The sequence below is a fragment of the Dendrobates tinctorius genome, unplaced genomic scaffold (genome assembly GCF_039654945.1).
Source record: "Dendrobates tinctorius isolate UK_male_01 unplaced genomic scaffold, ASM3965494v1 ptg000223l, whole genome shotgun sequence".
NCBI lineage: Eukaryota > Metazoa > Chordata > Amphibia > Anura > Dendrobatidae > Dendrobates > Dendrobates tinctorius.
This window is the reverse complement of record NW_027361890.1, coordinates 12,897,301-12,962,500: the sequence shown is the minus strand read 5'-3', so window position 1 is coordinate 12,962,500 and position 65,200 is coordinate 12,897,301. Positions and strand designations below refer to the sequence as shown.

At 46.2% G+C, this 65,200-nt stretch overlaps 1 protein-coding gene across 1 annotated transcript; it reads right to left on the bottom strand.

Moving 5' to 3' along the window:
- Window positions 1-4,635: 4,635 nt before the first annotated feature.
- On the bottom strand, window positions 4,636-17,248 carry LOC141059024 (uncharacterized). The gene is made up of 3 exons (XM_073555230.1): window positions 17,079-17,248; window positions 15,863-16,968; window positions 4,636-4,682 (listed from the first exon to the last, which is right to left on the bottom strand). The coding sequence occupies exons 2-3, from the start codon at window positions 16,731-16,733 to the stop codon at window positions 4,636-4,638; spliced, it is 918 nt and encodes a 305-aa protein (XP_073411331.1). The 5' UTR covers window positions 16,734-16,968; window positions 17,079-17,248.
- Window positions 17,249-65,200: the final 47,952 nt, after the last annotated feature.

Genomic DNA, 65,200 nt, shown 5'->3' with positions numbered 1-65,200 from the left:
TAACTCTCCAGTCTAGCATGTGGCATTATCATTCAGCGCCCGATGAGGGAATGAGACGTGTGAAAATATTCCAAATTTCAGACCTTAGGTTTTATTTACACGTATTTCATTTTTCATCACTGTCTTGGATCTGTTTACTTCTACTTCGGTCCAGGTGTCTGGTTTTTTTTGTATGCAAAATTAACACCGCTGGAGGTTACTCAAGCTGCTAGCCACCAGACAATAGCAACACGAGGATGTATATCGGATGGTATCCAAGTGCTGTTCTTTTTTATGCTTACCTATTTCTGCGAATGGGCGAGTCAGGTCTGCAAATCGGCCAAGAGTAGGCAGTTTCCAGGTTCTTTTATGACGTGAACAGCCCCATAAAATATAAAGTGTCAGTGTGCTGATAGTGAGAAAAAATTACAGCACGTGGATAACACACAAAGGTGTGAATAAAGATTTACAGCATTCTCTATTTGGGATTGAAGTAGTTCAAAATCCACCTCTTATTTCATCAGGAGCTCAGGCTACTGCACTGTCCATCCCTCATGCTTTACACTCCAGCTTTGCTTGTGAAGATTGTCTGCTGCAGATTGTCTACTGCGTGTGAACACTTAGGCTACTTTCACACATCAGGTTTTCGGCGTCAGGCGCGATCCGGCGTCGTGCCGGAATGCCGGATCCGGCAAATGTTTTGTAAAACCTGATGTGCCGGATCCGGTTTTCTGCCGGATCCGTCTTGTTCTTGACAGACAAAACCGGTTTTTAAAATTGACCCTCAAGGCAGAGTACACTGGCAGGATGACAGAGTGTGAAAGATTTGTGCCCTAACCAAACTTGTGTACCGTCTGTACCAACAGTATATACCTTTGCCAACCAAAGTTGGCTATCTTGTCATGGTCTCTATTTTTAGCTTTAGGCCACAGGTGTGTACCTGGTTGTGTTTTATGCAAAGTATTTCACCTTTTAACAAAAGTTGTGTACATTGTTAGGAAATCACCAACAATAAACACAACTTTTTAGGTGAAATACTTTGCTTCAAACACAACCAGGAACACAACTGTGGCAAAAAGCTAAAATTTACCCACAGTTATATACCTGGTTTTGAATACCTTTTTACCTTTGAAATACCCTGTATTTAACCTTTTTTTTAAACATAGTTCGCCGCAGAAAGAAATGGCAGACAACCATTGTGAAACGATAATTTAACTTTTATTTAAAATTTTTTTTTTTTTGTAAAATGTTTTTAAAGTGCAAAAAACTTTTTTAATAAAGGTTTTAAACCCAATGGGCATTTTTATTAAAAAAAAAAAAAATTACAAATCTGTGTAGTGTGGGGTGGAAATACTGCTGGAGGGGCTGCGGGACACTTCGACACTGGGTGTGTGGAGAGAGGACTGGGATCGTGGTGGGGAAGGAACAGTTAGAGGTGATGGTGTGGAAAAAGCTACAGAATGGGTGGACATGTGGGAGGCAGAAGAGGTGGTGGGCGGTGGAGTGGAGGGTTGGGCAGGGACTGTAGGAGCAGATGATGTTGATGGAAAGTTGTATGGGGAAGGAGTTTGGTACGGGGAAGGAGTTTGGTACGGGGAAGGAGTTTGGTACGGGGAAGGAGTTTGGTACGGGGCAGGTTGCTGGAAGTGGGGAGATGTCTGGTACTGGGGAGGTTGCTGGTACTGGTGAGGTTGCTGGTATGTAATAGGAGGGGGAGGATGGAAAGTGGCTGGAGGGGGTGCAGATGTAATAGGAGGGGGAGGATGGAAAGTGGCTGGAGGGGGTGCAGATGTAATAGGAGGGGGAGGATGGAAAGTGGCTGGAGGGGGTGCAGGTGGAGGAACTACAGTGGTGGGAGGTGGAGGTTGGAAGGTAACCTGCTGTAGAGCACCGTGGCACGAATGCATTACATGCATCTGCTGGGTAGGAGATAGTGTTGCCATGCGCTCCACAACAGACCTGAAAAAGGTGTGGTTTGGCGAAGATCTTGCTTCTGAATGCATGGTTTGCAGAAGTGTCTTCACCTCCAGAATGCTGGAGTTGATCTGCTGAAAGCCTGCGGAGATTTGCTCTGACAAGACTTTTAGACAGTTCTGGAAAGATGCATTCAGATGCAAGAACTCTGGCGCATAAGTCTTTTCCTGACCCCTCTGCCGCTGCCGCCCAGTACCCGCAGGTGTACTAGAGGTGGCAGGGGCAGAAGGGTGGGGTAAAGGGAAAGCGATCTCCTCACCAGCAGCTTCATGTAATGTAGGCAGCCACGATGCTCCTGTGCTGGTGGATGGGACAGATGGGTCGAATGTGTGGGAAGGCTGGGAAGGTGCAGATGTACCGGGGCGGTCGAAGTGTCCCTCGGTGCCGGTCTCCTCAGGGATCGCCTCAGAAGGGTCCAATCGTGCAGGCTCCCGAGTGCTGCTCACCGTGCTGTGGAATAAAGAGAAAAAAAAACAATTAAAATACTGACATGGTATGGCCCTGGCTGAAAAAAAAAAGTTACATCTAACATTTTTTTTCACATGTGGTGTGTAATATTTACCTTCTGGTGAGCATTGTTTCCCGGAGGAACGACAGGGCTTGTGCGTACTTGTACTTGCTCCTGCGTCCTCCAAATCCACTCGGGGCCCGCATCTCTTTATTGAACTCCTTCTTGAAACGATCCCTCACAGACCGCCACCGATTCACAATTCTGTTCCCTGAAACGAGAAAGGAGTGGTTAGTATACAACATCAGTGTTTCCCAAACTCCAGTCCTCATGGTCCCCAGGGGTCATGTTTTCAGGATTTCCATAGTAAATAGAAATCCTGAACACATGATCCGTGGGGACCACGAGGACTGGAGTTCGGGAAACACTGGTTTACATCAAGCAACCGGTACTGTATATACTTACGCTCTTTAATCTGGGCCCGAACATCGAGGTCCTCCCAGCGGCCCACAAGGAGCGGACAGATTTCCTCCCAGAGTCGTCGGGTAACGATCAGGTCAGCGTGGCGGCGGTCAGCCATATTCCAGAGCGGCTCCCTTTCTCTGACGAGATCGATGAGGCGGTCCACATCAATCCCTCCATCCTCACCGTCAGAGTCGGGAGCACGCTGTGAAGGCTGTTAAAGAAAAAGACAAAAATAACATAATTAGCCTCCACAAAAGAAATGAAATAAAAAGTGCAAAAAAAAACAAAGCAAAAATATTTATACTTACACGCTGGTGACCGCCGCGTTGCTGTCGCCGACGACCCTGGGAGGCACTGCGAGGACCTCTTGGCCGAGCACCAGATTGGGAAGACTAGAGAAAAAAACAAAAAATGTTATGTCTTTGGATGTAGGCATTTGTTTGCTGTGTGTGGTCTGCAGAACGTTGTTTTCTATGTGTTGTGTGTAGTGTGATGTTGTGTTTCTGCATTTGATGCAAAAAACTTACCAATTGTGAGCCCACTCCAGGTGTCTGTCCACCCCTTCCTTCTTCTTCTGGGAGCTCCTCTTCATCTTGTGATTCCTGTTTTGAAATAAAAGGCAATGAATAGACATATATTACAGAGATGATGGATTTTGGAAATAAAAACTTACCGTCAATCGCTGACGATGCGAGGGAGGGCTCCCAGAAGAAGATGTGCTGTCCTGTTGATGGCCAGACTCCATGGCTGTGGGTATTGCTGCTGCTGTTGCTGCTGCCAGTGATGCCATTTCTGCTGCTGCTGCTGCATCTCTTTGGCGGCTGTTGAATAAAGAGAAACAAAGGGCCAATGAATATCTTGATATTCCATGGCCCTAGTTTGGAGGAATGGGGGATTTGATAATTACCGTCTCTCATCTGCTGCTGGACTCCCCTCCTCAGCATGTTCCATTTGCTGCTCCATTTGCGGTGGTGCTGATGGTGCTGCTGCTGCAGATGTCTGCTGCCTTCTCCTGCTCCTGGTTCTTGGCTTGGGTGGCATGTTGGGTGTGGCTGAGGGTCCCATTGTCTTGCTTTTATATATCTCCTGTGGGCAGAGCTACTGAGCATGCTCAGACCAAAAAACCGGATCCGGCCGCCGGATCCGGCTTTCGCCGGATCCGGCGCATTGCGGCGCTCATAGGCTTTCATTGTGTGAAAAAGCCGGACGCGCCGGATCCGGCGTGTCCGGCTTTTTCGCCGGAGACAAAAAACGTTACAGTAGCCGTTTTTTCCAGACGCCGGATCGCGACACATTGCCGGATCCGGCGAAAACCGGATGAAACGCATGGCCATCCGGCGCGATCCGGCGCAAATGCAAGTCAATTGGGGGGAAACCGGATCCGGCATTGCATTTCGCCGGATCCGGTTTCTGTCAAAAGCGCCGGATCGCGCCTGACGGCGAAAACCTGATGTGTGAAAGAGGCCTTAGAAAGCTGGCAAGCAAACAATTTCTTATTTTCAAGCTTACAGCTTGGTGCAATATATATTAGACAACTTTTCGGTTAGCGGAAACGGTGTAGGAGCAGATGGATTCGTCAGTCACACTGTGCATCTGACAAATAGCTCTGTTTCCATGGAAAATTCCATTCTGGAAAGTACAGGATAAATAAATCTGTTCAAAATCTTATCTGACTGGACTCAGTAATGAGATGTGAATGATACCTCATTATTTATTTCCTGCTCCTCTTCAAAATGTTTAGTAACCTTAGCCTGATTATTTTCTTGTCCCTACTTCACCAAAAGAGCAGTATTTCCAACACCCAGCAAAGCGAGACCTGACAAGAGAGGTGACAAACCTGAGAGTCACTCTTCAGTTCTGGAGACTGACTGTATGCAAAAATGTATATCTTTGTACCGTGTCTTGCTGACAACTTTATCTTCCAAAAGGTAGGGGCGAAAACAAGGGGAACTGCTACCTTGGATCTAATCCTTATAAACAGGGAGGAAATGGTTGAGGAGGTAAAAGTGGCTGGGACCCTAGGAGGTAGCGACCATGCTATTTTAGAATTTTGGATAACTAGAGGAGGAAGACCTGTGAAGACTCAGACGTCAAGGTTAGATTTCAGAAAGGCAGATTTTATGGACCCAGAAAGAGAATTGGAGGGATCCAATGGCTGGATATCCTTAAAGACAAAAATGTCCAGGAAGGATGGGAAATCTTGAAAAGTGAAATTCTCAAAGCACAATTGTTAACAATTCCGAAAAGAGGGAAGAATAGGAAGCATTTAAGGAAACCAGGATGGATGAACACAGAACTTAAGCACATGCTAAAAAGGAAGAAAAAAATGTTTATAAAATGGAAAGAGGGAGGCATATCTAAAGAAGAATATAATGCTGTCTGCAGAACCTGCAGGGCACAAATCAGATTATTTAAAGCTGAAAATGAATTGAGGCTTGCAAGAGATGTCAAAAGCAATAATAAAGGATTTTGGGGATATGTCAAAAGTAAAAGAAAAGTCAAAGATGCTATAGGATTTTTACAGGATGAAAATGATGAAATGGTAAGACAGGATGTTGAGAAGGCCGAACTTTTAAATTCCTATTTTGCATCCGTTTTCTCTCAGAAAGGAAATGTAACATCAACTGTTCTTCACTGTCCTATTAAGGGAATAGAAGAATCCAGGATATCTATAAACAGAAATATAGTGAGGAAACACTTAGCTAACCTAAATGAATTCAAGTCTCCAGGTCCAGATGAATTACACCCCAGAGTACTGAAGGAGATAGCAGAAGAAATTTTTGAACCCCTCTCCATAATCTTTGAAAATTCTTGGAGAACAGGAGAAGTCCCAGAAGACTGGAGAAGAGCAAATGTTGTTCCTATCTTCAAAAAGGGGAAGAAGGTGGACCCAGGCAACTATAGGCCGGTGAGTCTGACTTCTATACCAGGAAAGATCTTTGAACAGATTATTAAACTACATGTATGTCAGTACCTGGATAAGAATGAAGTGATTAAACACAGTCAGCATGGGTTTGTAACTAATAAGTCATGTCAAACTAACTTAATTTCCTTCTATGACGGAATCACTGATTGGGTGGATCAAGGAAATGCTGTAGATATAGTATATCTTGACTTCAGCAAAGCATTTGACAAAGTATCTCATACAATCCTTATTGAAAAAATGACTAAGTATGGAATGGACAAGGCAACTGTTAGGTGGATTCATAACTGGCTTAGTGATCGGACCCAAAGAGTGGTCGTAAATGGCTGCACATCCAGTTGGAAGAATGTGTCAAGTGGGGTACCACAGGGCTCTGTCCTTGGCCCTGTATTGTTCAACATCTTTATCAATGATTTAGATGAAGGAATTGAGGGTAAACTGATTAAATTTGCTGATGACACAAAGCTAGGAGGGATAGCTAATACTAGAGAAGAGAGAGAGAGGATTCAAAAAGATATAAATAAACTGGAGAAGTGGGCAGCAACTAACAGAATGGTTTTTAACAGGGAAAAATGCAAAGTACTACATCTGGGCAATAAAAATGAAAAAAGCATATACAGAATGGGAGGAATAGGGCTAAGCAACAGCACATGTGAAAAAGACTTGGGTATACTAATAGATCACAGACTGAATATGAGTCAACAGTGTGATGCAGCAGCAAAAAAGGCAAATGCAATTCTAGGATGTATTAACAGAAGCATACAGTCTAGATCACGTGAAGTCATTATTTCCCTCTACTCCTCGTTGGTCAGACCTCATCTGGAATATTGTGTCCAGTTTTGGGCACCACATTTTAAAAAAGACATCAACAAACTGGAGCAAGTTCAGAAAAGAGCGACCAGAATGGTGACCGGTCTGCAAACCCTGTCTTATGAGGAAAGGTTGCAGGATTTGGGAATGTTTAGTTTGAAAAAGAGAAGACTGAGAGGAGACTTAATAGCTGTCTACAAATATCTAAAGGGCTGTCACATTGTAGAAGGATCAACTTTATTCTCATTTGCACAAGGAAAGACTAGAAGCAATGGGATGAAACTGAATGGGAGGAGACACAGATTAGGCTAATTTCACACTTGCTTTTTTTTCCAGCGCGTTTTTAGCGCAAAAAAACGCATAGAAAAAATGCATACAAATGCATACAAACGCTGCGTTTTTTTCAAGCATTTTTATGCGCATGCAGGAAAAAAACGCAGCATTTTTGTGCGTTTGTATGCGTTTTTTGTGCGTTTGCCTTTTTTTACAGATTTTGGAAAAAACCCCCAAAAAAGAAAAAAAAAACATTCAACAACACACAAGACCAATGGGACTTCATTGTGGGTGTGGTATGTTAATATATAGACCCTGTCTACAGTATTCTTCACATTTGCTTGATTCTTCTCGTGACCATGGATCTGGGCTGGAAGAGTTTTCACTTCAACTTGGATTTGGACATCGCGATGGCTCAGGCGTATGCAGTTGCTTGCCATGAACAAAGGAAGAGAGAGAGGCAGCGAAGACGGCAGCGGCGGCGTATGTGGATACATCCGATTGTTGAACTCCGGGAGAGCCGTGGGGCATACCACACCCTCTACAGCGAGCTCCAGGCAAACCCGGAGAAATTTACAGATTATATCCGGATGTCCCAAGAAAGTTTCAGGGATTTGCTTGCTCGTGTCCAACAATCCATCCGGAGACAGGACACACAGCTCCGTCGTGCGATTCCTCCTGAGGAACGGCTACTGGTGACATTACGGTATGTAATATTTAAAAACCAAGGGGTGCGGTCTGATGGGTTTTTTTTAAATTTAGTATTCAAAACCTTGGGTAATTAGTTTTCGCGAATGTACTAATATTTTATTTTATAGTTTTTTAAAATAATATACATAAATATTAATTTTACTTCTTTGTCTGTTCACAGATTCCTGGCGACTGGAGAAACCCTATCTTCACTACACTTCCAGTACCGTATTGGAATCTCTACCTTGTCTGGAATTGTTGCTGACACCTGCCGGGCTCTCTGGAATGTTCTTTGTCCAGAATTTATGCCCCTGCCCACTGCTGAAAAGTGGATGGAAATTGCTGACAAATTCTGGACAGTATGCAATTTTCCCAACTGTTTGGGAGCTGTTGATGGTAAACACATACGGATCATCAAACCCAAAAGAACGGGATCTGAGTACTATAATTACAAAAAGTACTTTTCAATAGTACTCATGGCCATTGCGGATGCCGGATGTATGTTTGTAGCAGTGGACATTGGAGCATTTGGCCGTGGTAATGACTCACAGGCTTTTAAAAACTCAGACATGGGCCAGAGGTTGTATGGCAACCAATTTAATTTCCCTATGCCACGGCCTCTTCCTCACACCGAAGCTCCGCCACTGCCCTTTGTAATGGTTGGCGATGAGGCTTTTCAAATGTGCGGAAACTTACTGAAACCCTACTCCAGCCGGGACTTGGACCACACCAAAAAAATATTTAATTACAGGCTGACCAGGGCCAGAAGAACTGTCGAGTGTGCTTTTGGGATTCTTGTCTCCAGATGGCGAATTCTGGGCACGGCCATTAATCTTAAACTTGAAACAGTCGATGAGGTGGTGAAGGCCTGTGTGGTTCTACATAACTTTGTGATGGCTAAAGAGCACCCGACCTTTGAACTGGACGATGATGCTCCTAACCCATTGCCTGAATTCACTCAGCACACTCTCAGGTCATCCGTTGAAGTTGGCCAAATGAGGGACCAATTTGCGGCCTACTTTATTTCTGATGTAGGACGGGTGCACTGGCAAGATGAAATGGTGTAATGTTTTTGTTTGTTTATGGTAATAAAAAACCTTATTTGATACCATTACTGAGTGCACTATATTTTTTAAACTCCAATTAAATAAAAAACTTCCCATGTATAACTGAATTTTTTGATGTTCACACACCTGGGCAGGTAAATACACATATGAGTTAAAATGCAGCATTGCTAGTCTGCGTGAAATATATTGGAACGAGCAAAGCTGCAGGCCATGAATCAGGAAACCAATTTTTTTCAAGAGAAAATTGTCCAACTAGTTGAAAAAAAAGTATGTGATTTTTTCAAAACCCAACCCTCAAAACCCAACCCCAATGAAAGTCAATGGGGAATACAAGTCAGCATTGAGTGGATGAATGTAATCAGCTCAATTCCAACTTTTATTTAAAATTGGGGTAGTGTATGTGACATCGGCGGCCGTGCCCGCCGATGCCCCTTCAGCGGCGGTGCCCGCCGCAGCGTCCCCTCACCTGCGCCCTCCTGTCCACGCGCGCTTCCGCTCTGCTCCCCGCTCTGCTGCGGGTAACCGCGCCGGCCTTAGGCCGCGCACGCGCGTTCCCCCGCTCTCTTCTGCTAGTAGGGGGCGTCGCTGAGGGAAGGGTCTGTAGGACGTACTTCCGGGTTCTGGCTATATCAGGCGTCCGCTCTATTCTGAGGGCGCCTGGTGATTGTGTGACTTCTTGCACCCATCGGCCCATACCTATTCTAGTGTATCCTGCCTATCCTTTTGCTGTTTTCCCTGTGTGCTCTGTGGCCTGCTCCACTCCCGTCTGTCTGTCTCTGCCCTGTGCTCCCTCTCTGAACCCTCCCCTGTGGACTCCTGGCCAGTATTTTCCGCTATCCCATCCCGCCATCCTTCTTCTGCCTGCCTGTCCATCGAGTCGTCCCTCCTGGCACCGGCTGTCGCGGTTCTGCCCCCTGCGGTCCTGCCCCTAACGATCCCTGTACAGGGGTCGGTCTTCACCAGGTGCGCTCGGCCCAGGGGCTCCTGATCCACGACCCAGAGGGTCCACTCTTGGACGTATTAGACCAGAGTTGTCACAGTATCACCAGGCCATGGATCCCGCCGGTGCCGCAGCCGCCACACAAAAGGAATTACTTTTCCTTCGTGAAAATCAGACCCGGATAATGTCCTTTATGAAGTCTATGGACACCCGGCTATCTGCCCTGCAGACCTCTGACCCCGGGCACGCTCCCCTCCTGGTCAGCCTCCAGCAGGAGCTCGCGCAGCAGCGCGACGCTCAATCCCACATCTTAGGTTACATGGCATCCGTGGATGATCGATTGCTTGCTCTGCAATCCTCTGCTGCCGCAGCAACTTCCCCCCGTGACGTAGTCTCTGCCCCGTCTCCCCGTCTGGGTAAACCCCCCAGGTACAGCGGAGACCCTAAGTTATGCCGGGGTTTTCTGAATCAATGCAGGCTACATTTTGAGCTTGCCCCCCTTCAGTATCCTACTGACCGCGCCAAGGTGGCGTTCATTGTGTCCCATCTCGAGGGTGAGGCCCTGTCCTGGGTGAACCCCTTGTGGGAGAGGGATGACCCCGTAGTGTCAAGCATTCAGACCTTCTTGGAAACCTTTCGCAAGGTATTCGATGAACCGGGTCGCTTAGCATCCACCACGGAGGCCCTTTTTAACCTCCGCCAGGGTTCCCTCACAGTGGGGCAATACGCCATCCGCTTTCGGACCCTCTCTTCAGAGTTGGGGTGGAACAATGAGGCTCTTGTGGGAGCCTTTTGGAGAGGCCTCTCCAGTAAGATCAAGGATGAGCTTGCCGGGCGAGACACCCCCACCACTCTGGAGGACCTTATTTCGCTGGCCACTCGGATTGATCTACGCTTTCAGGAGCGCGCTCGAGAGGCGGTCGGAGAGAGAAGGTCCTTTAGGCTGTACCAGGCTCCTGTCCCTCGTTTCCCTGCATCTCCTGTTAGTACCGCTCCTGAGCCAATGCAGATTGATCGTGTCAGACTGTCCGAGCAACGGCGCAGGGAGAGGATGACCAAGGGACTCTGCCTGTACTGCGGAGGTGCCAACCATTTTGTGCGTTCTTGTCCGGAGAAGCCAGAGAGGTCGGGAAATGCCTCCACCTAGGTCAGGTAAGAGAGGACCCCCTAGGTGATCAAAATTCCTCTCTCCCCCTTACCCTTTCAGCTTTGATAATTGCAGGTCGGGAGCGTGGATCTGTGGAGGCGTATGTGGACTCGGGTGCTGCTGGTAATTTCATCCGCCAGGAGGAGGTTGATAAACTCCGGATCCCGGTGATTGTATTGAGGAACCCTCGTGCTATTTCCTCCGTTGATGGTAAACCTTTACCCGGACTCATCACCACGGTTACCGTCGAAGTAGACCTTCAAATCGGAGCACTCCACCTCGAGAGGATAGCCTTTTATGTCCTGCCACAACTAGCCCATGCTGTTCTTCTAGGGCTACCCTGGCTCAGACGGCACGAGCCGGTGATTGACTGGCGCTCTGGGGAAGTTCCCTTGTTGGGGGCACTCCTGCCAGGAGCACTGCCTACGGGCTCTCACTCGTCCCCGTCCATGCTCGAAGCCTGCCGACCTTCCGGGTCTACCCGCACCCTATCACATGTTTGCTGATGTGTTCAGCAAAAAGGAGGCGGACTCCTTACCACCTCATCGCTCCTATGACTGCCCTATCGACCTGGTCCCCGGAGCCACCCCTCCCAGAGGGAGAACTTATCCTCTATCCCCAGCAGAGACCACGGCTATGACGGAATACATACAGGAGAATCTGGCCAAGGGGTTCATCCGGAAATCCTCGTCCCCTGCGGGCGCAGGTTTCTTCTTCGTCCGGAAGAAAGATGGGTCCCTGCGACCCTGTATTGATTACCGGGGCCTGAACAACATCACTGTTAAAAACCGGTACCCGCTCCCGCTGATTCCAGAACTCTTCGACCGGCTGAGGGGGGCCAGAATCTTCACGAAGTTGGATCTGCGGGGAGCTTACAACTTAATCCGAATCCGAGCGGGGGACGAGTGGAAGACGGCCTTCAATACTCGGGACGGCCATTATGAATACTTGGTCATGCCGTTCGGTCTCTGCAATGCTCCGGCGGTGTTTCAGGAATTCGTAAATGAGGTATTCCGGGACCTACTCTATTCCTGCGTGGTGGTGTATTTGGATGATATCCTTGTTTTCTCGGCCGATCTCTCCTCCCATCGGAGAAGTGTACGCATGGTCCTGCAGCGCCTTCGAGAAAATCGTCTTTACGCCAAGATTGAGAAGTGCCTCTTCGAGCAAACAGCGTTACCTTTCTTGGGATATATCATCACGGATTCCGGCCTTAAGATGGATCCGGAGAAGCTGTCCGCGGTACTCCAGTGGCCTCGTCCAGTTGGCATAAAGGCCATCCAGCGTTTCCTCGGCTTCGCTAACTATTACCGACAGTTTGTACCCCACTTTTCTACAGTCACCAAGCCCATCACGGTCCTGACCCGTAAGGGGACGAAGTCTAACGACTGGTCTTCCGAAGCCGAGGACGCCTTTCTTGCCCTGAAACGCTCGTTTGCCTCTGCTCCGATCCTACACCGCCCAGTGGCTAGTAGGCCCTTCATCCTGGAAGTTGATGCCTCCTCCACTGGAGCTGGGGCGGTCCTTTCCCAACAGGCTCCATCCGGACGTCTAGTCCCCTGCGGGTTCTTCTCCAAATCCTTTTCTCCTGCGGAGTGCAACTACTCCATTGGGGACCGGGAATTGTTGGCCATTAAGATGGCGCTGGAGGAATGGCGATATCTGCTCGAAGGGGCAGTGCATCCCTTTACTATCTTCACGGACCACAAGAACTTGGCCTACCTGCAATCTGCCCAGAGACTCAACTCCAGACAAGCCAGGTGGTCCCTGTATTTTTCCCGTTTTGAGTTTAAGCTCCACTTCCGGCCCGGCAGTAAGAACATCAAAGCTGATGCGCTTTCCAGGTCTTTGCAGCCACCTGAAAAGGAGGAGGATCCATCATATATTATCGAGCCGGCTAAAGTTATCTCCGTGGCCCCTGTGAGATTCTCTACTCTTCCGCCTGGCAAGACCTTCGTTCCTTCAAACAAACGTCTGGAAGTGCTGCGCTGGGGACATTCCTCCAAGGTTGCTGGGCACGTTGGGATTAAGAAGACCCTTTTGCTTCTCTCCCGGTATTACTGGTGGCCCTCTCTCCACCAGGACGCAAAGGACTTTGTAGCCTCCTGCAGGACCTGTGCTCAGAACAAGGTTCCAAGGACTCTGCCCCCCGGTCTCCTTCATCCGTTGCCTGTGCCAGAGGCCCCTTGGCAGCAAATCGCCATGGATTTCGTGACTGATCTGCCTCGCTCTGCTGGATGTACTACCATCTTAGTCGTCGCAGACCGCTTCTCCAAGATGGCCCACTTTATTCCCTTGTCCGGACTGCCATCTGCTCCGAAGTTGGCCGAGATCTTTATCCACCAGGTTTTCAGGCTGCATGTTCTTCCTCTACGAATCGTGACCGATCGAGGGGTCCAGTTTACCTCCCGATTCTGGAGGGCTCTCTGTCGGCTCCTGGGCACGTCTCTCGACTTCTCCTCAGCGTATCATCCACAAACCAATGGCCAAGTGGAACGGATTAACCAAATTCTGACCACCTACTTACGCCACTTTTCTAACGCCCATCAGGATAATTGGGTCTCACTCCTACCTTGGGCGGAATTCGCTCATAATAATCATCCCAGCGAATCAACGTCCAAGACGCCGTTCTTTGTGGTAACTGGGCTAAATCCTGGGGTTCCGTTGCCCTTTTCCGCATCGTCTGGAGTCCCTGCAGCAGATACCCTCGCCAAGGAATTTTCGCAAATTTGGAAGGAGACCAGGGAGGCGCTCGAGGTAGCCAGCATCCGAATTAAGAAACACGCAGACAAGAGACGAAGGGATCTACCCCCGTACCATCCCGGGGACAAAGTCTGGCTTTCTACCAAACATATCCGCCTAAAAGTCCCTGCTTACAAATTAAGTCCTCGATACATCAGGCCTTTTGAAGTACTTGGGCGCATTAACGAAGTAGCCTACAAATTGAGGTTGCCGGCATCGCTCCGGGTCCCTAACGCCTTCCATATCTCGCTCCTTAAACCTGTAGTTTTGAATCGGTTCCAACCAACCTCCATGTCCCCTCCTTCGCCAATTTGTTCGAACGACGTCTTTGAAGTAAAGGACATTTTGGCCATGAAAAGGGTCAAGGGTAAAACTCTTTTTCTTATCGACTGGAAGGGTTTTGGTCCAGAGGAGAGGTCCTGGGAGCCCCGAGAGAATGTCGATGCCCCCCTTATCATGAAAAGATTTCTGACCAACCTCAGAAGGGGAGGACATATGGGGGGGGTACTGTGACATCGGCGGCCGTGCCCGCCGATGCCCCTTCAGCGGCGGTGCCCGCCGCAGCGTCCCCTCACCTGCGCCCTCCTGTCCACGCGCGCTTCCGCTCTGCTCCCCGCTCTGCTGCGGGTAACCGCGCCGGCCTTAGGCCGCGCACGCGCGTTCCCCCGCTCTCTTCTGCTAGTAGGGGGCGTCGCTGAGGGGAGGGTCTGTAGGACGTACTTCCGGGTTCTGGCTATATCAGGCGTCCGCTCTATTCTGAGGGCGCCTGGTGATTGTGTGACTTCTTGCACCCATCGGCCCATACCTATTCTAGTGTATCCTGCCTATCCTTTTGCTGTTTTCCCTGTGTGCTCTGTGGCCTGCTCCACTCCCGTCTGTCTGTCTCTGCCCTGTGCTCCCTCTCTGAACCCTCCCCTGTGGACTCCTGGCCAGTATTTTCCGCTATCCCATCCCGCCATCCTTCTTCTGCCTGCCTGTCCATCGAGTCGTCCCTCCTGGCACCGGCTGTCGCGGTTCTGCCCTCTGCGGTCCTGCCCCTAACGATCCCTGTACAGGGGTCGGTCTTCACCAGGTGCGCTCGGCCCAGGGGCTCCTGATCCACGACCCAGAGGGTCCACTCTTGGACGTATTAGACCAGAGTTGTCACAGTGTAGAAATAGACAAGTTTCTAGAGTTATTACACTAGGCCTTGGAATGACTATACTAGGCCGTGGTATTTCAAATATGAGTATAGTAGGCCTTGGGCCTACTAGTATAGTCATATGTGAAATACCACGGCCTAGTATAGTCATACCAAGGCCTACTGTAATAACTCGATTTTTACCAACTAGGATCTTGTTTCACGAAAAACAAACTGGTAAAACTTGACAAGTTTCAACAGTTTGTTTTTCATGAAACCAGATTCTAGTTGGTAAAACTAGAGTTATTACACTAGGCCTTGGAATGACTATACTAGGCCGTGGTATTTCAAATATGAGTATAGTAGGCCTTGGGCCTACTAGTATAGTCTTATGTGAAATACCACGGCCTAGTATAGTCATACCAAGGCCTACTGTAATAACTCGATTTTTACCAACTAGGATCTTGTTTCACGAAAAACAAACTGGTGAAACTTGACAAGTTTCAACAGTTTGTTTTTCATGAAACCAGATTCTAGTTGGTAAAACTAGAGTTATTACACTAGGCCTTGGAATGACTATACTAGGCCGTAGTATTTCAAATATGAGTATAGTAGGCCTTGGGCCTACTAGTATAGTCATATGTGAAATACCACGGCCTAGTATAGTCATACCAAGGCCTACTGTAATAACTCGATTTTTACCAACTAGCATCTTGTTTCACAAAAAACAAACTGGTGAAACTTTTTAAGAAAGAAACTTATTTTTTAGACAAGTTTCAACAGTTTGTTTTTCATAAAACCAGATCCAAGTTGGTAAAACTCGAGTTATTACACTAGGCCTTGGTATGACTATACTAGTCCGTGTTATTTCACATATGACTATACTAGGCCTTGGGTTGGTTTTTAACATGTATTTACCCATCAGTGTGTGTGAGCGGCACAAACAACATTAATGAAACTTTGTAATGGTGAACCACAAATGTAAATTTATTTTTAATCACAAAAATAAACCAAAAAATTATTTTTTCCGGCGTTTGGGGGCAGATGGTTTCAATTTGGGGGTGTGCAGGGAATATGCAACACTTGCAGTTGAAGACGGTGTTTGAGGGGAAGGGGCAACAAAACTTGTGGGGGAAGGTAGTCCAGTTAAGGGAATTAAACTAGGAACACTTGGAGGAGAGGAAATCTGTTCAGGTACATTTGTTGTAATGGCATGTCGCCGTAGGCTTGTGTGCCTGGACCGACTTTGGCCCAATGCCCGCCTTGATTGATTTCGCCTTGAACTTGGGGCAAATATTGAGTGTAGGTCCCCCGTCTTCTGGGGTGGCTGCTGCTGCTGCTGAGGTGGCTGCTGCTGCTGAGGTGGCTGCTGCTGCTGCTGAGGTGGCTGCTGCTGCTGAGGTGGCTGCTGCTGCTGCTGAGGTGGCTGCTGCTGCTGCTGAGGTGGCTGCTGCTGAGGTGGCTGCTGCTGAGGTGGCTGCTGCTGCTGCTGAGGTGGCTGCTGCTGCTGCTCTTGGTTGGCAGTGCTCGTCCTTGCAGGAGGACTGGTGGCGGCAGTGATGGTCCAGGTTTGCGGAGTGGTGGTGGCAGGGCTACTACATGTTGTTGTAGCGGCAGGGCTGTTCCATGTTTGCCTAGTGGTGGCTGAGCTCCACGCATGCATGGGAGTGGCGGTGGTGCTCCAGACAGGAGCAGCGCTTGCCATGGTGGTGTCGGTGAAGTGACCAGCTGCACTCAGACTTGTGGTGGTGTAACGGTGGGTGTCCTGGCTTTGAATAGAGGTGTCCGTGCAGTGGTATGCAGCACAAGTCGGTAGTGAGGTGAAGCGAGTCAATGGTGGCACAGGTGGAAATGACACCACTGACTGCTGACCGTACCGATTATGCTGCATAGCCTGCAAGAAAGCATTGTTGCAGGCCTGCAGCACATTCAGCTGTTGCTCAGGACTAAGGTGTTCCGCCATGCCCTTTTCAATCTTACTAAAAAAATGGTGTGCTGGTCTGTTGAGGTCGGCCTCCAGACGGTCAAGGCGCTGTTCTACAGAATTGAAGCGGTGTTCAAAGTGGTTAAAACCACGTTCCATGAGTGCAAAACCGCTTTCAACTCTGTCGGACAGCGACTTGAGGCTGGAATTAAAGGCCTCGCTCAAATGCATAAACTCGGGCAAGACATTCCTGTCCAAGGCCCTCTGCCGCTGGCGGGTAGTGCCCGCATAACCAGTGGCAGAGACCTGGGACAGGGGAACACCTGATGGCCCAGCTTCCTGGTCACCAGCTGTGTGTGTGGCTGACCTGCAAGGTGCTTCATGGCTGTCGGATGGCTGGGACGGGTCAGAGGACGTCCGAGGAAGGACCGCTCCAGGGCCAGGTTGCAGGGTGCTGCTCCAGGTGCTGTGGAAGAAAGGAAAATCATTACTACCATGCCTTTACAAGAAGCATCAGCTGTGGATTAGAAAAACACAGATTAATAAAAATAAAAACCCAAAATTTATAATACTTACGATCTCGTGGCAAGGACCGGTCTTAGGAACTGCAACGCATGATAGTGACGGTATCTAGTTCTGGTCCTTGACGCAGATCCACTGCGAACCTGGCCCTCAGCACGAACATCACTGTTGAAGCGGTCCTTGATCGAACGCCAACGTGTTCGGACTTTGTCCACTGTTGGGAAAAAAAAAAAACAGTGCCGTCAAGGACAACAGTCACTGCGGCACAATATAGCAATACAATACTCAAAGCAGTCACTGTAGAGCCCGATGACACTGTTGGGTTTCCTGCTAGAATATACCTAGCACGAAACCCAACAGTGCCGTCAAGGACAACAGTCACTGCGGCACAATACAGAGCAGGGAAATACTCACTAAACGCCTTTTTGGAGGATGCTGTGGCGCTGTCCCAGCCATCCATCAACGCTGCGGCCACCTCATTCCATAGCCGCCGGGTCACCACATTGTCCTTGTACAGCCGGTCACGGCTGTCCCAAAACGGCGCACGCTCCTGGACCAGGCTGATGAGCTGCTCATTATCCAGGTAGACGTCTTCATCCCGTTGTGGAACCTAGACAAAACACATTCATTAGAATAATCAAATTTAAATTGAATAAAAAGTTACAAAAAAAAGAAACATAAAAAAGAGTAAAAATAGAAGATAAAAAATAAAGAACATTACAAATCATTTGATACATACATTCCGTATCACCACCGGGACTTGGCTTCGCTGCTCCTGCTCTTCGCCCTCAGTAGTCCCGTCCGCAGAAGATGATGATGATGATGTCTTAAAAAAGTTGAAAAAAACGTAAGAGATTTGGAGTAGCAGCAGATATACTTACCAGATGCACGAAAATAATCACCTCACGGTCTGCTTGCGCCAATTCCTGCCGCGATGGGGAATATTTGGATTCTGAAGACATACTGCATGTAAAAATAATAAAAATCATTAGTACATACATAATTTAAAAGGACAGGCATATAATGTAATATACTCACATTCTTGACGCTGATAGAAGATGGGTTCCTTGGTGACTGTCTGCTCTCCAATCTGTCAGTGTAGTAGTGGCAGAGTTTTGGCAGGCACCTCCTTTATATAGACTTTTTTTTTTTTACTTTAGAAGTTTATAACTAGTACAACAAGTGGACACCACCAAAAAAACGCAGCGCTAAAAAAACGCATACATGCGCATGCCAGTGCGCACGTATGCGCATCCATAGGCTATAATGGCCATTTTTAGCGCAAAACGTGCGCATGCGCTTTTTTGCAGGACCAAAAAATGCAACATGTAGCGTCTGTAAAATACAAACGCACACCCCAAAAAAATGCAGCACATGAAAATCGCATACGTGCGCATGCCAGCGCGCAGGTATGCGCACCCATGTTAAATATAGGGGAAAAAACGCATGCGCACGTATGCGTTTTTTTCAAGCGCAATAAAACGCAAATGTGAAACCAGCCTTAGATATTAGAAAGAACTTTTTGACAGTTAGAGTGATCAATGAGTGGAACAAGCTGCCACGAGAAGTGGTGAGTTCTCCTTCAATGGAAGTCTTCAAACAGAGGCTGGACAGACATCTGACTGGGATGATTTAGCGAATCCTGCTTTGAGCAGGGGGTTGGACCAGATGGACCAGGAGGTCCTTTCCAACTCTACGATTCTATGATTCTATGAAATATTTAGAATTGAGAGTCCTCAGTGGTTGATACCTTTTAATGGCTAACTGAAAAGATGGTAACACATTGCAAGCTTTCGAGACTACTCAGGTCTCTTCTTCAGGCTAGACTAATACAAAATCTGAAGAGTCACATATTTATGCACAATACAACACAGAAAAAATGCAATAGATAAGACAAGTGACGTGAAGCAGAACTATCAATATGGGAGAGGGAGAAACATAAATATTGGACCAGTTCATAGATAAGGAGTCCGCATGTTTTATAGTCCTCTGATTGGGGTCTCCTTATGTGTTGTGATGCCTCCACAAGGTCTTGAAAGTAAATTCCTAAATTATGTCTTTATGGATTTATGTTTTTTTACATCAATTAATGAATTTGCTTTCAAGACCTTGTGGAGGCATCACAACACATTAGGAGACCCCAATCAGAGGACTATAAAACATCCGGACTGCTTATCTATGAACTGGTCCAATATTTATGTTTCTCCCTCTCCCATATTGATAGTTCTGCTTCACATCACTTGTCTTATCTATTGCATTTTTTCTGTGTTGTATTGTGCATAAATATGTGACTCTTCAGATTTTGTATTAGTCTAGCCTGAAGAAGAGACCTGAGTAGTCTCGAAAGCTTGCAATGTGTTACCATCTTTTCAGTTAGCCATTAAAAGGTATCAACCACTGAGGACTCTCAATTCTGAATGTTTTTGTATGCTAAAAGACACTTATTTGGTTGACTGACAGCTATCACCCTAGCAGGGCTGGTGTTAGGGGCAGACAGTCTAGGCAACTGACTAGGGCCCCCACTTCACCAGGGACCCCCAGCCAGTGGTGTTGAGGCATGTAAGAGGAGCCCGGCACTGTGCTGCTGTCCTGCATCACACATTCAACTTATTGGGATTAGGACTCCAATACAGTTGAAAGAATGCAGTGATAGAATCATGGAATCATAGAAGGGACCTTCTGGGTCATCTGGTCCAACCCCCTGCTCAAAGCAGGATTCACTAAATCATCCCAGACAGATGTCTGTCCAGCCTCTCTTTGAAGACTTATAATAATAATAATAATACATTTTATTTCTATAGCTCCGACATATTCCACAGCACTTTACATTTCAGAGGGGACTTGTACAGACAATATAAATTTCAGCATAACAATAATCACATAGATCATAACAGATACCAAGAGGAATGAGGGACCTGCTCGCAATCTTACAATCTATAAGGAAAAAAGGGGAGACATGAAAGGTGGGTGGTAACAGTTGCCCTGATTGTATGGACCAGCCATAATGTTAAGTGTGTAACAGTACAGATGCAGAGGGCTAATGGATGCATAAAGCATGTGGGAACATGATGCGGGGAACCTGGTTATGGTAAAAAACTTTTGGCTGTGCCACATAGGGATAGACTAGGTTAATGTGTTGAGGAGGTAGGCCAGTCTGAATAAATGAGCTTTCAGGGCACACTTAAAATTGTGGGGATTAATCGTATTGACCTGGGAAGTGCATTCCAAAGAATTGGTGCAGCAAGTGTATAGTCTTGAAGACGGGAGTGGGAGGTTCCATGGAAGGGGAACTCACCACATCTCGTGGCAGCCTGTTCCACTCATTGATCACCCTAACTGTCAAAAAGTTTTTTCTTAGCTAATCTGTGTCTCCTCCCATTCAGTTTCATCACATTGCTTCTAGTCTTTCCTTGTTTTATTTTTCAATAATGCTCTGAAATTCATACGTTGGTCCTTTTTTTTTTGACCAAGGACACCTCCTTCCTCTTAGTGTCTTCAAGTAACCATATTGATGCTGAGGACAGAGAAGACCCCTGATCCACATAGCACTGGATGGACCAGAACTGACAAGCTCAAGTGATCCAACAGCCCAAGCCTCCCATAGTAGCTAGGATAACAGGTGTGCGCCACAGCACCCAGCCTTTCCTTGTGAACATGAGAATAATGATGATCCCTCTACACGCTGGATCCGGGATGGTTGGGAGGAATGAATGCTCCCCACCAGAGGGGAAAGAAAGAAAGAACAGAGAGATTGAGAGAAAGAAAGATGGGAAAGAAAGAACAGAGAGAGAGAGAAAGAGCAGAGAGAAAGAAAGAGGGGAAAGAAAGAATAGAGAAAGAAAGGAAGGACAGAGAGAGAGAAATAACAGAGAGAGAAAGAAAGATTAGAGAGAGAAAGAAAGATTAGAGAAAGAAAGAGGGGAAAGAAAGAAACAGAGAGAAAGAAAGAGGGGACAGAAAAAAAGAACAGAGAGAGAAAAAAGAAATAGGAGAAAGAAAGAACAGAGAGGGAGAGAGAAAGAAAGAGCGGAAAGAAAGAACAGAGAGAAAGAAAGAAAGAAAAAAGAGGGGAAGAAAGAGAACAGAGACAAAGAAAGAAGGAACAGAGAGAAAGAAAGGAAGAACAGAGAGAGAGAGAAAGAAAGATTAGAGAGAGGAAGAAAGAAAGATTAGAGAGAGAAAGAAAGAGGGGAAAGAAAGAGAAAGAAAGAACAGAGCAAAAGAACAGAGACAAAGAGAAAAAAAGGAGAAAGAACAGAGAGAGTGAAATAAAGAAAGAAAGTGTCATGCTATAGGACATGGTTAATGTCCTGTTATCGCAGGGTTAATTTTGCTGGCCTCCCTTTGGATCTGGGAGGGGTATTTATACCCACTCCAGACTAGGATTCCCTGTCAGCTATACTGGTGTTCTGGCTGTGTGTCTGACCCCTGGTGTGCGTGTATACTGCATTGCTTGTTTGCTTTTCGTGTATGACCCTGTCTGTCCCCTCACTCTGTTCTCTGTCTCATGTTTTGGTACCATTGTCTTCTCCGGTTCTGACCTTCTGGCTTGGCTATCGTTACTCCGTTACCGTTTGCCCCTATTGTACCGTCTATTGCCCGTTCTGGTTTACTGATCTATTGCTTCGTCCTGACTATCCGTTCTGTCTAATCCTTTGCTACTGTCATGCTATCTCGTGCTTTGACCCCGGCCTGATCTGGTTTGCATCTCTGTCTATGCCCCTTGGCAACATTGTCCCGTAGTTACCCTTTTAGGAGTTTTCCTGCTGCTCCTAGCTCTCTGAAGTTTAGACCATGCCCTCAGCAGTTATGTGCTTGAGGTCCTGTTAGTCTGGAGCACGCATCATCACCACTGCTGCCCAGCTCCACAGGTATCTTTGTGCATAGTTTTTGTACTCAGGACATGCACACTGGCTCAGTGAGTAAGTGCAGTGTGGTATTCCTGACAGAAAGAAAGAGAGTGAATGAAAGAAAGAAAGAGGGGAAGGAAAGAAAGAAAGAGAACAGAGAGAAAGAAAGAGGGGAGCAAAAAAAAAGAACAGAGAGAGAAAAAAAGGCGAAAGAAAGAACAGAGAGGGAGAGAGAAAGAGGAGAAAGAAAGAACAGAGAGAGAGAGAAAGAAAGAAAAAGAAAGAACAGAGAGAAAGAAAGAACAGAGAGAGAAAGAAAGAGGGGAAAGAAAGAAACAAAGAGAAAGAAACAAAGATCAGAGAGAAAGAAAGAGGGGAAAGAAAGAACACAGAGAGAGAAAGAACAGAGAAAGAAAGAAAGAACAGAGAGAGAGAGGAAAGAAAGAACAGAGAGAGAGGGGAAAGAAAGAACAGACAGAGAGAAAGGAAGATCAGAGAGAGAGAGAAAGGAAGAAAGATTAGAGAGAGAAAAAAAGAGGGGAAAGAAAGAACAGAGAGCGAGAGAAAGGAAGAGGGGAAAGAAAGAAAGAGAAAGAAACAGAGAGAGAAAGAAATAAAGATTCTATAAATATACTATAGCAGCCCAGCTCCCATTGTAATGCCCACCTGAGCCTCCTGGTGCAGGACAAATCATGATCCGCTCACATGACCGGCATCCCCGAGTCCAAGGCAATCCAACTGTCCGTGCTGTCGGAGGAGGACACAGAGATGGATCTGAAGCATTCCCTGAAGTGCCTCTATGGTTCCCTCACAATCTCCTCCCAAAATTATCTAATTTCCGGTCAGCTTCCAGCATATCACTTCCGGTGGAACGTCACGTGTGAATTTTAGAGTGCTCCTCGGGGCTCTGCTGTGTACTCCTGTGTCTGCGGGAAAAGTAACCTTCCGGCGGGAGCAGATGCAAAATCAGGACTGTGCTGCTGGATCCTGGACGTATGAATTCTCCCCACCATACACCTTGTACACGCATGGTTCCGCACACCTCATACACACATGGTTCCTCTTTGTATGCCTCGTACACACACGGCTCCGCACCGTACACCTCACGCACACATATGGCTCCACTCCGTTAACCTCGTACACATGCGGCTCTGCTCCGTACAACTTTGTGCACACGTGGCAATGCTCTGTACACCTTGTACACAAATGTGTTAGGAGTCGGGTTTCTGTCGCTGCACAGCAGAAATATCGAGCCTTGCCTTCGGCGGTCTCCCACTCCTCTCAAGCCACAGCGGAGCCTTCTCAGCAGACTCGTCGATCCAAGCGCTCTGCTCAGACCAACTTTGTGGGTTTGGTTGCTGCTGCCACCTCTGGTCCAGCTATAGCAATGCATGTTGGTCTGCAACGAACAACTCCAGGGACAAAGTCCTCCTTTCGGTCCACTGAGCATGCCCGTGGGACGATCTCCCATCGGAGATCGGAATTCACATGCTCAGGTCCTTCTCCAGCTCGGATTGGTCCACCAGGAAGGTCTCAGAAGGATGCTGCTATAAAAGGTTCGCATAGTATAGACTCAAATACTTATGGAGTGTATGATGATGGATGCATATATCTGGTGACTGACTCCTTATGAAACCCCTATCCTTGGTTGTGTTTGTTGTTAGGGTTCAGCAGTTAGAGTCAGCGCCTGTCAGTGGCTAATGTATACGCCACAGTGCAGTCCAGCCTTCTGCACAATAGCGTCCGATGGTGTTGCCCACTGCAGGACACTATCGTACCGCAGCAACTGACAGCCACGCCTGTGCAACGCCTTGCGCAACCTGCGCTTATCTGGCCCAATCCTGGGCGATTAGTGGCGTCCGCCTAAGCAGCACTGCACACTTACACGCGTTATATTTAGCTGGCACCGCAGTCACGGCGCCAAGCGCTAGCGGTCTAGAGGGACTCCAGTCCCGCGGTCTAAGTGCCGAGTCCTGTGACCTTACGCTATGTGGTTTTCTGCCGAGTCCTGTGGGGTTAACAGGCTCTGGCGCTTCTGTTAGCGGCTCTGTGAAGTAACAGAGTTCGCCCCTGTGCACACCGGGTCAGCGGTTAACTCGCCGGTGTTCACTTAATACCCTGCCATTACTAAGCAGCAGTTTTCCATCTCTGCACGGTGGATCCCAGGCTGCGAACGCACCTCATTATCTTTTTATTACTTGGTGCGTTCTATCAGCCTAACACAAATGGCTCCACTCCATAAACCTTGTACACATACGGCTTTGCTCCATACACGTCGTACACACGCAGTTACGCTCTGTACACCTCGCACACACGCGGCTCCGCTCCATACACACGCAGCTCCATTCCATACACCCTGCACACACGGCTCTGCTCTGCTCCGTACACACACTGCTCAGATCCGTATACTTCGTACACAAAGGTCTCCGTTTCATACGCCCCGCACACACGCGGCTCCACTCCATACAACCCGTACACACACGGCTCCGCTCCGTACACCCCGTACACACACAGCTCCGCTCCATACACACACGGCTGCGCTCCATATACACAAGGCTCCACTCTGTACACCCCATACACACACGGCTCCGCTCCATACACACAAAGCTCCATTCTGTATACCCCGTACACACACGGCTGAGCTCCGTACACTTTGTACACACAGGGTTTCGTTCTGTACACCTTGCACACACACGGCTCTGCTCCATACACCTTGTACACACACGGCTCTGCTCCGTACACCTCTCCGCTCCGTACACCTTTTTGCTCCGTACACCTCATACACACGCTGCTCCACTCTGTACACATTGTACACACGCGGCTCCTCTACATACACCTCGTACACACGCGGCTCCGCTCCGTACACATCACAGCTCCATACACCTCATACACACACGGCTCCGCTCCGTACACCTCGTACACATCTCCGCTCCATACACATCAAACACATGTGGCTCCGCTCCGTACACCTCGTACACACACGGCTCTGATCCGTACACATCGTACACATCTCCGCTCCACACACCACGTACACAAATGGCTCCGCACACCTCGGACATATACGGCTCCGCTCCGTACACCTCGGACACACATGGCTCCGCTCTGTACACCTCGTACACACACGGCTCCGCTCCGTACACAAACAGCTCTGCTCGTACACTTCGTACACACACAACTCCGCTCCATACACCTTGTACACACACACGGCTCCGCTCCATACACACACGCCTCCGCTCTGTACACCTTGTACACACACATCTCTGCTCCGTACACTTCGTACACCCACATCTCCGCTCCGTACACCTTTTACACACACAACTCTGCTCCATCCACCCTGTAAACCCCTCCTGACCCCACACATAAACTTCCCTCATCCAGCACCATGACAACAAGCATAGCAGAGTCCTGCATACACAGAGGCTCCTGATCATGTGACCCATGACTCCTCCCCTCCTGTGACCTCATCACAGATCCTGTTCGCACAGAAGAGAAAACAGCCTAGCAACGTCATTGCAGGCTGTGAGGGGCTGCGGACGAGGTGGGTCTCTGAGAGGGTGAGGATGGGGTGCATGGGGGGTGTGGCTTATCTCCCTGCAGTGCGGGAAAAAGAGTCCCGGGCGGGACAGTGGGCGGGCGTGGCAAAAACGGGATTGTCCCGCCTAATCCGGGACGGTTGGGAGCTATGCAAAGACCACCATTGATATTACTGCCATATAGTCAGTGGTTACAGCATAGTTACAGATAGTGACTTCTTTCTGATGGAATCATTCACTTTTCCCATCTTTTCAATCTGGCCCAGATCGGCATGACAACTTCTCCAGTCAGGACTCAGCTGCAGAGATTACAACACAGACACATTTCACTTCTCATATTTTCAGAACGTCCCAATCTATTCCCAATCTACTCCCTGACCTGCATATACCCCAATACTGAGCTGCTGTTTCCGTATGTGTGCCTATTATTATTGCACCTTCTGTGTAGTACAGTGTGCCCTCTAGATGGTAAAACAAACTTCTAGAATATAGTAATGCCCTGTGCAAGTGCCCCTAGAAAGTAATAATGCTCTCTGTGTGCCCCTTTGAAAGTCACAATAACCTAAGTTCCCCTATAACAATGAGTGCCCACTTTACATTTAAAAATGTCCCTAGTCTTCCCCTGTACATCTCCCCTCTACATAGTATCATGCTCTCTTATGCATAGTATAATGCCCACTCACAGTATAATACCACCCACACAGTATACTAACCCCTTAGTTGCCCCCAAACTGTTTGATGGCTCCAACACTGTATGATGGCTCCTCCCTGTAATCCCTACACTGTATGATGCCCCCCTAGATAGCTTCCATATAGTATAATGTACCATATAGTCCTCAATATAGTACAGCATAATGCACTCTCTATAGGCCTGTATATACAGTTGTGGCCAAAAGTATTGACACCCCTGCAATTCTGTCAGATAATACTGTTTCTTCCTGAAAATGATTGCAAACACAAATTCTTTGGTATTATTATCTTCATTTAATTTGTCTTAAATGAAAAAACACAAAAGAGAATGAAGCAAAAAGCAAAACATTGATCATTTCACACAAAACTCCAAAAATGGGCAGACAAAAGTATTGGCACCCTCAGCCTAATACTTGGTTGCACAACCTTTAGCCAAAATATCTGCGACCAACCGCTTCCGGTAACCATCAATGAGTTTCTTACAATGCTCTGCTGGAATTTTAGACCATTCTTCTTTGGCAAACTGCTCCAGGTCCCTGATATTTGAAGGGTGCCTTCTCCAAACTGCCATTTTTAGATCTCTCCACAGGTCTTCTATGGGATTCAGGTCTGGACTCATTGCTGGCCACCTTAGAAGTCTCCAGTGCTTTCTCTCAAACCATTTTCTAGTGCTTTTTGAAGTGTGTTTTGAGTCATTGTCCTGCTGGAAGACCCATGACCTCTGAGGGAGACCCAGCTTTCTCACACTGGGCCCTACATTATGCTGCAAAATTTGTTGGTAGTCTTCAGACTTCATAATGCCATGCACACGGTCAAGCAGTCCAGTGCCAGAGGCAGCAAAGCAACCCCAAACCTTCAGGGAACCTCCGCCATGTTTGACTGTAGGGACCGTGTTCTTTTCTTTGAATGCCTCTTTTTGTCTCCTGTAAACTCTATGTTGATGCCTTTGCCCAAAAAGCTGTACTTTTGTCTCATCTGACCAGAGAACATTCTTCTAAAACATTTTAGGCTTTTCCAGGTAAGTTTTGGCAAACTCCAGCCTGGCTTTTTTATGTCTCGGGGTAAGAAGTGGGGTCTTCCTGGGTCTCCTACCAAACAGTCCCTTTTCATTCAGACGCCGACGGATAGTACGGGTTGACACTGTTGTATCCTCGGACTGCAGGGCAGCTTGAACTTGTTTGGATGTTAGTCGAGGTTCTTTATCCAACATCCGCACAATCTTGCGTTGAAATCTCTTGTCAATTTTTCTTTTCCGTCCACATCTAGGGAGGTTAGCCACAGTGACATGGGCGTTAAACTTCTTGATGACGCTGTGCACGGTAGACACAGAAACATTCATGTCTTTGGAGATGGACTTGTAGCCTTGAGATTGCTCATGCTTCCTCACAATTTGGTTTCTCAAGTCCTCAGACAGTTATTTGGACTTCTTTCTTTTCTCCATGCTCAATGTGGTACATACAAGGACACAGGACAGAGGTTGAGTCAACTTTAATCCATGTCAATTGGCTGCAAGTGTGATTTAGTTATTGCCAACACCTGTTAGGTGCCACAGGTAAGTTACAGGTGCTGTTAATTACACAAATTAGAGAAGCATCACATGATTTTTCGAACAGTGCCAATACTTTTGTCCACCCTCTTTTTTATGTTTGGTGTGGAATTATATCCAATTTGGCTTTAGGACAATTCTTTTTGTGGTTTTTCATTTAAGACAAATTAAATGAAGATAATAATACCAAAGAATTTGTGTTTGCAATCATTTTCAGGAAGAAACTGAGTATTATCTGACAGAATTGAAGGGGGTGTCAATACTTTTGGCCACAACTGTAGTACAATGTACTCCCCATAGGCCTCTATAGTACAATGTACTCCACATAGGACTCCATATAGTATAATACACTCCCCACAGGCAAACTCTATATAGTATAATGCACTCCCCACAGGCCTCTATAGTATAATGCACTCCCCACAAGCAGACTCTATATGATATAATGCACCCCCTTAGGCAGTCGCTATATACAGTATTATAATGCACCTCCCATAGGCAGGCTCTATATACACTAGTATAATGCACCCCATAGACAGACTTTATATAGTATAATTCACCCCCATAGGCAGACTGTATATACACTAGTATAATGCAACCCCATAGGAAGACTCTATATACAGTAATATAATGCACCCCATAGTCAGACTTTATATAGTGTAATGCACCCCCATAGGTAGACTGTATATAGAGTTGTGTAATGCACCCCTCTTAGGTAGATTCAATTCAATCCAATGAAGCTTTATTGGCAGGACCAGATTCTATACACAGCAGTATAATGCACCCCCTATAGGCAGACTCTATATAGTATAATGCACCCCTATAGCCAGACTGTATATACAGTAGTATAATGCATCCCGAATAGGCAGACTCTATATACATATACCGAAATTAGTCCATGAATAAATATGGTCTGGCACTTCAAAACACGTCACAACAAGCAATTTTCGGACTTATATATTGAATTAGCCGAAACATTAAGAGATCCAGTAGAAAGTTAAAAAATCACATTTTATTAATACACATAAAAGGAGTTTAAAAATAAACATAAATGCCCAGTAGGAGGCGCTCAACTGCCTAGCAAAAATAAAGTCACACAAAAGTACCGCAGCTCACATGGAGTAAAAAATCGTAGTTACTTACCGATAACGGTATTTCTCTGATCCCATGACGGCACCACGGAGAGAGAGGGATCCGCCCTCAGGGACAGGAAACCTACAGGTGAAAAAGGCGGTACCTCTCTCCCACAACAGTTGGTTTACAGAGCATTACACAGAACTTTCAGCTGCAACTCAAATGGTTATACAAAATCCAAAACTAATCAAATTAAGCTTAATAGAGGCACCGCATGGCTAAATACTAAAGCTAATTAACTCACTCTAATGTGCACAACTGTGTGTGAAAGGGAGGGGATGTACGGGTGCCGTCATGGGATCAGAGAAATACCGTTATTGGTAAGTAACTACGATTTTCTCTTTCCCCCTTGATGGCACCACGGAGAGAATTACAAAGATTATACATTTAGCGAGGGACCACCGCCTCCAGAACCCTTTTCCCAAAGGTGAGATCTGAGGAGGAGGTCAAGTCTAGACGGTAATGTTTGAAAAATGTAGAGGGGGAAGACCAAGTGGCAGCTCTACATATCTGGTCTATTGAAGCACCGGCTTTCTCCGCCCAGGATGATGCCACTGCCCTGGTTGAATGGGCCTTTATGTCCTCCAGGTTGGCTGCCCCGCAAGAGGAGTAGGATAGGGTGATGGCATCCCTTATCCATCTCGCCAGAGTGGCCTTCGATGCTTTTTGACCCTTCCGTGGACCCTGAATGCAGACAAACAGAGCCCTATCCTTCCTAAACTCCCTTGTGGTTATCAAGTATTGGACCAGGCACCTTTTTACATCTAAGGTGTGCAGTACCTCTTCTGTTTTGTTATTGGGATTGGGACAGAAGGAGGGTAAGGAGATCTCCTGGGTCCTATGAAACTGTGACGGAACTTTGGGGAGATAGGGTAATCCTTAGAACCGACCCAGCCTATCATCCAGTTCTTGAGTGAAGGGTGAGTGGGCCGATAAAGCTTGCATATCACTAATGCGGCGGGTAGAAGTTAAGGCTACGAGGAGGGAGGTCTTAAGGAATAATATTTTTAAGGGAGCCTCCGCTATGGGTTCGAAGGGAGATTTGGTTAGTGCGTTTAGCACTAGATTTAGGTCCCGGGGGGTGGGGTGCGTAGAGGGATCGGCCTGGATCTACTTGAGGCTCTAATGAATCTCATAACCCAACGATTTTTGGCTTAGTCATGGTTGTACAATGCTCCCAAGGCCGCCACCTGTACTTTCAAGGTGCTGGTAGCTAATCCCTGTTCCAACCCCTTCTGTAGGAAGGCCAGTGTGGCCTTCGATGCATTTTGACCCTTCCGTAGACCCTAAAAGCAGACAAACAGAGCCCTATCCTTCCTAAACTCCCTTGTGGTTATCAAGTATTGGACCAGGCACCTTTTTACATCTAAGGTGTGCAGTACCTCTTCTCTTTTGTTATTGGGATTGGGACAGAAGGAGGGTAAGTAGATCTCCTGGGTCCTATGAAACTGTGATGGAAGTTTGGGGAGATAGGCTGGGTCGGTTCTAAGGATTACCCTATCTTCCAGTACTTGAGTGAAGGGTGAGTGGGCCGATAAAGCTTGTATATCACTAATGCGGCGGGCAGAAGTTAAGGCTACGAGGAGGGAGGTCTTAAGGAATAATATTTTTAAGGGAGCCTCCGCTATGGGTTTGAAGGGAGATTTGGTTAGTGCGTTTAGCACTAGATTTTGGTCCCGGGGGGGTGGGGGTGCGTAGAGGGATAGAGGGATCGGCCTGGATCTACTTGAGGCTCTAATGAACCCAACGATTTTTGGCTAAGTCATGGTTATACAATGCTCCCAAGGCCGCCACCTGTACTTTCAAGGTGCTGGTAGCTAATCCCTGTTCCAAGCCCTTCTGTAGGAATTCCAGAATTCTGTCTATTGGGATTTCTCCCGTTGGGTCAGAACCTGATACTGTAATGAATTTTTTCCATACCTTCCCATATGCCTTAGTGGTTACTGGCTTTCTACTTTGTAATAGAGTGGATAGATTGACAAGAAGCCCCTATTACTTAGGAGTTCCCTCTCAAAAGCCAAGCTGTCATGTGTATTTTTTGAATCTTCGTCTGCAGAAGATAACAATTCTGTTTGGTTGAGTCTAGTATTATCCCCACGTACTCCTGTACCTAACTTGGTACAAGTCTGGATTTGGGTAAATTCAGCATCCATCCTAGACTCGCTAGAGATCTCATGACCATGTCCAATTGTTGTTTGTAGTGGTAAAAGGAGACGCCTACCACTAAGAGATCGTCCAGTTATGGGACTATCAGGATGTTTTGCTCTCTTATGTGGGCCATTACTTCTGACATTATCTTTGTAAATACCCTTGGAGCAATAGCTAGCTCGAAGGGGAGAGCTCTGAACTGATGTTTTATCTCTCCCTGGATCGTCACCGCTACCCTGAGGTCTCTGTGAATGGGTACATGGTAAATGCGTCTCTCAAATCTAATACAGTCATGAAGCATGATGGGGAAAGCATTTTTACACAAGATTTTATTGTTTCCATTTTGAAACGCTGAATTTCCAGGAATTTGTTCAGTCTTTTTAGATTTATGATCGTCCTGTACATTCCGTCTAGCTTTCTGCGAAGGAAGAGAGGGGAGTAGAAGCCTTTGCCTATTTCCTGGTAGGGGACTTCTTGTTATACTTCCTTCTCCCTTAGATTTGCGATTTCTTGTTGAAGAGCCAACTGTTCGTGTGATGTCTTTTGGGGCGTTATGACAAAAGAATTGTTTGGGAGGGTATTGAATTTTAGTCTTAGACCTTCTTTTATTATGCTCAATATCCACGAGCTTGCGGATATTTTTTCCCAGGCCTGGAGAAAGTAGGACAATCTTCCCCCGACCCGGGGAGCACCTTCATTGTGGCTTTTTGTTGTCTGCGGGTTTGTTAAACACAAAGCCTGTGTTTTTTTTTCTTTTATACTCCCATCCTTCTTTGTTCCCTTTTGGGTGTCTTCGTCACAAAAATCTTTTGCTCCGAAAAGGTCATTTGTATGACTGACTAGGGAACCCGGGAAAGGACTTTTTCTTGTCTCCTGCCTTGTCCAAGATGTCGTCTACAGTTGAGCCAAACAGAAATTCGCCCTTACACAGGATTGAGCACAATTTGGCTTTAGTCTGCAAGTCTCCTGGCCAGCATTTTAGACATAAGGCGCGTCTTGCGGCATTTGAGAAGGAGGCTGCTCTGGCTGCCAAGCTAGTCGAGTCCACTGACGCATCCGCCAGGAAAGCTGCTGCTCCTTTCATTATAGAAACTGATCTTTGAATTGTTTCTCTTGAGGCCTTTTCTTTTAGTTGGGAATCTAAATGATCGAACCAGACCATTAGGGCACGTGCCGTACCCGTGGCTGCTATGGCAGGCTTTAATCCACCTCCTGCAGCTTCCCAAGAGTTTTTAAAAAAGATTCTGCTTTTTATCCATTGGGTCCTTCAGGGAGCCCATGTCTTCGAAGGGCAGGGCAAATTTTTTAGAAGCTTTTGCAATAGCCACGTCTAGTTTAAGTGCTTTACTCCATAAGGAGCAGGCCGGATCATCAAAGAGGTATTTTCTCTTTTGTGTTAGGAGAACCTTCTTATCCAGTTTTTTCCATTCTCGTTTAATTAGGGAGTGGATTTTCTCATTTATAGGAAAAGCCCTCCATTTTTTTTAGTTCTATTCCACTGAACATTAAATCTTGGGCCGTTTTCTTAGGGCGCTCGTCTACCAGCCCCATAGTTGTCCTCACGGCTTTTACAAGGGCGTCTGTCTCTTCAATAGGGAAGCAGCTGCGTCCCCCTTCCGAGGATGATGAGGAAGACTGGGAGGATTACGAATTACTTGAGTCAGATAGTTCACTTTCTGACTCAATAATACTGGACTCTGGAGACCTATGCCTGGATCTACATTTTTTCCTTGAGGTTCTAACGCCCTTCAGGGCGTCTTCGACCTGGGTTCTTATCAGTGTTTTGAGGTCTAAAGCAAAACTCGTGGACTCCTCCTGGATTGTCTGTTCTATGCACGCAGCGCAGAGCTTTTTCTCCCATATAGAGGGTAGCTCTTCAGTGCATATAGCACATACCCTGTGCTTGGATTTGGCTGTGCATTTCCTCCCCTAAAAGAAAATAACAACCACACAGTAATGAGCAGATTTTCACGGAGATCACTCACCCTCGTTGTGGAACGAGAGATACCGTCTCGGGCGTAGGGATTATTTCCACCGCTGGATCCACTTCTGGCTGTGCCGCCATCGTGGAGCTTCTGCTGCAATGCGATCCTGAATGACCGCTGCTGCTGCGCTGTTGGGAAGAGGCGCGCTGGCGTTGTGAGTGCTGGTGCTGCCCCTGCGTTTGCTGCTGCACCTGCTTCAGGGACTGCTGCTGCGTCTCCTGCTCCCTTTGTGGCTTTCCTTTGTCACTCGTGGTGATTGCAGGCTCCTCTGCTCCCTTTGGGGGGTTTAAATATGTTTTTTTTTTCTTCCCTATGAAGCGCGGCGCAGTTCAATTACTTTTTCCCAGTGATGCCCCGCGCCGCCGCCGGAAGTGGCCGCCTGCGCATGCGCACTGCGAATTTACCCAGTAGTGCACTGCGCCTCTCACTCTTAAGGGTGAGGTGCTCGCGCGCTAATGCTGGTGTCCTGCGCCCTCCCCGGCTCCAGCAGAGGCCCTGTATCCTGCAGTTCTCGGTGGCTGCCGCCACCCTCCTCTGACCGCTCCGAGGCCCGGCGCCTCTCTAGTGACCGCCGTCACTACACATGGGGGAGGCACTCTCCCTTTTTTTTTAGGATCGGCAGACTTGCTCCTTGTCTTTACTGCCTCTCCCCACTCACCCTCAAGGTCCGCCGACCCCGGTGGTGGTGCTTCGGGGAAAGAAAATGACACTGACCCAGCCGAGGCAGGGAGCCCCCACTGCCTGTTACCGCACTGGTTCGGCCCCCGGCATCCCACGTCGATCTGAAGGTACGTGCTGTAGGTTCCCCATCAGGGACAGGAAACCAACTGTTGAGGGAGAGAGGTACCGCCTTTTTCACCTGTAGGTTTCCTGTCCCTGAGGGCAGATCCCTCTCTCTCTATGGTGCCGTCATGGGGGAAAGAGAAAACTAGATAGCCCGTTTATGCAAAAAACCCACAACGCTTCTAAGTATAAATGGTATATCAGACAAGCTATATATTCAGTGAGAGGGTGAAAAAAATATAAAATAATCACAGCGGTAATATGACAAACCTGTTTAAATACATGTGGTAATCACGACCCTAAACTACACTGCAAAGTGGCTGAAGATGAAAAAGAAATTTGCAATCAACTGGTAACTATACCTGAGCAATATGGGCATAAGTGACAGAGTATTTTTTGCATAAACGGGCTATCTAGTTTTTTACTCCATGTGAACTACGGCACTTTTGTGTGACTTTATTTTTGTTAGGTAGTTGAGCGCCTCCTACTGGGCATTTTTGTTTATTTTTAAACTCCTTTTATGTGTATTAATAAAATGTGACTTTTTAACTTTCTACTGGATCTCTTAATGTTTCGGCTAATTCAATATATAAGTTCGAAAATTGCTTGTTGAGACTCTGTATACAGTAGTATAACGCACCCCCTAGGCCTGTATAGTATAATGCACCCATATAGGCAGACTTTATATAGAGTTGTATACTGTACCCCCCAAGGCAGACTCTATATACAATTAGTATACAAAACACCAGACTCATACACCCTATAACTGCAAAACCACTCCACTGTCAAAATGATAGAAAACCAGAGGACCACAGGAGTTTAGATAAAAATAGAAAAATCTTTATTTCCATTACTAAATTCTTTAAAAACACTCAAATACAAGAAAATGTGTTCCAACAGACACCAAAAAAGGAATATATGGCGCTAAGTATTTGGTCAAAACATTATATGTGCAATATTCATGTACCCCGGGTAGGCCCCCATAGAGTAATACAATAAACCCATAGGTCTCCAGAAAAAAAGTCCATTACTTTCAATGGGAACTGAGTAACCATTTATCCTCCATAGTGTCCCACATCATTGCCGTTTTACCCTTCCATATAACCGGACAGTTCCTGGAGAAACGGGGGGGCAAAGGAAGGGAGTAAATACTCACACCCGATACTTAGCAGCCAGGTCCCGAAGCACCCCGACGTGCGTTTCTCTACTTTCCGTTCGCCAAGTGGTGACGTCATTGTGGCCCCTGTCTGAGTCAGGTACATCAGACGCTGAGAGGGGGATGATGGGAGAGGGAGCGTTACGCGTAACACTCCCACTCGCATCAATGTGGTCAACTGTATCAGCATCTAGCTGACAGATGAACTTACGCCCCCCCACTGCTCAGGGGCCCCATAGCGGCTGAGTGGCAGAGCAGAAAGATTGTGTCTCCCTGCTCTGCCGCATAGTGTAACTGTATGGGTGCGCTTCACACACTGATACAGTTACAGTAGCGTGGTTCTGGGTGGGTCACCTCAGAGCACGGGGCCCGGGGTGACTGCCCCCTCTGCCCCCCCTCCCCCGGTAGCTAGGCTACTGGCCCCCAGACAATTGGCAACTTGGGTAAAATTGAATGAGAACTAATGTGTCATGATATGACTGGCGAGTAAACAGGGAATAGGGGCACCTTTCCTGGCCCTAACACTAGGGGACGCCCTAACTCACCATGTTCCCCAGGATACCTCAGATGGCGAGGATGCCGGGGCCTCCGCCCTTGCCCTGTCTCCTAGCTGCAGCCCTGCGTCTATGCCCTTCCCCCACCTGGGGAAGAGAGGCGCTACCGTGAACCGTAGTACACAAACCTGACAGATAGGGGAACAAAGACAAGGGTAAAAGAAAATTGCACTCTCACAAAATATACGCTCACAAATAACAGAGGTATTCACCAGGGTGTGTAGGTAGGGGGAAGAAAATAAGGCAGGTAAGGATGAGGATTTTCCAAGTGTACCAACCAAGCAACAGTCACACAATAAACTCCTCCAGCACTCCAAACACCAGCTTCTCCCTCTCCAGATCTTTGTAGCAAGTGCTAACTCAGACAAGGACCTGGCCAGCAGGCCTAGCTTTTATAGGAGAGAGGAGTGGTTAACCAAGTACAGCTGAATGTAGAGATTTCCACATGGTCGATTAACCCCTGTCCCGCTGAACGAAAACAAACACATGTAATACACCAGAGAAGTGCTTCTTCTCAGCGGCGAAGCAGGAGCCAACAGATGCTGCGGTCTTCTGGCTCTACTCTGTCGCGGTAACCCTGTGACATAATGATGCCGTTTCTTCAACAAGGTTACGACGTGTATACAGACAATTACTACACAAATATCCACCTATAAAAATCTCTCCATGCTGTAAATATAGGGACTTGTGAGACAATTAGAGTAGGTTTTCCATCACAATTGGTGTCCAGATTTTTGGAGAAGGGGGTGTCATTCTCACTTACAATTGATCAACTTCTTGCAGTGAAGTGGAATGGCAAGAAGGACATCCACATGCTGACCACACTGCATGGGACACCACTGTAACAGTCAGAAACAGGGGCCCTACAAGGGACAAAGAGAAACCAATCTACATGACAGATTATGATAAATTTATTGGTGGTGTTGACCTGTCAGACCAGGTGCTTCAACCATACCTTATGAAGTAAAAGACCAGGGCATGGATTGAAAAGGTAGCAATTTACCTCATTCAGATTGATACCTACAACAGCTTTGACGTCTACAAGAGGACTCAAGGAGCACTCAATTTCCTCCAGTTCCAGGAGAAAATTGTTGAGTGTCTCATATATGAATCGATGGCACTTGAGGAGCCTTCAAGTCCGAGGATGTAAGGCGGCTTGCAGAACGCCATTTTATTTGCCCCATCCCTGCCACTCCCACTCAAATGTATCCCCAAAAAAGATGTGGGGATTCTGAGAAGCATGTTAGGAGTGATTCCAGGTATTATTGCCCCATGTGCCTGTCACAAACAGGCCATTGTATCCATTGACAGTGGTCACATTTAAAAAGTTTGGCCTGGTCATTCAGGGCAAAATTGGCTCAGTAACTAAGGGGTTAAAACTTGTGGCAATCATTCAAGCCACATTATTTGCATAGCCAACACAGTTACTTAAAGAGATAATTATGTTTCTATACCCCAGATCACTGATACTTCCTGCCTACTTTGGTAACAATTCAGCATAGTTGTCTATATCAGCCTGGGAGACCTAGTTACACTTTCCCAGTGAGACTGATCTAAGCTACCATACCACAAATACTGATAGGCAATATCTACTCAGAATTGTATTTTGTGTTTCTCCTCCAGGACAATATAAATAGCTCAATACAATGACAATCCCAATTCCAAAAAAAGTTAGGACACTGTGTAAACCAGGGGTTTGGAACCTCAGGCCCGCGGCCTTGATGACCTTTTATCTTGCCTGCGGGCAGATTCCTGGGGATCACAGCACTTGGGCCGGCAGCAGTATTTTGTGGCTGCCTGTCCATTAATTTCTTCTTGCTCTGTGAGCACAGGCATGCAGTGTTCGCTACTGAGTGTTGAGGCATATGCAATGAAACATTACATCCTGACACCCGCGTCAGGACGTACTTTGTAGGTGGAGTTAACACACAATTTGTACCGCTCCCAAATGATGTTAGAAATATCCAAATCGCCCTTGGCAGAAAAAAAGATTCCCCACCCTTGGAACTGTAGACAAAACAAGAATGCAATAATTTGGAAATCTCTTATAGCCGTATTTTATTCACAAGAGAACACAGATCACAGATCAAAAAGTAAAGCGTAGGCATTTCCATTTCATTAGGAAAAATTAACCCATTTAGAAATGGATGGCAGCGACACATCTCAAAAAAGTTGGACAGGACCATGTCTACCATTGTGTAGCATTTCTTCATTTTACAATAGTCTGTACAAATCTGGGATATTAGGAGACCAATTTCTGGAGTTTTGGGAGAGGAATATTGTTCTATTCTTGTCTGATGTAAGATTTTAGATACACAACAGTGGGTGTTCTTTGCCGGATTTTTGGTTTCATAATGCAGGGTTCCCCAACTCCAGTCCTCAAGGCCCACCAACAGGTCATGTTTTCAGGATTTCCTTAGTATTGCTGAGGTGATAATTGCTTCACCTGTGCAATACAAAGGAAATCCTGAAAACATGATCTGTTGGTGGGCCTTGAGGACAAGAGTTGGGGAACCCTGTCATAATGCACCAAATATTTTCTATAGTTTACCATTATTTTGCTGAAATATGCAAGGCCTTCCTTGGTATAGACATTGTCTAGATGGGAGATATGTTGTTCTAAAAACTCTAAGTAATGCTCATCATTGACAGAGCCTTTCAAGATGAGTAAGCTGCCAATGGCATAGGCATTAATGCAACCCCATACCATCAGAGATGCAGACTTTGAACTGTGTGCTAATAACAAGCCAGATGGCTCCTCTCCTCTTGAGTCTGCAGGACACTGCAGCCATGTTTTTAAGCTGAACTGTGTTTACAGACAATGATTTCCGGAAGTATTCCTGAGCCCATGTAGTAATTTGCACAAATGAATCATGCCTGTTTTTAATTCCATACTGCCTGAGGGTCTGTAGCTAACGAACATCCAATATTGCCTGTCAGCCTGGTGCACATGGATTTCTCCAAAATCTCTGAATCGCTTGATGATACTATGTACTTTAGATAGTAAGATATTCATAGTCTTTGCAATTTTATGCCGAGGAACATTTTTCTGAAATTATTCCACAATTTTTAACCGCAGGTGTATATGTGGCGCCCCTGAGGGTTCAGTCGCCACAGAGGTACTGCACCTCCTCCTGAGGTGTAGTATCCCACTCCTCAGGTAAGATGGTAGCACCTGACCAGACTCCAGCAGCCTTTATGGCAGCTGCTTTGGTAAATGAAGGGTGCTGGGTGGTGGTGGGTGCGGTACTAGCAGTGGATACCGCGTTCCTCCAGGCTTCATAGCGCCACCACCAACCAACTACCGCTATCCATACACTTCTGGGGCTGTCACCTTTCAATAGTTAAGATTAATACATTAACCCCACATATGAGATTGACCTTTAAAGGGATTCCTGTACAGGATACATACATATTGAGGATATCATATTTATGTCCCGTCTTCCAATTCTTCCCCAGATCACTGGATCTTTAGTGGATATTTTGGCCCATACTTTTCTTAACAGTGGTGCTTCATTCAAGTGGGTTATAAGATCTCTGTATCTTTTGTGGATAATTTGGCCCATACTTTTCTTATCAGTGGTGCTTCATTCAAAAATTCCTATCTTATCCTAGAAATTCAGAGATTTGTTGAACATGAGCAGTCTAGTGTACTGATGAAGGTTTACTGTCATAGCCGAAACGTCTAATATTTGTGACTGCAAATAAAATTCTTCACATATTGTAAAAGTTGAGTGCCAAAAACTTTTTTCAATTACTCTGGTGTGGGAACCTTCTTTTTGTGCACCGACTCAGTTGTGCCACGATATATTAGAAATTAGTGGACTTTAAGACATGCTTGGTAGCATTATCATATTTGACGGATGAATGGCACCCAAGCTTCAGCTTCCACATAGGAAGTATGACATTTTCGCATAGGATTTGCTGATACTTGACTGAAACTATCTTGCCTTCCACACACTGAGGTTTCCATTGCCAGAGCAACCAAAGCCTGAAGTAGACAACACATATGGGACACAGTCTAAAGTAGACAGCACATATGGGACACAGTCTGAAGTAGACAGCACGTATGAGACACAGTCTGAAGTAGACAGCACATATGGGACACAGTCTGAAGTAGACAACACGTATGGGACACAGTCTGAAGTAGACAACACGTATGGGACACAGTCTGAAGTAGACAGCACGTATGAGACACAGTCTGAAGTAGGCAGCACGTATGAGACACAGTCTGAAGTAGACAGCACGTATGGGACACAGTCTGAAGTAGACAGCACGTATGGGACACAGCCTGAAGTAGACAGCACATATGGGACACAGTCTGAAGTCGACAACATGTATGGGACACAGTCTGAAGTCAACAGCACGTATGGGACACAGTCTGAAGTCGACAGCACATATGGGACACAGTCTGAAGTAGACAGCACATATGGGACACAGTCTGAAGTAGCCAGCACATATGGGACACAGTCTGAAGTCGACAGCACGTATGGGACACAGTCTGAAGTCGACAGCACGTATGGGACACAGTCTGAAGTCGACAGCACATATGGGACACAGTCTGAAGTAGACATCATGTATGGGACATAGCCTGAAGTCAACATCACGTATGGGACAGTCTGAAGTCAACAGCATGTATGTGACAGTCTGAAGTCGACAGCACATATGGGACACAGTCTGAAGTCGACAGCACGTATGAGACACACTCTGAAGTAGACAGCACGTATGGGACATAGTCTGAAGTAGACAACACATATGGGACACAGTCTGAAGTAGACAGCACGTATGAGACACAGTCTGAAGTAGACAGCAAGTATGGGACACAGTCTGAAGTAGACAGCACTTATGGGACACAGTCTGAAGTCGACAGCACGTATGGGACACAGTCTGAAGTCGACAGCACGTATGGGACACAGTCTGAAGTCGACAGCACATATGGGACACAGTCTGAAGTAGACATCATGTATGGGACATAGCCTGAAGTCAACATCACGTATGGGACAGTCTGAAGTAGACAGCACATATGAGACAGTCTGAAGTCAACAGCATGTATGTGACACAGTCTGAAGTCGACAGCACATATGGGACACAGTCTGAAGTAGACAGCCAATATGAGACACAGCATGAGGTAGACAGCACGTATGGGACATAGCCTGAAGTAGACAGCAAATATTCCTCAGGCTGTGTACCTTATCTGCTGTATACCTCAGGGTGTATCCCATATGTGCTGTATATTTCAGGTTCAGTGTACCCTATCTACTGTATATCTAGGTGACACTGAGCCTTAGGTATAAGTCGATAATTTTGTATGGCCCCGAATGATATTATAAATATCCAAATGGCCCTTGACAGAAAAAAGGTTCGCCACCAGTACAGACTATCTTGCAGAAATTAAGAGACAATTAAACGGCACAGAAGTATATGGGATCATCCTGAGTAATCCACTTACCTCCATTATTAACAAAATAAAACCCATCATAGATCACCACTTGACAGAAGGTACCATTGACAAGAAATTGGGGGATTTCCTCTTAAAAACAGACCCCATCACACCTGTTTTTTACGTTCTCCAAAAATACACAAAAGGTTGGATAGACCACCGGGATGTCCCATTGTGTCCTCTACAGATTCTATCCTGTCACCACCTGCCATGTTGCTAGAGAAAATTCTCACACCTTTGATTAAAACAACAAAATCCTATCTCAAGGACACTAAGGAATTTCTCACTCTCATCAGAACTATGGGTTCCCTTCCCTCCTCTTCAACCTTAGTCACATGGGACGTGAATAGTTTATATACATCCATAACACACGAAAAGGGCATGAGAGCAACAAAGATACTCCTAGAACAGGCTGATACTGATCCTAAAATCTGCAATCTTTGCTCAGACCTTTTAGGATTAGTACTAAAAGAAAATTATTTCTTATTTCAAGATACTTTCTACAACCAGAGACAGGGCATCGCGATGGGGTCACACTTAGCGCCCCCATATGCTTTTGCATACATGGCCTTCTTTGAGGACAATTTTGTTTATAAAAACCCACTATTTTTACAATATTCAAAAATGTGGGTCAGGTTTATTGATGACATTTTTTGAGTTTGGGATGGCCCCATTGATACCTTACTACAATTCGATTACCATATCAATAATATCTGGCCTGAGCTAAAGTTAAGTCTACAATACAGTACTGATAAAATGAGTTTCTTGGACATGTTGGTCTGCAAAAATGAAAAAGGAGAATTATCTATCGATTTATATGTAGAGCCAACAGCTAGAAATAGCATTCTACATTTCAATAGTTTCCATCCTCCAACTATAAAAAAATATGTCCCTAGATCCCAATACGGTAGGATCAACAGGATAGTTACAGATGTTGAAACAAAAAAATTGAGATTTGAGGAAATGACTAGAAAATTCACGGAAAGAGGGTACCCAGATAGATTATTGATAGACTCCAGATCAAATAAAAATCCTAGGACTACAGATTCCATTAAAGGCATACCTTTTGTCAACACATTTCACCCCTACTCCAGAAAAATACAGGTCACTATTAACAAACATTGGAACATACTTACCAACAGTTACTCAGAGATACCAGAATTCCAAAATCCATTCCTTTCATGTTACCGCAGACCAAAGAATTTGAAGGATAGATTGGTTAGGGCAGATGCAGGTTCGGACATCAAAGTATCGAGACAGACATTTCTCCGTACGCAGAAACAGGGCACTTTTCCATGCCTATCATGCTTACAGTGCAATAACATACAGAGAGGGAATCAGGTCTTTCATCCACAGACTGGACAAGCTATCCCGGTCAAAGGATTTTTCACATGTGAGTCTACACATGTAATTTATTTGATAAAATGCCCATGTGGCCTGGCTTATGTTGGTGAAATGACTCAAATGATAAGGGATAGAATATCCCAACATAAATCAAATATAAGATGTAAAAGAACTCACCTACCTTTACCATGTCATTTTCTGGAGAAGGGACACAGCATTTCCCAACTCAAGTTTCAAATTCTTGAACAGATCGAACCCAACAGGCGGGGTCAGGACAGATCTAAGGCCCTCAAAAGGAGGGAGGCTTATTGGATATTTACTCTACAGACTTTGGAACCCAGGGGACTAAATAGAGACTATGACATTCAGAGTCTCTTATGAGACATTGAGTACCGTTATAATGTGATTTTCCTCTTGTTTCGTATTATTCATCTGTTTACCTATAATTTTGATTACTAACCAGACATTCTCTCTTTTTGTCTCTAAATAAAATCGCTAGACCTACTCTTCATTCTCCTACTGGGCACCTCTATTTACTTGGTATGATATATATCTCACCACCTCCCTTTTGCTTAGGATATGCCTACACATGCAACAAAGGAGATACATTATGTATTGTATAAAAGAGTTTATGTATAAATAATGCGTATATATACATATAAAGTAGAAACAACAAAAAACCTTCTATTGTGGCCAAAACATTTTTTATTGCAGCCTTCAACCTATACGAAGTACTTATATAAATGCTGTCTTCCCCTTATTATGGCTCTTATTCAGCCTTATCATGTATTCTTTTAATATGATTTATCCGTATTTGTCCATCTCTATGATGACTGATATACTATAAGAGCCCCGTATTTACAATAATTTTCTACATTTTCTATAATTTTGTACATACACCTACTCACATAGTACATAGAGGGTTAACATAGCCGGGTGACATATGTTTTTTTACAAGGTACCATATACACAGCGCAGGCACATACACTGTTTACATTACATCGCTATGACGCAGCCCTATGGGCATTCCCATGAGGCTAAACACTCCTGTGGCCTCTACACACATAGCGCATGCGCACACAGCTTTGTCTAGTAACCGCTGTGACACGCTCCGGTAAACTGTTACACACAGTGGCACCACGTGACCGCGATGACGCAGTACCACGTGACCACCATGAGGCGGTCTTAGGGGCGTTCCCTCCCAGTTAAAAACCAGGAAGTAAAAGCCGATTTTGGCATCCCCTGCTCACAGCGGTGCATACCGCAAACCTGAAGGGACCATCCACCCAGGTATGTCCAGAACATAGTAACATAGTAACATAGTAACATAGTTATTAAGGTTGAAGGGAGACTTTAAGTCCATCTAGTTCAACCCATATCCTATCCTAACTTGCCCTAACATGTTGATCCAGAGGAAGGCAAAAAAAACCCCATGTGGCAACAGTAAGCTTCACACTGGGGAAAAAAATTCCTTCCCGACTCCACATACGGCAATCAGACTAGCTCCCTGGATCAACGCAATATTAAGGAGACTAGTGTATATACCCTGTAATATTATACTTTTCAAGAAAGGCATCCAGTCCCTTCTTAAATTTTAGTAGTGAATCACTCATTACAACATCATATGGCAGAGAGTTCCATAGTCTCACTGCTCTTACAGTAAAGAATCCGCATCTGTGAGTATGCTTAAACCTTCTTTCCTCCAGACGTAGAGGATGCCCCCTTGTCCCCGTCACAGGTCTAAGAGTAAAAAGATCATTAGAAAGGTCTTTGTATTGTCCCCACATATATTTATACATTGTAATAAGATCACCCCTAAGCCTTCGATTCTCCAAACTAAATAACCCCAAGTGTAATAACCTGTCTTGGTATTGCAGACCCCCTAGTTCCCTAATAACCTTGGTCGCTCTTCTCTGCACCCGCTCCAGTTCAGCTATGTCTTTCTTATACACCGGAGACCAGAACTGTACAAAGTATTCTAAGTGTGGTCGCACTAGTGACTTATATAGAGGTTAAATTATGTTCTCCTCATGAGCATCTATGCCTCTTTTAATGCATCCCATTATTTTATTTGCCTTTGCAGCAGCTGCTTGACTCTGGCCACTAAATGTGAGTTTGTCGTCCACCCATACACCCAGGTCTTTTTCAGTGACTGTTTTGCCCAGTGTTTTACAATTAAGCACATAATTATACAACTTGTTCGTTCTACCCAAGTGCATGACCTTACATTTATCCCCATTAAAGCTCATTTGCCATTTATCAGCCCAAGCTTCTAGTTTACATAAATCCTCCTGTAATATAAAATTGTCCTCCTCTGTATTAATTACCCTGCAGAGTTTAGTGTCATCTGCAAATATTGAAATTCTACTCTCTATGCCCCCTACAAGGTCATTAATAAATATGTTAAAAAGAAGCGGGCCCAAAACTGACCCCTGTGGTACCCCACTGCTAACCGTGACCCAGTCCGAGTGTGCTCCATTAATAACCACCCTTTGTTTCCTATCCCTGAGCCAGCTCTTAACCCACCTACACATATTTTCCCCTATCCCCATTGTTCTCATTTTATGTATCAACCTTTTGTGTGGCACCGTATCAAAAGCTTTTGAAAAGTCCATGTACACCACGTCCACTGCATTCCCTTGGTCCAGTCCGGAACTTACCTCTTCATAAAAGCTTATCAGATTAGTCTGACAGGAACGGTCTCTTGTAAACCCATGTTGATATTGGGTCATAAGGTTATTCTTCTCCAGATACTCCAGTATAGTATCTCTTAGAAAACCCTCCAGGATTTTACCCACAGTTGAGGTTAAACTTACTGGCCTATAATTTCCAAGTTCAGTTTTTGTCCCCTTTTTGAATATTGGCACCACATTTGCTATACGCCAGTCCTGTGGTACAGACCCTGTTATTATGGAATCTTTAAAGATTAAAAATAGTGGTCTATCTATGACTGTGCTTAATTCCGGCAGTACTCGGGGGTGTATCCCATCCGGGCCCGGGGATTTGTCAATTTTAGTGATTTGTAGACGCCGCCGTACTTCCTGCTGGGTTAAGCAGGTGACATTTAATGGAGAATTTTCATCCCTGATCATGTTATCCGTCATGGGATTTTCTTGTGTAAATACTGTTGAAAAAAAGTCATTTAGCATATTGGCTTTTTCCTCATCCTCATCCACCATTTCACCCAGAACGGAACTTTCGCCACACTGTATATGACCGGCATGTGTTAAGTATATTTTTTCTCCTCCCCTTTTTTTTCAGCGCCATCCCAAAGCGACGTGAGTCGCATATACATAGCGATTTTTCTCAAAATACCCGCTTTTAAGACAGCATCCAGGTAAAAGAATGGTACAGATTTAGGCATCAATACGCCACACTCCAATACTAGCTGAATACATGATTGTATATATGGCATTTTTTTATTATATGATCTAATTTTACTATTCCTTTCCCTTCTAGGAGGACCACCTTGATATAGGCACAAGCATATTCTCTTTGTCACTAACTGCACCCAAATATTTTGGAGCACTTATATCCTTTTTTCTACCACAAAAAAATTTTTAATTCACCAGATCCATGGATAATATGGTTGTTTCTTTTTCCTTAATAACGTTCATTAACATATATCTCCACAGAGGAATCACTCACGGTGCCTTTTGGAGACAATCTTCACAGCACGAGACTATATATGTACTTTAATCGACATAACTTGTTTTATATATTTTGCTTCAGTTTCTCTTGTGAGCATCATATAATACTGTTTATTTATTTCTGTTTTCATTTATTGTAAACAGTAAATCATAAATTCTCTGATGAAGGTCCTATCCTGGACCGAAAACGTTCAGAATACGTGTGATTTGGATGCCAATGAAAAGAAAATTTATTTTTCTCGCATTTGAGTGCCAAGTTCATCATTTTACTATTTACACGGGCTGGATACCCTACTTGCGCACCTCTTTAGATCCTCAGAAAGTTTTTTTGAGTGCCTTGTTGTTACTACTTCCTGTCTTCATTGTGATACCCCCTCCCATCAGCATCAGTTATTACTATGTAAGGAGCATCATGGTCTATCCCAGCCCCCTTTCTCTCTTCAGTCGGCCATTTCTTTCAAGTCTGCATATTGGAAGGACCTCATCGCTCTGTTTCCCCTTGAGTCAGCATCAGTGGTATGTAATCACCCTCTCTGTATATGATTTTTGTCTTATATTGGCTAGCTTGGTTATAACCCCTGCTCAGCTAGTAGTTCAGATTGTATGTTATGTGTATTGTATATTTCCATGAACCCAATAATGATCCCATGTATCTGTTTCTGTTGTAGTTTTACCACACACATCTATACCTACGTTCAATAAACCACAGATTCAACTACAGTCTCCCTTATTGGACCCCGGTATAGCGGTTTAGCTGCTTGTTAAGCTATATGAATCCCGTTCATTTAGTGAGGACAGGACAGTAAAACACCGGCTCTCCAGCTAGTGGAAATACAGAGAGAACAGCCTTCCATCCTGCAGAGGCCAGTTACACAGCGCTATCCAGCTAGTGCAATTCAGAGAAAGGTCACCCCTTCATCCAGCTTGCAGAAACTGGTGATGCTGCAGAAAGCCATCTAGTGAGATTCAAGTCACCGGCTACACAGAGACTAACACAGCTACAGCAATCTCTGCACAGCCAAGCATCCCTCTAAGACACTATGTCCCACAAATCACACAGGACAAAATCTGCTACATCCATCTCCTCAAAGACTGTATCAGCAGCGCGGTCGCCATTGCCCGCGCAAATGCGGAAGCCGCCAAAATGTGAGCACGCTATACTGAAGAAGAGATGCAACTTAAATTAGAGAAAGCACGCATAGATAATGAGAAGGCACGTGTGGATGCTGCCTTAGAGAGCCTAGCAGTAAAAAGAGAGGCTGCTGCAGCATTGGCCGAGGCAGAAGCACTGGAAGCCGCACACAACCCTGAGCTGCATAGTCGCAGCAGTACGTCAAGTCTGAAGTTGCCACTGCAAGATTCACCATAACGCACATCTCAATATGTTAATGAACTTCCTGATCCAAACTATAACCAAGATCACGACACATCCAGTGAAACGAGTGAGAGTCATCATAAGGCTCAGCTCCAGGAAAACGTGAAGCAAAGCAACTCTCCTGTCTTCCTTGCCCCTCACCAGGTAACCAACGTGAGTCACCTTGCTGACACACCGCATGTCAGACCGAGGCAATATGACACCTGCTGGCACCACCCTGAGGACACTAACAGGTATGAACGTACCTCACATCACTATCAGGGTGATCCATCACCAGTATACTCTGCTGACAACCGGTTCACATCAGAACTTGCTAGGATCTTCACACAATGTGATCTAGTTGCCAAGGGACTCATGAAATTCATTGACCACGCTGAAGGTTACAGAGCTTGGAAAACTTCCTTCCAAATTGTTACTAGAGACTTGGGGCTAAAAAACGGAAGAGATAGACCTCTTAGTCAAATACCTGGGAGAAGAGTCAGTCAAACACGCAGTAAGGATCAGAGACATTAATATAAACCACCTTCAAATAGGCTGAGATCTGGAAGAGGCTAGATGAGTGTTACGGCTCTGCAGAGGTAATAGAGAGAGCCTTGTTCAAAAGAATCGATGACTTTCCTAAAATATCTAACAAAAGTCTCCCAAAACTTAGAGAGCTAGGTGACCTGCTACAAGAGGTCCTAGTTGCCAAAGGTGAAGGTGACCTACCAGGACTTGCATACCTCGACACAGCCAAAGGTGTTAACCCTATAGTCCAAAAGTTGCCCTACAATCTACAGGAGAAGTGGCTCCACGTTCAAATACAAACACAGTGTTTCATTCCCTCCCTTCTCCATTTTTGTAGACTTTATACACGAACAAGCAGCAATCAGAAATGATCCCAGCTTTGACTTTGCAATGTCATATGCCGCACCACCACCAGCTGCAAACCCACGCAGAACATCTGTGGGAGTTCACAAGACTAATTTTTCTTCTCCAAGTTCCAATTACAGGTCTGCTGGCTGCTCTCAATCAGAGACAAAGGTATAAGAACCTGACAAACAGTGCCCGCTTCATCAGAAGCCTCATCCTCTCCTGAAATGCAGAGCCTTCAGAGGAAAATCTATGCCGGATTGCAGAAGCTTCCTGAAAGAGAACGGTATCTGCTACAAGTGCTGCTCATCCACCACTCATCTCGCCAAGGATTGTAAGGTCAGTGTAAAATGCACAGAATGTGGTACCACAGATCATAACACTGCACTACACCCTGGCCCAGCTCCATGGAGTGCACAGAACACGCCAGCTGACAGTGAGCATTGCGGCGAGGAAAAGAGCACTGATGCAGCTACGCCAGGGACAATAGACAGTAGGTCTTGTTCAAAAATATGCCTCGTCAGAGTGTACCCAAAGGGCCATAGAGACAAAGCTGTGAGACTGTATGCTATCTTGGATGATCAAAGTAATCGATCCCTGGCTAGATCAACATTCTTTGACCTATTCAACATTAAAGGACCAAGCACTCCTTACTCATTAAAGACATGTGCAGGTACTGTGACAACAGCAGGCAGGAAAGTCCCTGACTACAAAATTGAGTCCTTGGACAATTCTGCCTGCCACTACCTACAATCATCGAGTGTAATCAGATCCCAGACAACAGGTCTGAAATCCCTACACCAGATGTGGCAATCCATCATGCTCACTTAAAACGCATAGCACACCTTATACCGGAACTTGACCCTCAGGCACAGATAATACTGTTGTTGGGAAAAGATATCCTGCAGGTCCATAAAGTGAGAAGTCATATCAATGGACTCAACAATGCTCCCTATGCCCAAAAGCTAGACCTAGGATGGGTCATAATAGGAAACGTATGCTTGGGACACATGCACGCCCCATCTTCTGTGACAAGCATGCTAACAAACACTGGTGAAAAGACGCCCATCTCTGTTTCAACCTTGCAACAACGAGTTCCATGTCAAGGAACTACCACACAGCATTCAACTACCCAACCACTTAATAGTCTTTACTCATGACAGCAGTATGGTGTCAGGAAGCTATGAGGATCAGTTGGGGTGCACAGTCTTCCAGAGAACTAAGCAAGACAACAAGGTAGCAATGTCGGTAGAGGATAAGCTGTTCTTAGAGGTAAAGGACAAAGGTCTCGTGAAAGATGAGACCAACAGCTGGGTCGCACGTCTTCCCTTCAGAACCCACAGACCACGTCTACCAAAGAAAAGAGATCAGGCATTCAAACGTTTCTCCTCTCTCAAACATAATCTGCAAAAGAAGACAGAGATGAGAGATCACTTCTTCTCCTTCATGTCAATGATATTTGAGAACTGCCATGCAGAACTAGCTTCCACTCTCAAAGATTCTGAAGAATGCTGGTTCCTACCCATGTTTGAAGTATGCCACCCTAAGAAACCGGGCCAGATTACAGTGGTGTTCGACTCCAGTGCTAAGTTTGATGATGTCTCCCTGAATGATGTTCTACTAACAGGACCAGATCTCAATAACAAACTGCTGGGAGTACGTATGCGCTTCTGTAAGGTTTCCATTGCCTTCATCGCTGACATCCAGCAAATGTTCCATTGTTTCCTTGTGAGAGAGAGAGACAGGAACTTCCTAAGATTCTTCTGGTATAGAGACAATGATCCTACTAAAGAAGTCACAGAGTACCACATGAGAGTGCACATCTTTGGCAATAGCCCTTCTCCTGCAGTCGCCATCGATGAACTCAAAAGGTCCGCTCAAGAAGGAGAATCAGAATATGGATGAGATGTCAGACAATTCATAGAAAAGGACTTTTATGTTGATGACTGTCAGAAAGCCATGCCTTCAAATGAGACTGCCACCAGTCTTCTCAAGAGAGCCCAAGAGATGCTTGCTTGCTCTAACCTCAGGCTTCACAAAATAGCCTCAAACAGCCAAGAACTCATGAAAGCATTCCTTTCACAAGACTTGTGTAATCGTCTCAGAGACCTGGACCTGGGGTCAGACCCCACAACAATGCAACGCAGCCTCGGGCTTCTCTGGAATCTACACTCAGACACTTTTACCTTTCAGGTCAGCCAGGAAGAAAAGCCTTTCACACGCAGAGGTGTCCTGTCTACCATCAACAAACTGTACGATCCCTTAGGTTTTGCAGCTCTTGTTACTATACAAGGCAAAGCCATACTAAGAGACTTAACCAAGGAGACTTCTGACTGGGATGCACCTCTGCCACCTGACAAGAGAATCCATTGGGAAGCATGGAAGAACTCTTTAGCAGCCCTCTCCAACCTAAATGTACCAAGGCCATACACCCCTGTGCCGTCTACAGAGATACAGAGCCAAAGACTGTATGTATTTACAGATGCTTCTGTCAAAGCAATTGCTGCTGTTGCCTACCTCAAAACTGTGGACTCCAAATGTCAGAGCCACAATGGATTCGTCATGGGAAAAGCCAAACTTGCTCCACAACCAGAGCACACCATACCAAGGTTAGAGTCCAAAAAAGAGAAACAGATTCGGCACAGCTGCACCACCGTGGTCTCTTAAGCAAATCTAAATAGACCCTTCACACACTATATGAACGCCACATACCCCAAGGAACGGGTGCTCAATCTTGAAGAAATATAACAAAATCCAATAGCACAATGAAAGAAAAAAGGGCTGGCACTCACCGTTACCAAAAGTAGAAGTCTTTATTTCATGAATAAAAATGCATGGGCTCGGGAGCAATGCAAAGAGTGAGGACGACGGCCGTTTCGTGCTCCTGCGCTTCAACAGGTCCTGGTGAAGCGCAGGAGCGCGAAACGGCCATCTTCCGCACTCTTTGCATTGCTCCCGAGCCCATGCATTTTTATCCATGAAATAAAGACTTCTACTTTTGGTAACGGTGAGTGCCATCCCTTTTTTCTTTCATTGTGCCATACCAAGGTTAGAACGTTGTGCTGCAGTCTTAGCCACCGAGTTAGCAGAGTTCATCACATCCAAGATGGATATCGACCTGAGTCTGACACAAGCCAAGTTCTACTCACTTATCTCTCCTGACGTCCCTCGCCGTTCTGTTCCACGGTGTGTCTGCATCACAGCCACTGGGCCCAGCCGCTGAAGATCTGGTGTAGTCTTCAGGCGGTCCGACGCCCAGGAGTGGGGGCACAACAGGCCCGCGGAGAGTTCTTTGGCAGGATGTCACCCAGTGGAGGCAGCGGGATACCGCCTAGGAGTGGGAGAGGGGAGGCCGCAACTCCCTGACAGGGACTGGCAGCGGCGGTGATAATTGGCGGTTGATAGGCCACAGGCGCAATCTGAGGCCGCACTGCAGGATCCGCAGCGGGCACTGGCCCAGTCTCTACCGCGGACTGGAGCGGGGCGGTGGCAGCTGCGGGCGGCAAAGGAGGAGTCACCGCCGTGGTCAGGAGTGAAGCAGCAGAGGGCCGGCGGCAGGAGCAACAGCCAGGCCAGTGGCCGCATCAGCTGGCAAGCGGCCAGATGATCGGGCGCTGCCGCCCGCGGCCCACATGACAGCGGTCCTGCGGGAAAATGCCCGGTTGGCTATATTACCAATCCGGGCCTGGGGCATACCCAGTCTGGACCGAGTCACTACAATATCAGTGTTCATTTTTGTATATAGTTATTTTCAATCACAGCGCGGTCATCTGCTGATGTTCCCCTATACTCACAATTAGGGTGCACCACGTAGCTGTAGTAAGGATTACCTGGTTGGGGCCCACTTAGATTTTTCGCCCCCCCAAGCTGAAACCCTAGCTACGCCTCTGTTCCCCACCCTTGCTATACGGCAGACCTGGGCAAAGTGCAGCCCGTGGGCCACATCCAGCCTTTTGGCTGTCTCAGTCCGGCCTGTGGACCGACACAGTTGAGGGGCTGAAAACAGTGTATGCCCGCTGTCTATATCCACGCAGACTGCATTGGTGGATAGGCCTCAAGTCACTTCCTCCACCAATCACCATGTGAAACAGCTGACGCGATGATGACATTTCGAGTCAGCTGTGTACTGCAGAAAGTCAGCACACGAGAGACACAGAGACAGGAGCAGAAGCAGAATGCCCGGGAACGGGACCGAGGTGAGTATGTGGTTTTTTTTAGTTATTTATGTATTTGGGATGTTTGGCTGCACATGGGGAGGCTATGGGGTCTTACTGTGGACAACGGGAAGCTATGGGGATCTTACTGTAGGCTTGGGAGGCTATGGGGTCTTACTGTGAACATTGGGAGGCTATGGGGGGTCTTACTGTACACATGGGGAGGCTATGAGGGTCTTACTGTGGACATGGGGAGGCTATGAGGGTCATATTTTGGACATGGAGGGGCTATGGGGGTTTTACTGTGGACATTAGGAGGTTATCGGGCTCTAATGCTTCCATGGGGACGCTGTGTGGTCCTCATATGCAGGACATGGGGAGGCTGTGTGGGTCTCATATGCAGGACATGGGGAGGCTGTGTGGGCTTCATATGCAGGACATGGGGAGGCTGTGTGGGCTTCATGTACTGGACATGGGGAGGCTGTGTGGGGCTCATGCTGGACATGGGGAGGCTGTGTGGGTCTCATATGATGGATGTGGGGAGGCTGTGTGGGCTTCATGTACTGGACATGGGGAAGCTGTGTGGGGCTCGTACTGGACATGGAGAGGCTGTGTGGGGCTCATGCTGGACATGGGGAGGCTGTGTGGGTCTCATATGCTGGACATGGGGAGGCTGTGTGGGTCTCATATGCTGGACATGGGGAGGCTGTGTGGGCCTCATATGCTGAACATGGGGAGGCTGTGTGGGCCTCATATGCTGGACATAGGGAGGCTGTGTGGGCCTCATGCTGGACATGGGGAGGCTGTGTGGGCCTCATATGCTGGACATGGGGAGGCTGTGTGGGCCTCATATGCTGGACATGGGGAGGCTGTGTGGGCCTCATATGCTGGACATGGGGAGGCTGTGTGGGCCTCATATGCTGGACATGGGGAGGCTGTGTGGGCCTCATATGCTGGACATGGGGAGGCTGTGTGGGCCTCATACGATGTATAGAAGAGGTTTTATTCGGGTTCAAACGATATATAGGGGAATGTCTGCATTCTTAATTCTGTTCAATATTGAGTGATAATTAATATTTATTATAATTATTATATTAATAATTATATGTTGATATTAATATTGAGCTTAATTCATTTCAGCCTATTGGTTCGGCCCTTCACAACAGTCACGGTCTCATGTGGCCCATTGGCAAAATTAATTGCCCATCCCTGCTATACAGGAATCACAAAGACTTGTGACAGGCCTAAAGCAGTGATATAACTGGAAACCTGCTGAAATAAATGTAAAGTCCTGCTGTCATGTGCGTCCTCTGCTGGTATATTTGGGTAGAGCAGCACTAATTTTTTCTCGTTAATAAAATTGTTGCTATTTATTCTAACCTTAATTCTTATATAAGGGCCAAATAAACAAAAAGGTACTTCTGAATAGTACGGTAACTAAAATCTACAAAGAAAAAGAAGTGTAGATGTAATCAAAACCTTTATTAAATTACATAAATAAAAACATAAAAGCATATCATATATGTTATAAAGGGGAGTGAACACGGATGACTTTGTCACTCAGGAGACCCAAAGTACAATATCAGTTCCTATGTCACTCACATGCCTAAGTTCAGCAATGTCCAAATAATGGAATAATTAAGTGGTCATAGTGATGATTAGGATTGTATCCAGCAATATGGCATTATATCATAGCAGCAGTGATAGCAAGTATTGAGGCAGAAATACAATGTGGCATTTATGTAATAGCTAGTAGCAAAAAATAATGGTAGGTACAAAATTTGAGCCAAGTAGCCATGCAGACATCAGTAGTTCACACATTGCAATACATGTCTTTTTGATTTATTGCTAACAAGCAGGTAAACAGCCAGGATGGTTGCAAAAGGATACAAAATACTGACAAAACAAGGCATAAGTAAATAGGTAAAAACGCAAGTTGGGGTCTCCTCTATTGCCATGCAGGTTTTAGCCATTTACTTGTGCTTTGTTTTGTCAGCATGATGCTGTAAGGAGAAGGACATACTGCCCACATTCCCACTTGAAGATACAACTGTGGTTATGTTACATAATGTGAACTGTGACATGCGTTAAAGATGTTAGTAATGTTGATAATGTGAAGTTTCTTGCCAGTGGGAATAGCATCAGACCTAAAAAGGGATGAATAACAAAATGTTGGCCTACTGAAATGCCTGTTCAGTAAATGCACTCAATACTTGGTCAGGGATCCTGTTGCATCAATTACTGCATCAATGCGGCGTGGCCTGGAGGTGATCAGCCTGTGGCACTGCTGAGATGTTATGGAAGCCAAGGTTGCTTTGATAGCAGCTTTCAGCTCATCTGCATTGTTGGGTCTTCTCTCACTTGACAATACCCCATAGGTTAAGGTCAGGCGAGTTTGCTGGCCAATCAAGCACAGAGATACTGTTGTTTTTAAACCAGGTATTGGTACTTCTGGCAGTGTGGACAGGTGCCAAGTCCTGCTGGAGAATGAAATTTCCATCTCCAAAAAGCTTGTCGGCAGAGGGAAGCATGAAGTGCTCTAAAATTTCCTGGTAGACGACTGCGCTGACTTTGGTCTTGATAAAACACAGTGGACCTACACCAGCAGATGACATGGCTCCCCAAACCATCACTGACTGTGGAAACTTCACACTAGACCTCAAGCTGCTTGGACTGTGTGCCTCTCCACTCTTCCTCCAGACTCTGGGACCTTGATTTCCAAATGAAATGCAAAATTTACTTTCATCTAAAAATAACACCTTGGACCACTGAGCAACAATCCAGTTCTTTTTCTCCTTGGCGCAGGTAAGACACTTCTGGTGTTGTCTATTGGTCATGAGTGGCTTGACACAAGGAATGCAACACTTGTAGCCCATGTCCTGGATACACCTGTGTGTGGTGGCTCTTGAAGCAATGGCCTTTTCTTAACAATCCTTTCAAGGCTGCGGTTATCCCGGTTGCTTGTGCACCTTTTTCTACCACACTTTTTCCTTCCACTCAACGTTCCATTAATAGGCTTGGATACAGCACTCCTTGAACAGCCAGCTTTTTTAGCAATGACCTTTTGTGGCTTACCCTCCTCCTGTAGACTTGAGAGTCCTCAATGGTTGATACCTTTTAATGGCTAACTGAAAAGATGGTAACAAGTTGCAAGCTTTCGAGACTACGCAGGTCTCTTCATCAGGCTAGACTAATACAAAATCTGAAGGATAACATATTTATACAAAAGACAGAACACAAATAACCCAATAGCTAAGACAAGTGATGTGAACCCAGTTTCTCTGAGACTTGAAGTTACCTTTTAATACAAGTAATTTAATGTCCATCATGCTATGGCCAGGGATACAAGCCAAGCCATCAGATACAATCATATATGCTCCAACCCCACCCCACAGATAGAGACAAACACCTTGGTCACCTCAGAAAAACCTTTTTGAATCAGGGCTACCATCCAAGAACAATTGAAATCCAAATTACAAGAGCCACTAGAATATCAAAGAATCACCTGCTACATTACAAAGTTAAACAAGAAAATAACCGGGTGCCTCTAGTGGTCACCTACAATCCAAATCTAGAGGTGCTAAGGGGAGCTGCACGAAAATTACAACCTTTACTACAAAAAGATGCCCGATTACAATCCATATTTCCAGACCCCCCACTGCTGTGTTTTAGGCAGCCCCCAAATTTAAGAAGCATAACTGTCAGAAGCTCCCTGTCCTCTCCAACAGCTGCAGGAACCTTTCCTTGCAACCAGAAAAAATGTAAAACCTGTCCATTTATAATGACCACGGACAAGATAAAGATCGCCAACTCACATCAGGACTACAAGATCGCAGGTACTTTCAGCTGCATCACATCTAATGTGGTATACTTAATTATTTGTACTAAATGTCCAATTGGGGGTCTGTATGTGGGGGAGACAGGGCAAAAACTGAGAATAAAGATGAATTCTCATAGTCACACAATAAGAGAAAAAAGAATGGATCTACCTGTGGCAAAACATTTTTGTATCCCTGGCCATAGCATGATGGACATTAAATTACTTGTATTAAAAGGTAACTTCAAGTCTCAGAGAGAAAGAAGAATCTCAGAGTACAAATTTATGAAAACTTTCCAAACATTCAGTGCAGGAATGAATGAATCATAGAATCATAGAATCATAGAATCGTAGAGTTGGAAGGGACCTCCTGGGCCATCTGGTCCAACCCCCTGCTCAAAGCAGGATTCGCTAAATCATCCCAGTCAGATGTCTGTCCAGCCTCTGTTTGAAGACTTCCATTGAAGGAGAACTCACCACTTCTCGTGGCAGCCTGTTCCACTCATTGATCACTCTAACTGTCAAAAAGTTTTTTCTAATATCTAATCTGTGTCTCTTCCCATTCAGTTTCATCCCATTGCTTCTAGTCTTTCCTTGTGCAAATGAGAATAAAGTTGATCCTTCTACAATGTGACAGCCCTTTAGATATTTGTAGACAGCTATTAAGTCTCCTCTCAGTCTTCTCTTTTGCAAACTAAACATCCCCAAATCCTGCAACCTTTCCTCATAAGACAGGGTTATGAGGAAAGTGTCGCATGGATTTATGTCTTTTTACATCAATTAAGGAATTTGCTCTTTAGACCTTCTGGGGTCATCACAACACAGAACCAGACAGAGGGCAATAAAACCTTCACACTGCTTATCTATGAACTGTTCCAATATTTATGCTTATCACTCCCCATAATGACTATTCCACTTCACATCACTTGTCTTAGCTATTGGGTTATTTATGTGCTGTCTTTTGTATAAATATGTTATCCTTCAGATTTTGTATTAGTCTAGCCTGATGAAGAGACCTGCGTAGTCTCGAAAGCTTGCAACTTGTTACCATCTTTTCAGTTAGCCATTATCGCACACGGATCGCACACGGGGCGGAGTATAGGACTGAGTGAGGGGTACAGGACTGAGAACGGAGTACAGGACGGAGTAGGAAGTACAAGACGGAGTACAGGACTGAGCACTGAGAACGGAGTACAGGATGGAGTAGGAAGTACAGGGCGGAGTACAGGGCTGAGGCACGGAGTACAGGACTAAGGCAAGGAGTACAGGAATTGAGAGAGAGAGTTGTAGGGAGAGCCCCTACAACTTGGCCAGAATACCGCAAGGTAAAGCACACAATAATCAGGCGTCTCCACCATCTTGGAGATGCCTGATATAGCACGTGCAGTGATCTGATTGGCGGCCAGAGCTCTGGGCGGGCGCTGCAGGGTTAAGGTACCTGCAGAGCGTGCGCCCACGCCCTAGAGCGAGCGCACATGGCCCCCAGGCGCCGGGAGGACGGGAGCGTGGAGGAGGCGGGTGCGGAGAGGTGAGGACGGGTACCGGCGGCGGGCCCCGCCGCTGCTGGAACGGCGGCGGCCACCGCGGAAAGACGTGGCAGTACCTCCCCTTTACGTCTCCTCTTCCTGAGGTTGGACAAAAACTTCTTTAAAAGAAGAGGAGCATTAACATTTTCCCTGGGTTCCCAAGACCTCTCCTCAGGACCAAAACCCTTCCAACCGATAAGGAAGAAGGTTCGCCCCCGAACTCTCTTCATGGCTAAGATATCTCTTACCTCAAAGATGTTATCGGCCCCCACTGGCTGAGGGGAAGGAGGTGGTACCGGACGAAACTGATTAAGAACAACAGGTTTAAGGAGTGAGACATGGAAGGCGTTGGGAACCCGGAGTGAAGCCGGCAACCTCAATTTATAAGCCACGTCGTTAATGCGTCTAAGAACCTCAAATGGACGTATGTACCGTGGACCCAGTTTGTAAGAGGGCATCTTTAGGCGGATATGCTTAGTTGACAGCCAGACTTTGTCGCCAGGTTGGTATGGCGGAAGGTCCCTGCGTCTCTTGTCAGCATGTCTCTTAATCCGGATACTGGATTTTTCAAGTGCCTCTCTGGTCTCTCCCCAAACTTGAGAAAACTCGGAAGAAAGCGCATCCGCTGAAGGAACACCCGAAGGCGAGGGGAGAGGTAGCAGAACACCCGGATTCTGGCCAAAAACCACGAAGAAGGCTGTTTTAGTGGTGGACTCATTAGGATGGTTGTTAGGGGCGAACTCTGCCCATGGCAGGAGAGACACCCAGTTGTCTTGATGGGCGTTAGAAAAGTGACGCAGGTAGGCCGCCAATACCTGGTTGATCCGTTCCACTTGCCCATTGGACTGAGGGTGATAGGCAGAGGAGTAGTCCAGAGATATACCCATGAGTTTGCTGAGCGCCCTCCAGAATTGGGAGGTAAACTGGACTCCTCGATCAGAGACAATTCGTTGAGGGAGTCCATGAAGCCTGAAGATCTGGTGGATGAAGACCTTGGCCAATTCAGGTGCTGTTGGTAATCCGGGCAGCGGGATAAAATGGGCCATTTTGGAGAAGTGATCGACCACTACTAGGATAGTAGTACACCCGGAAGAGCGAGGTAGATCGGTAATGAAGTCCATACCAATCTGTCGCCAAGGGGCCTCAGGAGGAGGCAGAGGGTGAAGCAGACCGGACGGCAGACTTCTTGGTACCTTGTTCAGAGAACAAGTCGTGCAGGAGGCTATGAAATCTGTGGTTTTAGGAAGTTTCGCCCCCAGCAGTTCGCCCCCAGGTACATTTCGCCCCTATCATTTCGCCCCCAGGAGGATTCGCCTCCGCACATTTCGCCCCCAGCAGTTCGCCCCCGGATTTTTCACCCCCAGCAGTTCGCCCCTGGATGTTTCGCCCCCGGATGTTTCGCCCCCAGCAGTTCGCCCCAGATGTTTCGCCCCCAGCAGTTCACCCCCGGATGTTTTGCCCCTGGATTTTTCGCCCCCAGCAGTTCGCCCCCGGATGTTTCGCCCCTGGATTTTTCGCCTCCGGCAGTTCGCCCCCGGATGTTTCGCGCCCAGCAGTTCGCCCCCAGATATTTCGGCCCCAGTAGTTCACCACTGGTAGTTTGCACCCGGATGTGTGTACCGTTTTGCCCCCAGAACTTTATGCTTGGATGTTTCGCCAGTTTGTCCTTGTGGTTCATGAATTCCCGTCCGTCATCAATCCACATGTCACAAAAGTACTGTACAGAGTGCTGCACTTTTGTGACATTTTAAATCAACTGTTTCCATCTGTAAACCTCACAACTGATTGCATTTTGCCCGCCATTTTAACAAGACATTTTCCAAAACGTTTCTAAAACGTTTTTGTGTTACAAAAACATACCACGAAAAAAATAAACAGATTCAAAAAATGCAGTGTGAATGAGGCCTGATTTAGGTGGGGAATGTAAACCACTCTAAACTCAAAACATTTTGTGAACTTTTATCTGACCCAGCACTGACCTGCTTTTTTGCAAGTTTTGTTGCAGATGTAACATTTTTCATGTCAGGTGTCCTGCAAGTTACATTAGACTAGCTCTTATTCCATCTTTACATCAGAATATAGCAGTGTCTAAAATCTCTACAAAGAGAGAGGTGTACTAGCACAAAACATCAGTTAGCTTCCACAGCAATTCACTTTCTACAAGTATGAATTCAGTTCTATCCAAACGTGGGAAGAAGTTGGTCTAGGAGAATCACATTTACGTATTTTCCAAACGAACGGCTGACGACTATTCCATCTGGGTGTGTGAAAAACGGTTGACTTGCAAGGGACGTGTTTGGACCAATGAAGCATCTGGTGAAGTGGTGAAAGTAACCAATCCTCACAACCACACAGCACAAGCAGCAAGACCTGAAGCAATCCGACTTGTCAATGAGGCGCTCACCAGGGCAAGGACAACACAGGAGACACCACAACAGATTCTCCTAGAAGTCATTTCAGGAGCCCATTCTAATGTTGTAGCACTTCTCCCAAGGAAAGCATCACTGAAGAGAACAATACGATTATCAAGGCAACTTGGCAATATTCCAAGGTTGCCCCAAACCCTTGATCAACTTGTTATTCCCCAGGAGTTCCAGGGGATCAATATTGATGGTATCCAGCAGCAGTTCCTTCTGCATGACTCTGGTAAGCATTTAACATTTCCATTATATAGAATTATTGCAAAGTTTATGTTGCACAAATGTGAAAAATTATCTATTACAAAGTGCTGATATAGAATACTATGTGATTATTTTACCTTAAAGGGAAACTTTGAGGATAGTATAATGTAGGGTGAGGCCTACTGATTCCAGCTATGCCTCACTTGTTTAGTTGCAGTCTGATTCTCTGCTCAGCTTCAAAGTAGAAGTCCTGCCTTTGAGATACAGTGGCCTGCCATGTTCATAAGCAGAGTGGTAACCTTGTCCACCAACCATGATTTGCAGGTATCCAGCCACTGTTAATCACAGCCAGATGACAAGGTTGTCGCATCAAAATCATATCACTAGATGTCAATTTTAGTGTAGAATTTTCTGCTATAAATTAGCTGCAGATTGTCTGCTGCAACTACTTAGTGCATGTGAATGGACCTTAAGGCCATGTGCACACGATGCAGATTTGCAGCGGATCCGCAGCGGATTTTACCACGCAGAAACGCTGCATATCCGCATTGTGATGTACAGTAGCATGTTAATCAATTGAAAAAAAAACACTGCGGATTTTTCCGCGCGGTTTTCTTGTGGTTCAAAATATGCAGCATGTCACTTCTTTTGTGCGGTTTTCCACCTGCTCCATTCTCCAAATCCGCAGGGGAAAACCGCACAAAAAACGCAAGAAAAAAGGAAGAAATCCGCAGGAAAAATGCAGGTCATTTGACCTGCGGATTTCTTCAAATCTGCGCGGAAAAATCCGCAGGGCAAAAAAGTACGTGTGCACTTAGCCTAAAGATTCATTAACATGTCTCCTAACCTCTGCCCTGCCCCTTTAGCCATGCCCCCTGCCAACAGCCTGAAATGAAGTTCCAATGCTGACTTAGTGCTGGGAAGAGGGTACACCATGCCCCAGTAGGTGTCGCTCACTTACCGGAGCATGGCAGGGGGTAAATTAATATTCACCACCTGCTCCCACACGCTGCTTTGATACAGGACCTGGAATGATGTATGCAATCATGTGATCGCTCACGTCTCAGGATCTGCATCGAAGCAGAGTGAGGAAAGCAGCGCAGCAGCAGGCGGTGAGTATTAGTTTATCCTTGCCATGCTCCAGGAGGAGACAGGCACCTACTAGAGCATGCTAGATCCAGGGGGCCCGCTGTTCATGGGTGCATTACACCCCTTGGCGGCAGGCCCCTGACGGCCCGGGGGCAGTGGCGTCCCCTGCCTACATGGTGGGTACGCCACTGCTGCACTGCATGTCATTTTTTTAAACTGTGCATTTTTTCATGAGCATGTGGATGGGGTTTAGACATTTATGCTGTATATGACCCCGACCTAATGACCCGTTGAGTTAGTATGCTTTTTTTCACAAATACTTCTTACATGTTTGCTCGTTTTTCCTGCTGTAAATCTTTTATTATCATGGAATTCTGCATTTTGCTGGTTTCTGCTGCCGTTATTCCTTTCATAACTTTGAAAATGTGACATTTTTGAAGCTTGGAAGCATTTTTAAACTGGAATATATCATTTTCCACTAGGATAATACATGTCGCAGAAAAAACTGTTGTTTAGCTCCTTCACACCAGATTTTGCTTCAATTTAACGTTACTGTTATAAAATCAGAAAATCTGAAGCAAAATGTGAGTTTTTAATGTGAGATATGAACAACGGATGCTTCTGATTATAAAAATTTATTGTGAATTCATCCCAAAATTCTCTGTCATGCATTCGCCCTTTTTGCGCTGCACTGAGCACACAAAAATGCAGCACAGTGCGTTTGGCGCACGTCGGCGCAGCGCAAAAAGGGCGGATGTGCGGGCAAAAGTGTACCAGCGCACGACCAGCGTACCCAACGCTAAGTATAGGGTATGCTGATCGCATGCAGCGACATGTGATCGGAGGAGCTGACCGGAAGAGGCACGGCCGGGGGCGGAGCTTAGCGGCGGCCCTGCGCTGCGCCCAGTAACGCTAGTGTGAAACTAGCCTAAGTGTCCAAGAAAAAATATGCAACTCCAGGTAGAGAAAAGTTAATCCATGTGGCAGAAATGACCAGAGTACATATTAGAGATTTGAAAGCTAAGGTATAAGGAAGATATATAAAAGAAAAAGTGTTGCTACATTACCTTAAGCAGTGGTGGTACCCCATTGCGCGTTTCGCATTTGCTTTTTCAAGGGGAGTGTGTTTTTTAATATAATCAGGTAAAATTACCTTTGGGTATCTTTTATACAGGGTGCCACTACCTCCTGGACTAGCGCGTCCGCCCCGACACGCGTTTCGGCTCCTTTCTCAAAGGGCCTGCTACCAACCATGTGTCTCCATTATTTATATCTCCCAGCCGCAGCGTGGTATACCGTGCGACAGGAAGTGACGCTCACCACCCGGATGGGACACGTCACATCCAGGTGGTGAGTGTTACTTCCAGTCGCGCGGACTAGAAGTGACCACGGTTATCTGATTATATTTGCGGAGTATTATTGTAATTATGGGTATAAGGGTTATTGCCAGGCAAGCGGCATTGTTTTATGCTTGACATCTAGATCATAATCTGTGAGGTGGCCTATACAGCTTGTGATATAATTATGGCTATATTAATATTTGTAGTAGTTTATTATTAGGGCTTTTTCAGTTCTGCCCCGTGAAGCTGCAATATATTGCTGGCAGTCCCTATGTCTATCCGTTTTCGTGGTTGCGGTCTCTTCCTGGATTTGCGCGTTTAATGAGTGACTGTGAGCAATGAGTGTATCTGTACTCTCCTACTTCCCCAGTTTTGGCAGTATGGTTTTAATGAATTTGTTTCAATAATAGTTATATTTTTATACACACAAATAATTGTCTTGTGATCATCCTTTTTCCTATGGTTCTATGAGGTACCGACAGACGCGGAGGGTTCTCTTCAATCCTCTTCCATGCACTTCCACAGTGTGTGAATATGTCATCGTTCCCGAGGGAATCCCTTTCATTATTCCTAGCTAGGGAATCCCTTGGTTAAGAAGACTCTCCACACAGGTAGGGACCTCAGCAAAGGGGAGAGAAGCGATTTTTATTTTCTGATGAGCAAACTCCAAACATTGCCTGTTTTGGGTCGGTGTGGTTGAACCCGAGCAGGCAATGTTCGATACGAAACCTGAACTTTCCAGATCGGGTTTGCTCATCACTAGATATAGTATGATATGTAATGGATGACAAAAAGAAGCCATTAAGTGTAACACCACTAGTACATGACAGTAAAATGATGGTCACTTGTCTTAGATCAGGGGTGTCAAACTCATATTCACCAAGGGCCACACCAATTTAATCATTTTCCCCAAAGGGCCATTTGTTACTGAAAGACCAGATGCACACAATCGAGGCCCGTCCAGAACATGCATTTCTCTGCACAGAGCAGTGCATACCCCTGTATAAGGCATGTCACGGTGGATCAGCTCTTTACCAAGCACTGTCACATCTTCCCTGGATCTAGCTGAAATCGTGGAGAGCTATGGCTGCAGCTTCCAGTCACTTGTCCTTGTCGTTGGTGCTGAAAGCTGCTGATAAACAGCTGGTTCAGTGCAGAATACAACTGGACCCTATTCTTGGCCTAATCTGAGGAATGGGCATCAACAGAAAAAGGGATCCTGAAGTGAGAATACCACTTTTATCTGCTGCTCCATTCTTTGGTGTACTGGCAGAGGGCTAATCCCAAAACCCCCCTTCTGAAAACCTGATAAAGAGGTTCTGTAGAAGCTGGTTAACCACCACTTTAGTTCAGCAAAGCCAATATCTCAGTTCTGCAGAGATGGTTGGTGGGATTAACCCTGTAGTCAGTCAACAGTCCCCCTGCTTCCATACATAGCCTGCATTAAAGGGGTATTCTCATGCCGAACAGCAAAATAAGGCAGCATGCTTTCAACAATCATGTTGTGGTAAGCATGCTGCCGATCTTCCCCTCCTGGTACTTACCTAGAGGTCTTCTGCTCATCTTTGCCTGATCTTCTCCTGACTGTGTGGGCTGGCGATCGCCATGCTGGATCCGGAGGCCACCACGAGTCCTCTCCTTCCCAGCGTCCTCTTCTTCTGCTTGATCTCATCACAGTACTGCGCATGTGCAGCAGTGTTTTGGTGACAGGAGAGGCATCCTGCCCCCTGGATTGACTGATGAATGGGGCAGGAGTGACGTCATGTCAGTGAGCGGCCAGGAGACATTCGGCCTCACTGCCGCTGCATTCTTCATGCTTCATGGATCAGTGATCCAGGCATGATGAAAAAACAGCCAGAAGCAGGAGAAGACGTCACGGGGAACCGCTAGACTGCACTCCGGGACCCAAGAGCTGCAGCTGTGACAGGTAAGTATGTCAGTTTTTTTGTGTTCTAGGGTGATAATACTCCTTTAAGGCCAGCTAGAAGAGCTGCTGAAAAGGCAGCCACAAGAATCCCCAGCAATTGGGGTCCTGTATATTTTATCCCCAGGTATGTTGAGCCCTAGATGTTTTGTTCCCTGTATGTTGACCCCAAAAGCTGAGGGTGAAACATCTGGGGTCAAAATACTAGGGGCAAAACATCAGATGGTGACACTTCCAGGGACAAAATGCTGTAGTTGAAACATCCGGGGGTGAAAAATCCAGGCGCGAAACATCCGGGGGCGAAACATCGGGGGGGGCGAACTGCTGGGGCGAAACATCCAGGGGCGAAAAATCCAGGGGCAAACTGCTGGGGGCAAAATATCCGGGGGCGAACTGCTGGGGGCGAAACATCCGGGGGCAAACAGCCAGGGGCGAACTGTTGGGGGTGAAAAATCCAGGGGCGAACTGCTGTGGGTGAAACATCCGGGGGCGAACTGCTGGGGGCGAAACATCCGGGGGCGAACTGCTGGGGGCGGAACTGCTGGGGGCGAAACATCCGGGGGCGAACTGCTGGGGGCGGAACTGCTGGGGGCGAAACATCCGGGGGCGAACTGCTGGGGGCGAAACATCCGGGGGCGAAACATCCGGGGGCGAACTGCTGGGGGCCA

Coding starts and splice junctions, on each gene's coding strand:
- LOC141059024 (XM_073555230.1), bottom strand. CDS start 16,733: ATGCATTTGAGCGAGGCCTTTAATTCCAGCCTCAAGTCGCTGTCCGAC. Junction 4,683..15,862: donor ACACTCAATATTTGCCCCAA/GTTCAAGGCGAA, acceptor CTCTCTTGTCAG/GTCTCGCTTTGCTGGGTGTT.